At 43.5% G+C, this 72,089-nt stretch overlaps 3 protein-coding genes and 2 long non-coding RNA genes across 11 annotated transcripts; 2 read left to right on the top strand and 3 right to left on the bottom strand.

The window, feature by feature from the left end:
- Nucleotides 1–22,814: 22,814 nt before the first annotated feature.
- pm20d1.2 (peptidase M20 domain containing 1, tandem duplicate 2) lies at nucleotides 22,815–28,640 on the bottom strand. 2 transcript variants are annotated; one of them, XM_079358817.1, is made up of 13 exons: nucleotides 28,359–28,640; nucleotides 28,148–28,234; nucleotides 26,516–26,751; nucleotides 26,314–26,400; nucleotides 26,065–26,198; nucleotides 25,793–25,912; nucleotides 25,626–25,701; nucleotides 25,489–25,550; nucleotides 25,326–25,404; nucleotides 25,144–25,215; nucleotides 24,885–25,050; nucleotides 24,703–24,802; nucleotides 22,815–24,339 (listed from the first exon to the last, which is right to left on the bottom strand). In XM_079358817.1, the coding sequence occupies exons 1-13, from the start codon at nucleotides 28,576–28,578 to the stop codon at nucleotides 24,210–24,212; spliced, it is 1,569 nt and encodes a 522-aa protein (XP_079214943.1). In that variant the 5' UTR covers nucleotides 28,579–28,640; the 3' UTR covers nucleotides 22,815–24,209. The 2 variants fall into 2 exon arrangements, with proteins under 2 accessions (XP_079214943.1, XP_079214942.1); XM_079358816.1 differs by having other exon boundaries at nucleotides 24,885–25,215.
- A 335-nt stretch (nucleotides 28,641–28,975) lies between these two features.
- On the top strand, nucleotides 28,976–34,265 carry spmip11 (sperm microtubule inner protein 11). The gene is made up of 4 exons (XM_079358815.1): nucleotides 28,976–29,172; nucleotides 29,889–30,065; nucleotides 30,142–30,265; nucleotides 33,989–34,265. Exons 1-4 carry the CDS (start codon nucleotides 29,082–29,084, stop codon nucleotides 34,038–34,040), a joined length of 444 nt encoding a protein of 147 aa, XP_079214941.1. The 5' UTR covers nucleotides 28,976–29,081; the 3' UTR covers nucleotides 34,041–34,265.
- On the bottom strand, nucleotides 32,450–70,354 carry LOC306833516 (adenylate cyclase type 6-like). 6 transcript variants are annotated; one of them, XM_079358812.1, is made up of 26 exons: nucleotides 69,839–70,354; nucleotides 66,109–66,808; nucleotides 65,890–65,983; nucleotides 62,808–63,068; nucleotides 61,778–62,708; nucleotides 45,304–45,453; nucleotides 43,224–43,345; nucleotides 42,387–42,498; nucleotides 41,957–42,084; nucleotides 41,692–41,850; nucleotides 41,326–41,467; nucleotides 40,655–40,783; nucleotides 40,535–40,563; nucleotides 40,293–40,440; nucleotides 40,079–40,176; nucleotides 39,664–39,751; nucleotides 39,453–39,569; nucleotides 39,193–39,351; nucleotides 38,861–39,036; nucleotides 37,862–37,888; nucleotides 37,712–37,741; nucleotides 37,482–37,614; nucleotides 37,004–37,267; nucleotides 36,701–36,905; nucleotides 36,460–36,584; nucleotides 32,450–35,260 (listed from the first exon to the last, which is right to left on the bottom strand). In XM_079358812.1, exons 4-26 carry the CDS (start codon nucleotides 62,825–62,827, stop codon nucleotides 35,132–35,134), a joined length of 3,621 nt encoding a protein of 1,206 aa, XP_079214938.1. In that variant the 5' UTR covers nucleotides 62,828–63,068; nucleotides 65,890–65,983; nucleotides 66,109–66,808; nucleotides 69,839–70,354; the 3' UTR covers nucleotides 32,450–35,131. The 6 variants fall into 6 exon arrangements, with proteins under 6 accessions (XP_079214938.1, XP_079214936.1, XP_079214939.1 ...); XM_079358810.1 differs by having other exon boundaries at nucleotides 62,808–63,065; XM_079358813.1 differs by having other exon boundaries at nucleotides 62,808–63,065; nucleotides 65,890–65,980.
- Nucleotides 45,540–55,058, top strand: LOC306833519. The gene is made up of 4 exons (XR_013780370.1): nucleotides 45,540–45,940; nucleotides 47,643–47,734; nucleotides 50,383–50,593; nucleotides 51,251–55,058. It is a non-coding gene; the product is annotated as an uncharacterized lncRNA (long non-coding RNA).
- Nucleotides 70,355–70,846: 492 nt separating the features above from the next.
- Nucleotides 70,847–71,880, bottom strand: LOC306833460. Its single transcript, XR_013780356.1, has 2 exons — nucleotides 71,780–71,880; nucleotides 70,847–71,555 (listed from the first exon to the last, which is right to left on the bottom strand). It is a non-coding gene; the product is annotated as an uncharacterized lncRNA (long non-coding RNA).
- Between the last annotated feature and the right edge of the window lie 209 nt (nucleotides 71,881–72,089).

Below are 72,089 nucleotides of genomic sequence, written 5' to 3'. Positions count from 1 at the left end.
CACAGCTGCCCCTACTACAACCACAGCTGCACCCACTACAACCACAGCTGTCCCTACAACAACAACAACAACAGCAGCACCTACAACAACAACAGCTGCACCTACAACAACCACAGCTGCTCCTACTACAACCACAGCTGCTCCTACGACAACCACAGCAGCACCTACTACAACCACAGCTGCCCCTACAACAACAGTAGCCCCTACTACAGCTGCACCTACAACAACCACAGCTGCTCCTACTACAACCACAGCTGTCCCTACAACAACAACAGCAGCACCTACTACAACCACAGCTGCCCCTACAACAACCAGAGCTTCACCTACTACAACCACAGCTGCCCCAACGACAACCACAGCTGCCCCAACGACAACCACAGCTGCACCTACGACAACCACAGCTGCACCCACTACAACCACAGCTGTCCCTACAACAACAACAACAGCAGCACCTACAACAACAACCGCTGCACCTACTAAAACCACAGCTGCACCTACGACAACCACAGCTGCTCCTACTACAACCACAGCTGTCCCTACAACAACAACAGCAGCACCTACAACAACAACAGCTGCACCTACTACAACCACAGCTGCACCTACGACAACCACAGCTGCTCCTACTACAACCACAGCTGCCCCTACTACAACCACAGCTGCCCCAACAACAACCACAACTGCCCCTACAACGACAGCTGCACCTACAACAACAACAGCTGCACCTACTACAACCACAGCTGCACCTACAACAACCACAGCTGCTCCTACAACAACCACAGCTGCCCCTACTACAACCACAGCTGCACCCACTACAACCACAGTTGTCCCTACAACAACAACAACAGCAGCACCTACAACAACAACAGCTGCACCTACAACAACCACAGCTGCTCCTACAACAACCACAGCTGCTCCTACAACAACCACAGCTGCTCCTACAACAACCACAGCTGCTCCTACTACAACCACAGCTGCTCCTACGACAACCACAGCAGCACCTACTACAACCACAGCTGCCCCTACAACAACAGTAGCCCCTACTACAGCTGCACCTACAACAACCACAGCTGCTGCTACAACAACCACAACAGCACCGACTACAACCACAGCTGTCCCTACAACAACAACAGCAGCACCTACTACAACCACAGCTGCCCCTACAACAACCAGAGCTTCACCTACTACAACCACAGCTGCCCCAACGACAACCACAGCTGCCCCAACGACAACCACAGCTGCACCTACGACAACCACAGCTGCACCCACTACAACCACAGCTGTCCCTACAACAACAACAACAGCAGCACCTACAACAACAACCGCTGCACCTACTAAAACCACAGCTGCACCTACGACAACCACAGCTGCTCCTACTACAACCACAGCTGTCCCTACAACAACAACAGCAGCACCTACAACAACAACAGCTGCACCTACTACAACCACAGCTGCACCTACGACAACCACAGCTGCTCCTACTACAACCACAGCTGCCCCTACTACAACCACAGCTGCCCCAACAACAACCACAACTGCCCCTACAACGACAGCTGCACCTACAACAACAACAGCTGCACCTACTACAACCACAGCTGCACCTACAACAACCACAGCTGCTCCTACAACAACCACAGCTGCCCCTACTACAACCACAGCTGCACCCACTACAACCACAGTTGTCCCTACAACAACAACAACAGCAGCACCTACAACAACAACAGCTGCACCTACAACAACCACAGCTGCTCCTACAACAACCACAGCTGCTCCTACAACAACCACAGCTGCTCCTACAACAACCACAGCTGCTCCTACTACAACCACAGCTGCTCCTACGACAACCACAGCAGCACCTACTACAACCACAGCTGCCCCTACAACAACAGTAGCCCCTACTACAGCTGCACCTACAACAACCACAGCTGCTGCTACAACAACCACAACAGCACCGACTACAACCACAGCTGTCCCTACAACAACAACAGCAGCACCTACTACAACCACAGCTGCCCCTACAACAACCAGAGCTTCACCTACTACAACCACAGCTGCCCCAACGACAACCACAGCTGCCCCAACGACAACCACAGCTGCACCTACGACAACCACAGCTGCACCCACTACAACCACAGCTGTCCCTACAACAACAACAACAGCAGCACCTACAACAACAACCGCTGCACCTACTACAACCACAGCTGCACCTACGACAACCACAGCTGCTCCTACTACAACCACAGCTGTCCCTACAACAACAACAGCAGCACCTACAACAACAACAGCTGCACCTACTACAACCACAGCTGCACCTACGACAACCACAGCTGCTCCTACTACAACCACAGCTGCCCCTACTACAACCACAGCTGCCCCAACAACAACCACAACTGCCCCTACAACGACAGCTGCACCTACAACAACAACAGCTGCACCTACTACAACCACAGCTGCACCTACAACAACCACAGCTGCTCCTACAACAACCACAGCTGCTCCTATAACAACCAATGCTGCCCCAACGACAACCACAGCTGCACCTACGACAACCACAGCTGCACCCACTACAACCACAGCTGTCCCTACAACAACAACAACAGCAGCACCTACAACAACAACCGCTGCACCTACTACAACCACAGCTGCACCTACGACAACCACAGCTGCTCCTACTACAACCACAGCTGTCCCTACAACAACAACAGCAGCACCTACAACAACAACAGCTGCACCTACTACAACCACAGCTGCACCTACAACAACCACAGCTGCTCCTACAACAACCACAGCTGCTACTACAACAACCACAGCTGCCCCTACTACAACCACAGCTGCACCCACTACAACCACAGCTGTCCCTACAACAACAACAACAGCAGCACCTACAACAACAACAGCTGCACCTACTACAACCACAGCTGCTCCTACTACAACCACAGCTGCCCCTACAACAACCACAGCTGCCCCAACGACAACCACAGCTGCTCCTACACCAACCACAGCTGCTCCTACTACAACCACAGCTGCCCCTACAACAACCACAGCAGAACCTACGACAACCACAGCTGCTCCTACAACAACCACAGCTGCTCCTACTACAACCACAGCTGCTCCTACGACAACCACAGCAGCACCTACTACAACCACAGCTGCCCCTACAACAACAGTAGCCCCTACTACAGCTGCACCTACAACAACCACAGCTGCTCCTACAACAACCACAACAGCACCGACTACAACCACAGCTGTCCCTACAACAACAACAGCAGCACCTACTACAACCACAGCTGCCCCTATAACAACCACAGCTTCACCTACTACAACCACAGCTGCCCCAACGACAACCACAGCTGCCCCAACGACAACCAAAGCTGCACCTACGACAACCACAGCTGCACCTACAACAACAACCGCTGCACCTACTACAACCACAGCTGCACCTACGACAACCACAGCTGCTCCTACTACAACCACAGCTGTCCCTACAACAACAACAGCAGCACCTACAACAACAACAGCTGCACCTACTAAAACCACAGCTGCACCTACGACAACCACAGCTGCTCCTACTACAACCACAGCTGCCCCTACTACAACTACAGCTGCCCCAACAACAACCACAACTGCCCCTACAACGACAGCTGCACCTACTACAACCACAGCTGCACCTACAACAACCACAGCTGCTCCTACAACAACCACAGCTGCTCCTACAACAACCACAGCTGCCCCTACTACAACCACAGCTGCCCCAACAACAACCACAACTGCCCCTACAACAACAGCTGCACCTACTACAACGACAGCTGCTCCTACAACAACCACAGCTGCTCCTACAACAACCACAGCTGCTCCTACAACAACCACAGCAGAACCTACGACAACCACAGCTGCTCCTACAACAACCACAGCTGCTTCTACTACAACCACAGCTGCTCCTACGACAACCACAGCAGCACCTACTACAACCACAGCTGCCCCTACAACAACAGTAGCCCCTACTACAGCTGCCCCTAAAACAACCACAGCTTCACCTACTACAACCACAGCTGCCCCAACGACAACCACAGCTGCACCTACGACAACCACAGCTGCACCCACTACAACCACAGCTGTCCCTACAACAACAACAACAGCAGCACCTACAACAACAACCGCTGCACTTACTACAACCACAGCTGCACCTACGACAACCACAGCTGCTCCTACTACAACCACAGCTGTCCCTACAACAACAACAGCAGCACCTACAACAACAACAGCTGCACCTACTACAACCACAGCTGCACCTACAACAACCACAGCTGCTCCTACAACAACCACAGCTGCTCCTACAACAACCACAGCTGCTCCTACAAAAACCACAGCTGCCCCTACTACAACCACAGCTGCACCCACTACAACCACAGCTGTCCCTACAACAACAACAACAGCAGCACCTACAACAACAACACCTGCACCTACAACAACCACAGCTGCTCCTACTACAACCACAGCTGCTCCTACGACAACCACAGCAGCACCTACTACAACCACAGCTGCCCCTACAACAACAGTAGCCCCTACTACAGCTGCACCTACCACAACCACAGCTGCTCCTACTACAACCACAGCTGTCCCTACAACAACAACAGCAGCACCTACTACAACCACAGCTGCCCCTACAACAACCAGAGCTTCACCTACTACAACCACAGCTGCCCCAACGACAACCACAGCTGCCCCAACGACAACCACAGCTGCACCTACGACAACCACAGCTGCACCCACTACAACCACAGCTGTCCCTACAACAACAACAACAGCAGCACCTACAACAACAACAGCTGCACCTACGACAACCACAGCTGCTCCTACTACAACCACAGCTGTCCCTACAACAACAACAGCAGCATCTACAACAACAACAGCTGCACCTACAACAACCACAGCTGCTCCTACAACAACCACAGCTGCTCCTACAACAACCACAGCTGCCCCTACTACAACCACAGCTGCCCCAACAACAACCACAACTGCCCCTACAACAACAGCTGCACCTACTACAACGACAGCTGCTCCTACAACAACCACAGCTGCTCCTACAACAACCACAGCTGCTCCTACAACAACCACAGCAGAACCTACAACAACCACAGCTGCTCCTACAACAACCACAGCTGCTTCTACTACAACCACAGCTGCTCCTACGACAACCACAGCAGCACCTACTACAACCACAGCTGCCCCTACAACAACAGTAGCCCCTACTACAGCTGCCCCTAAAACAACCACAGCTTCACCTACTACAACCACAGCTGCCCCAACGACAACCACAGCTGCACCTACGACAACCACAGCTGCACCCACTACAACCACAGCTGTCCCTACAACAACAACAACAGCAGCACCTACAACAACAACCGCTGCACTTACTACAACCACAGCTGCACCTACGACAACCACAGCTGCTCCTACTACAACCACAGCTGTCCCTACAACAACAACAGCAGCACCTACAACAACAACAGCTGCACCTACTACAACCACAGCTGCACCTACAACAACCACAGCTGCTCCTACAACAACCACAGCTGCTCCTACAACAACCACAGCTGCTCCTACAAAAACCACAGCTGCCCCTACTACAACCACAGCTGCACCCACTACAACCACAGCTGTCCCTACAACAACAACAACAGCAGCACCTACAACAACAACACCTGCACCTACAACAACCACAGCTGCTCCTACTACAACCACAGCTGCTCCTACGACAACCACAGCAGCACCTACTACAACCACAGCTGCCCCTACAACAACAGTAGCCCCTACTACAGCTGCACCTACCACAACCACAGCTGCTCCTACTACAACCACAGCTGTCCCTACAACAACAACAGCAGCACCTACTACAACCACAGCTGCCCCTACAACAACCAGAGCTTCACCTACTACAACCACAGCTGCCCCAACGACAACCACAGCTGCCCCAACGACAACCACAGCTGCACCTACGACAACCACAGCTGCACCCACTACAACCACAGCTGTCCCTACAACAACAACAACAGCAGCACCTACAACAACAACAGCTGCACCTACGACAACCACAGCTGCTCCTACTACAACCACAGCTGTCCCTACAACAACAACAGCAGCATCTACAACAACAACAGCTGCACCTACTACAACCACAGCTGCACCTACGACAACCACAGCTGCTCCTACTACAACCACAGCTGCCCCTACTACAACCACAGCTGCCCCAACAACAACCACAACTGCCCCTACAACGACAGCTGCACCTACAACAACAACAGCTGCACCTACTACAACCACAGCTGCACCTACAACAACCACAGCTGCTCCTACAACAACCACAGCTGCCCCTACTACAACCACAGCTGCACCCACTACAACCACAGCTGTCCCTACAACAACAACAACAGCAGCACCTACAACAACAACAGCTGCACCTACAACAACCACAGCTGCTCCTACAACAACCACAGCTGCTCCTACAACAACCACAGCTGCTCCTACAACAACCACAGCTGCTCCTACTACAACCACAGCTGCTCCTACGACAACCACAGCAGCACCTACTACAACCACAGCTGCCCCTACAACAACAGTAGCCCCTACTACAGCTGCACCTACAACAACCACAGCTGCTGCTACAACAACCACAACAGCACCGACTACAACCACAGCTGTCCCTACAACAACAACAGCAGCACCTACAACAACAACAGCTGCACCTACTACAACAACAGCTGCACCTACTACAACCACAGCTGCACCTACAACAACCACAGCTGCTCCTACAACAACCACAGCTGCTCCTACAACAACCACAGCTGCTACTACAACAACCACAGCTGCCCCTACTTCAACCACAGCTGCACCCACTACAACCACAGCTGTCCCTACAACAACAACAACAGCAGCACCTACAACAACAACAGCTGCACCTACTACAACCACAGCTGCCCCTACTACAACCACAGCTGCCCCAACAACAACCACAACTGCCCCTACAACAACAGCTGCACCTACTACAACCACAGCTGCACCTACAACAACCACAGCTGCTCCTACAACAACCACAGCTGCTCCTACGACAACCACAGCTGCTCCTACAACAACCACAGCTGCTCCTACTACAACCACAGCTGCTCTTACGACAACCACAGCAGCACCTACTACAACCACAGCTGCCCCTACAACAACAGTAGCCCCTACTACAGCTGCACCTACAACAACCACAGCTTCTCCTACAACAACCACAACAGCACCGACTACAACCACAGCTGTCCCTACAACAACAACAGCAGCACCTACTACAACCACAGCTGCCCCTACAACAACCACAGCTTCACCTACTACAACCACAGCTGCCCCAACGACAACCACAGCTGCCCCAACGACAACCACAGCTGCACCTACGACAACCACAGCTGCCCCTACTACAACCACAGCTGCACCCACTACAACCACAGCTGTCCCTACAACAACAACAACAGCAGCACCTACAACAACAACAGCTGCTCCTACAACAACCACAGCTGCTCCTACAACAACCACAGCTGCTCCTACAAAAACCACAGCTGCCCCTACTACAACCACAGCTGCACCCACTACAACCACAGCTGTCCCTACAACAACAACAACAGCAGCACCTACAACAACAACACCTGCACCTACAACAACCACAGCTGCTCCTACTACAACCACAGCTGCTCCTACGACAACCACAGCAGCACCTACTACAACCACAGCTGCCCCTACAACAACAGTAGCCCCTACTACAGCTGCACCTACCACAACCACAGCTGCTCCTACTACAACCACAGCTGTCCCTACAACAACAACAGCAGCACCTACTACAACCACAGCTGCCCCTACAACAACCAGAGCTTCACCTACTACAACCACAGCTGCCCCAACGACAACCACAGCTGCCCCAACGACAACCACAGCTGCACCTACGACAACCACAGCTGCACCCACTACAACCACAGCTGTCCCTACAACAACAACAACAGCAGCACCTACAACAACAACAGCTGCACCTACGACAACCACAGCTGCTCCTACTACAACCACAGCTGTCCCTACAACAACAACAGCAGCATCTACAACAACAACAGCTGCACCTACTACAACCACAGCTGCACCTACGACAACCACAGCTGCTCCTACTACAACCACAGCTGCCCCTACTACAACCACAGCTGCCCCAACAACAACCACAACTGCCCCTACAACGACAGCTGCACCTACAACAACAACAGCTGCACCTACTACAACCACAGCTGCACCTACAACAACCACAGCTGCTCCTACAACAACCACAGCTGCCCCTACTACAACCACAGCTGCACCCACTACAACCACAGCTGTCCCTACAACAACAACAACCACAGCTGCACCCACTACAACCACAGCTGTCCCTACAACAACAACAACAACAGCAGCACCTACAACAACAACAGCTGCACCTACAACAACCACAGCTGCTCCTACAACAACCACAGCTGCTCCTACAACAACCACAGCTGCTCCTACAACAACCACAGCTGCTCCTACTACAACCACAGCTGCTCCTACGACAACCACAGCAGCACCTACTACAACCACAGCTGCCCCTACAACAACAGTAGCCCCTACTACAGCTGCACCTACAACAACCACAGCTGCTGCTACAACAACCACAACAGCACCGACTACAACCACAGCTGTCCCTACAACAACAACAGCAGCACCTACAACAACAACAGCTGCACCTACTACAACAACAGCTGCACCTACTACAACCACAGCTGCACCTACAACAACCACAGCTGCTCCTACAACAACCACAGCTGCTCCTACAACAACCACAGCTGCTACTACAACAACCACAGCTGCCCCTACTTCAACCACAGCTGCACCCACTACAACCACAGCTGTCCCTACAACAACAACAACAGCAGCACCTACAACAACAACAGCTGCACCTACTACAACCACAGCTGCCCCTACTACAACCACAGCTGCCCCAACAACAACCACAACTGCCCCTACAACAACAGCTGCACCTACTACAACCACAGCTGCACCTACAACAACCACAGCTGCTCCTACAACAACCACAGCTGCTCCTACGACAACCACAGCTGCTCCTACAACAACCACAGCTGCTCCTACTACAACCACAGCTGCTCTTACGACAACCACAGCAGCACCTACTACAACCACAGCTGCCCCTACAACAACAGTAGCCCCTACTACAGCTGCACCTACAACAACCACAGCTGCTCCTACAACAACCACAACAGCACCGACTACAACCACAGCTGTCCCTACAACAACAACAGCAGCACCTACTACAACCACAGCTGCCCCTACAACAACCACAGCTTCACCTACTACAACCACAGCTGCCCCAACGACAACCACAGCTGCCCCAACGACAACCACAGCTGCACCTACGACAACCACAGCTGCCCCTACTACAACCACAGCTGCACCCACTACAACCACAGCTGTCCCTACAACAACAACAACAGCAGCACCTACAACAACAACAGCTGCACCTACAACAACCACAGCTGCTCCTACAACAACCACAGCTGCTCCTACAACAACCACAGCTGCTCCTACAACAACCACAGCTGCTCCTACAACAACCACAGCTGCTCCTACTACAACCACAGCTGCTCCTACGACAACCACAGCAGCACCTACTACAACCACAGCTGCCCCTACAACAACAGTAGCCCCTACTACAGCTGCACCTACAACAACCACAGCTGCTGCTACAACAACCACAACAGCACCGACTACAACCACAGCTGTCCCTAGAACAACAACAGCAGCACCTACTACAACCACAGCTGCCCCTACAACAACCACAGCTGCTCCTAAAACAACCACAGCTGCCCCAACGACAACCACAGCTGCACCTACGACAACCACAGCTGCACCCACTACAACCACAGCTGTCCCTACAACAACAACAACAGCAGCACCTACAACAACAACCGCTGCACCTACTACAACCACAGCTGCACCTACGACAACCACAGCTGCTCCTACTACAACCACAGCTGTCCCTACAACAACAACAGCAGCACCTACAACAACAACAGCTGCACCTACTACAACCACAGCTGCACCTACAACAACCACAGCTGCTCCTACAACAACCACAGCTGCTCCTACAACAACCACAGCTGCTACTACAACAACCACAGCTGCCCCTACTACAACCACAGCTGCACCCACTACAACCACAGCTGTCCCTACAACAACAACAACAGCAGCACCTACAACAACAACAGCTGCACCTACTACAACCACAGCTGCTCCTACTACAACCACAGCTGCCCCTACAACAACCACAGCTGCCCCAACGACAACCACAGCTGCTCCTACAACAACCACAGCTGCTCCTACTACAACCACAGCTGCCCCTACAACAACCACAGCAGAACCTACGACAACCACAGCTGCCCCTACAACAACAGTAGCCCCTACTACAGCTGCACCTACAACAACCACAGCTTCTCCTACAACAACCACAACAGCACCGACTACAACCACAGCTGTCCCTACAACAACAACAGCAGCACCTACTACAACCACAGCTGCCCCTACAACAACCAGAGCTTCACCTACTACAACCACAGCTGCCCCAACGACAACCACAGCTGCACCTACGACAACCACAGCTGCACCCACTACAACCACAGCTGTCCCTACAACAACAACAACAGCAGCACCTACAACAACAACCGCTGCACCTACTACAACCACAGCTGCACCTTCGACAACCACAGCTGCTCCTACTACAACCACAGCTGTCCCTACAACAACAACAGCAGCACCTACAACAACAACAGCTGCACCTACTACAACCACAGCTGCACCTACAACAACCACAGCTGCTCCTACAACAACCACAGCTGCTCCTACAACAACCACAGCTGCTCCTACAACAACCACAGCTGCTCCTACAACAACCACAGCTGCCCCTACTACAACCACAGCTGCCCCAACAACAACCACAACTGCCCCTACAACAACAGCTGCACCTACTACAACCACAGCTGCACCTACAACAACCACAGCTGCTCCTACAACAACCACAGCTGCTCCTACGACAACCACAGCTGCTCCTACAACAACCACAGCTGCTCCTACTACAACCACAGCTGCTCTTACGACAACCACAGCAGCACCTACTACAACCACAGCTGTCCCTACAACAACAACAACAGCAGCACCTACAACAACAACCGCTGCACCTACTACAACCACAGCTGCACCTACGACAACCACAGCTGCTCCTACTACAACCACAGCTGTCCCTACAACAACAACAGCAGCACCTACAACAACAACAGCTGCACCTACTACAACCACAGCTGCACCTACGACAACCACAGCAGCACCTACTACAACCACAGCTGGCCCTACTACAACCACAGCTGCCCCAACAACAACCACAACTGCCCCTACAACGACAGCTGCACCTACAACAACAACAGCTGCACCTACTACAACCACAGCTGCACCTACAACAACCACAGCTGCTCCTACAACAACCACAGCTGCTCCTACAACAACCACAGCTGCCCCTACAACCACAGCTGCCCCAACAACAACCACAACTGCCCCTACAACAACAGCTGCACCTACTACAATGACAGCTGCTCCTACAACAACCACAGCTGCTCCTACAACAACCACAGCTGCTCCTACAACAACCACAGCAGAACCTACGACAACCACAGCTGCTCCTACAACAACCACAGCTGCTTCTACTACAACCACAGCTGCTCCTACGACAACCACAGCAGCACCTACTACAACCACAGCTGCCCCTACAAAAACAGTAGCGCCTACTACAGCTGCACCTACAACAACCACAGCTGCTCCTACAACAACCACAACAGCACCGACTACAACCACAGCTGTCCCTACAACAACAACAACAGCAGCACCTACTACAACCACAGCTGCCCCTACATTAACCACAGCTTCACCTACTACAACCACAGCTGCCCCAACGACAACCACAGCTGCACCTACGACAACCACAGCTGCACCCACTACAACCACAGCTGTCCCTACAACAACAACAACAGCAGCACCTACAACAACAACCGCTGCACCTACTACAACCACAGCTGCACCTACGACAACCACAGCTGCTCCTACTACAACCACAGCTGTCCCTACAACAACAACAGCAGCACCTACAACAACAACAGCTGCACCTACTACAACCACAGCTGCACCTACAACAACCACAGCTGCTCCTACAACAACCACAGCTGCTCCTACAACATCCACAGCTGCCCCTACTACAACCACAGCTGCACCCACTACAACCACAGCTGTCCCTACAACAACAACAACAGCAGCACCTACAACAACCACAGCTGCCCCTACAACAACAGTAGCCCCTACTACAGCTGCACCTACAACAACCACAGCTGCTCCTACAACAACAACAGCAGCACCTACTACAACCACAGCTGCCCCTACAACAACCAGAGCTTCACCTACTACAACCACAGCTGCCCCAACGACAACCACAGCTGCCCCAACGACAACCACAGCTGCACCTACAACAACCACAGCTGCACCCACTACAACCACAGCTGTCCCTACAACAACAACAACAGCAGCACCTACAACAACAACCGCTGCACCTACTACAACCACAGCTGCACCTACGACAACCACAGCTGCTCCTACTACAACCACAGCTGTCCCTACAACAACAACAGCAGCACCTACAACAACAACAGCTGCACCTACTACAACCACAGCTGCACCTACGACAACCACAGCTGCTCCTACTACAACCACAGCTGCCCCTACTACAACCACAGCTGCCCCAACAACAACCACAACTGCCCCTACAACGACAGCTGCACCTACAACAACAACAGCTGCACCTACTACAACCACAGCTGCACCTACAACAACCACAGCTGCTCCTACAACAACCACAGCTGCTCCTACAACAACCACAGCTGCCCCAACAACAACCACAACTGCCCCTACAACAACAGCTGCACCTACTACAACGACAGCAGCTCCTAAAACAACAACAGCTGCTCCTACAACAACCACAGCTGCTCCTACAACTACCACAGCAGAACCTACGACAACCACAGCTGCTCCTACAACAACCACAGCTGCTCCTACTACAACCACAGCTGCTCCTACGACAACCACAGCAGCACCTACTACAACCACAGCTGCCCCTACAACAACAGTAGCCCCTACTACAGCTGCACCTACAACAACCACAGCTGCTCCTACAACAACCACAACAGCACCGACTACAACCACAGCTGTCCCTACAACAACAACAGCAGCACCTACTACAACCACAGCTGCCCCTACAACAACCACAGCTTCACCTACTACAACCACAGCTGCCCCAACGACAACCACAGCTGCACCTACGACAACCACAGCTGCACCCACTACAACCACAGCTGTCCCTACAACAACAACAACAGCAGCACCTACAACAACAACCGCTGCACCTACTACAACCACAGCTGCACCTACGACAACCACAGCTGCTCCTACTACAACCACAGCTGTCCCTACAACAACAACAGCAGCACCTACAACAACAACAGCTGCACCTACTACAACCACAGCTGCACCTACGACAACCACAGCAGCACCTACTACAACCACAGCTGGCCCTACTACAACCACAGCTGCCCCAACAACAACCACAACTGCCCCTACAACGACAGCTGCACCTACAACAACAACAGCTGCACCTACTACAACCACAGCTGCACCTACAACAACCACAGCTGCTCCTACAACAACCACAGCTGCTCCTACAACAACCACAGCTGCCCCTACAACCACAGCTGCCCCAACAACAACCACAACTGCCCCTACAACAACAGCTGCACCTACTACAATGACAGCTGCTCCTACAACAACCACAGCTGCTCCTACAACAACCACAGCTGCTCCTACAACAACCACAGCAGAACCTACGACAACCACAGCTGCTCCTACAACAACCACAGCTGCTTCTACTACAACCACAGCTGCTCCTACGACAACCACAGCAGCACCTACTACAACCACAGCTGCCCCTACAAAAACAGTAGCGCCTACTACAGCTGCACCTACAACAACCACAGCTGCTCCTACAACAACCACAACAGCACCGACTACAACCACAGCTGTCCCTACAACAACAACAACAGCAGCACCTACTACAACCACAGCTGCCCCTACATTAACCACAGCTTCACCTACTACAACCACAGCTGCCCCAACGACAACCACAGCTGCACCTACGACAACCACAGCTGCACCCACTACAACCACAGCTGTCCCTACAACAACAACAACAGCAGCACCTACAACAACAACCGCTGCACCTACTACAACCACAGCTGCACCTACGACAACCACAGCTGCTCCTACTACAACCACAGCTGTCCCTACAACAACAACAGCAGCACCTACAACAACAACAGCTGCACCTACTACAACCACAGCTGCACCTACAACAACCACAGCTGCTCCTACAACAACCACAGCTGCTCCTACAACATCCACAGCTGCCCCTACTACAACCACAGCTGCACCCACTACAACCACAGCTGTCCCTACAACAACAACAACAGCAGCACCTACAACAACCACAGCTGCCCCTACAACAACAGTAGCCCCTACTACAGCTGCACCTACAACAACCACAGCTGCTCCTACAACAACAACAGCAGCACCTACTACAACCACAGCTGCCCCTACAACAACCAGAGCTTCACCTACTACAACCACAGCTGCCCCAACGACAACCACAGCTGCCCCAACGACAACCACAGCTGCACCTACAACAACCACAGCTGCACCCACTACAACCACAGCTGTCCCTACAACAACAACAACAGCAGCACCTACAACAACAACCGCTGCACCTACTACAACCACAGCTGCACCTACGACAACCACAGCTGCTCCTACTACAACCACAGCTGTCCCTACAACAACAACAGCAGCACCTACAACAACAACAGCTGCACCTACTACAACCACAGCTGCACCTACGACAACCACAGCTGCTCCTACTACAACCACAGCTGCCCCTACTACAACCACAGCTGCCCCAACAACAACCACAACTGCCCCTACAACGACAGCTGCACCTACAACAACAACAGCTGCACCTACTACAACCACAGCTGCACCTACAACAACCACAGCTGCTCCTACAACAACCACAGCTGCTCCTACAACAACCACAGCTGCCCCAACAACAACCACAACTGCCCCTACAACAACAGCTGCACCTACTACAACGACAGCAGCTCCTAAAACAACAACAGCTGCTCCTACAACAACCACAGCTGCTCCTACAACTACCACAGCAGAACCTACGACAACCACAGCTGCTCCTACAACAACCACAGCTGCTCCTACTACAACCACAGCTGCTCCTACGACAACCACAGCAGCACCTACTACAACCACAGCTGCCCCTACAACAACAGTAGCCCCTACTACAGCTGCACCTACAACAACCACAGCTGCTCCTACAACAACCACAACAGCACCGACTACAACCACAGCTGTCCCTACAACAACAACAGCAGCACCTACTACAACCACAGCTGCCCCTACAACAACCACAGCTTCACCTACTACAACCACAGCTGCCCCAACGACAACCACAGCTGCACCTACGACAACCACAGCTGCACCCACTACAACCACAGCTGTCCCTACAACAACAACAACAGCAGCACCTACAACAACAACCGCTGCACCTACTACAACCACAGCTGCACCTACGACAACCACAGCTGCTCCTACTACAACCACAGCTGTCCCTACAACAACAACAGCAGCACCTACAACAACAACAGCTGCACCTACTACAACCACAGCTGCACCTACAACAACCACAGCTGCTCCTACAACAACCACAGCTGCTCCTACAACAACCACAGCTGCTCCTACAACAACCACAGCTGCCCCTACTACAACCACAGCTGCCCCAACAACAACCACAACTGCCCCTACAACAACAGCTGCACCTACTACAACCACAGCTGGAGCTACAACAACCACAGCTGCTCCTACGACAACCACAGCTGCTCCTACAACAACCACAGCTGCTCCTACTACAACCACAGCTGCTCCTACGACAACCACAGCAGCACCTACTACAACCACAGCTGCCCCTACAACAACAGTAGCCCCTACTACAGCTGCACCTACAACAACCACAGCTGCTCCTACAACAACCACAACAGCACCGACTACAACCACAGCTGTCCCTACAACAACAACAGCAGCACCTACTACAACCACAGCTGCCCCTACAACAACCACAGCTTCACCTACTACAACCACAGCTGCCCCAACGACAACCACAGCTGCCCCAACGACAACCACAGCTGCACCTACGACAACCACAGCTGCACCCACTACAACCACAGCTGTCCCTACAACAACAACAACAGCAGCACCTAAAACAACAACCGCTGCACCTACTACAACCACAGCTGCACCTACGACAAACACAGCTGCTCCTACTACAACCACAGCTGTCCCTACAACAACAACAGCAGCACCTACAACAACAACAGCTGCACCTACTACAACCACAGCTGCACCTACGACAACCACAGCTGCTCCTACTACAACCACAGCTCCCCCTACTACAACCACAGCTGCCCCAACAACAACCACAACTGCCCCTACAACGACAGCTGCACCTACAACAACAACAGCTGCACCTACAACAACCACAGCTGCTCCTACAACAACCACAGCTGCCCCTACTACAACCACAGCTGCCCCAACAACAACCACAACTGCCCCTACAACAACAGCTGCACCTACTACAACGACAGCTGCTCCTACAACAACCACAGCTGCTCCTACAACAACCACAGCTGCTCCTACAACAACCACAGCAGAACCTACGACAACCACAGCTGCTCCTACAACAACCACAGCTGCTCCTACTACAACCACAGCTGCTCCTACGACAACCACAGCAGCACCTACTACAACCACAGCTGCCCCTACAACAACAGTAGCCCCTACTACAGCTGCACCTACAACAACCACAGCTGCTCCTACAACAACCACAACAGCACCGACTACAACCACAGCTGTCCCTACAACAACAACAGCAGCACCTACTACAACCACAGCTGCCCCTACAACAACCACAGCTTCACCTACTACAACCACAGCTGCCCCAACGACAACCACAGCTGCACCTACGACAACCACAGCTGCACCCACTACAACCACAGCTGTCCCTACAACAACAACAACAGCAGCACCTACAACAACAACCGCTGCACCTACGACAACCACAGCTGCTCCTACTACAACCACAGCTGTCCCTACAACAACAACAGCAGCACCTACAACAACAACAGCTGCACCTACTACAACCACAGCTGCACCTACAACAACCACAGCTGCTCCTACAACAACCACAGCTGCTCCTACAACAACCACAGCTGCTCCTACAACAACCACAGCTGCCACTACTACAACCACAGCTGCACCCACTACAACCACAGCTGTCCCTACAACAACAACAACAGCAGCACCTACAACAACAACAGCTGCACCTACAACAACCACAGCTGCTCCTACAACAACCACAGCTGCTCCTACGACAACCACAGCTGCTCCTACAACAACCACAGCTGCTCCTACTACAACCACAGCTGCTCCTACGACAACCACAGCAGCACCTACTACAACCACAGCTGCCCCTACAACAACAGTAGCCCCTACTACAGCTGCACCTACAACAACCACAGCTGCTCCTACAACAACCACAACAGCACCGACTACAACCACAGCTGTCCCTACAACAACAACAGCAGCACCTACTACAACCACAGCTGCCCCTACAACAACCACAGCTTCACCTACTACAACCACAGCTGCCCCAACGACAACCACAGCTGCCCCAACGACAACCACAGCTGCACCTACGAAAACCACAGCTGCACCCACTACAACCACAGCTGTCCCTACAACAACAACAACAGCAGCACCTACAACAACAACCGCTGCACCTACTACAACCACAGCTGCACCTACGACAACCACAGCTGCTCCTACTACAACCACAGCTGTCCCTACAACAACAACAGCAGCACCTACAACAACAACAGCTGCACCTACTACAACCACAGCTGCACCTACGACAACCACAGCTGCTCCTACTACAACCACAGCTGCCCCTACTACAACCACAGCTGCCCCAACAACAACCACAACTGCCCCTACAACGACAGCTGCACCTACAACAACAACAGCTGCACCTACTACAACCACAGCTGCACCTACAACAACCACAGCTGCTCCTACAACAACCACAGCTGCTCCTACAACAACCACAGCTGCCCCTACTACAACCACAGCTGCCCCAACAACAACCACAACTGCCCCTACAACAACAGCTGCACCTACTACAACGACAGCTGCTCCTACAACAACCACAGCTGCTCCTACAACAACCACAGCTGCTCCTACAACAACCACAGCAGAACCTACGACAACCACAGCTGCTCCTACAACAACCACAGCTGCTCCTACTACAACCACAGCTGCTCCTACGACAACCACAGCAGCACCTACTACAACCACAGCTGCCCCTACAACAACAGTAGCCCCTACTACAGCTGCACCTACAACAACCACAGCTGCTCCTACAACAACCACAACAGCACCGACTACAACCACAGCTGTCCCTACAACAACAACAGCAGCACCTACTACAACCACAGCTGCCCCTACAACAACCACAGCTTCACCTACTACAACCACAGCTGCCCCAACGACAACCACAGCTGCACCTACGACAACCACAGCTGCACCCACTACAACCACAGCTGTCCCTACAACAACAACAACAGCAGCACCTACAACAACAACCGCTGCACCTACTACAACCACAGCTGCACCTACGACAACCACAGCTGCTCCTACTACAACCACAGCTGTCCCTACTACAACAACAACAGCAGCACCTACAACAACAACAGCTGCACCTACTACAACCACAGCTGCACCTACAACAACCACAGCTGCTCCTACAACAACCACAGCTGCTCCTACAACAACCACAGCTGCTCCTACAACAACCACAGCTGCCCCTACTACAACCACAGCTGCACCCACTACAACCACAGCTGCACCCACTACAACCACAGCTGTCCCTACAACAACAACAACAGCAGCACCTACAACAACCACAGCTGCTCCTACAACAACCACAGCTGCTCCTACGACAACCACAGCTGCTCCTACAACAACCACAGCTGCTCCTACTACAACCACAGCTGCTCCTACGACAACCACAGCAGCACCTACTACAACCACAGCTGCCCCTACAACAACAGTAGCCCCTACTACAGCTGCACCTACAACAACCACAGCTGCTCCTACAACAACCACAACAGCACCGACTACAACCACAGCTGTCCCTACAACAACAACAGCAGCACCTACTACAACCACAGCTGCCCCTACAACAACCACAGCTTCACCTACTACAACCACAGCTGCCCCAACGACAACCACAGCTGCCCCAACGACAACCACAGCTGCACCTACAACAACCACAGCTGCACCCACTACAACCACAGCTGTCCCTACAACAACAACAACAGCAGCACCTACAACAACAACCGCTGCACCTACTACAACCACAGCTGCACCTACGACAACCACAGCTGCTCCTACTACAACCACAGCTGTCCCTACAACAACAACAGCAGCACCTACAACAACAACAGCTGCACCTACTACAACCACAGCTGCACCTACGACAACCACAGCTGCTCCTACTACAACCACAGCTGCCCCTACTACAACCACAGCTGCCCCAACAACAACCACAACTGCCCCTACAACGACAGCTGCACCTACAACAACAACAGCTGCACCTACAACAACCACAGCTGCTCCTACAACAACCACAGCTGCCCCAACGACAACCACAGCTGCTCCTACAACAACCACAGCTGCTCCTACTACAACCACAGCTGCCCCTACAACAACCACAGCATAACCTACAACAACCACAGCTGCTCCTACAACAACCACAGCTGCTCCTACTACAACCACAGCTGCTCCTACGACAACCACAGCTGCTCCTACGACAACCACAGCTGCCCCTACAACAACAGTAGCCCCTACTACAGCTGCACCTACAACAACCACATCTTCTCCTACAACAACCACAACAGCACCGACTACAACCACAGCTGTCCCTACAACAACAACAGCAGCACCTACTACAACCACAGCTTCACCTACTACAACCACAGCTGCCCCAACGACAACCACAGCTGCACCTACGACAACCACAGCTGCACCCACTACAACCACAGCTGTCCCTACAACAACAACAGCAGCACCTACAACAACAACCGCTGCACCTACTACAACCACAGCTGCACCTACGACAACCACAGCTGCTCCTACTACAACCACAGCTGTCCCTACAACAACAACAGCAGCACCTACAACAACAACAGCTGCACCTACTACAACCACAGCTGCACCTACAACAACCACAGCTGCTCCTACAACAACCACAGCTGCTCCTACAACAACCACAGCTGCTCCTACAACAACCACAGCTGCCCCTACTACAACCACAGCTGCCCCAACAACAACCACAACTGCCCCTACAACAACAGCTGCACCTACTACAACCACAGCTGCACCTACAACAACCACAGCTGCTCCTACAACAACCACAGCTGCTCCTACGACAACCACAGCTGCTCCTACAACAACCACAGCTGTTCCTACTACAACCACAGCTGCTCCTACGACAACCACAGCAGCACCTACTACAACCACAGCTGCCCCTACAACAACAGTAGCCCCTATTACAGCTGCACCTACAACAACCACAGCTGCTCCTACAACAACCACAACAGCACCGACTACAACCACAGCTGTCCCTACAACAACAACAGCAGCACCTACTACAACCACAGCTGCCCCTACAACAACCACAGCTTCACCTACTACAACCACAGCTGCCCCAACGACAACCACAGCTGCCCCAACGACAACCACAGCTGCACCTACGACAACCACAGCTGCACCTACGACAACCACAGCTGTCCCTACAACAACAACAACAGCAGCACCTACAACAACAACCGCTGCACCTACTACAACCACAGCTGCACCTACGACAACCACAGCTGCTCCTACTACAACCACAGCTGTCCCTACAACAACAACAGCAGCACCTACAACAACCACAGCTGCACCCACTACAACCACAGCTGTCCCTACAACAACAACAACAACAGCAGCACCTACAACAACCACAGCTGCTCCTACTACAACCACAGCTGCCCCTCCTACAACCACAGCTGCCCCTCCTACAACCACAGCTGCAGCTATAACCACAGCTGCCCCAATGACAACAGCAGCCCCTACTTCAACAGCTCCTACTACAACCACAACTGCACCTACTACTACCACAGCTTTACCTACTACCACCACAGCTGCGCATACAACAGCAGCACCTACCACAACCCCAGCTGTCCTGACTACAACCACATCTCCCCCTACATCAACCACACCTCACAATGATTAACACTGCTAATTAAGTTCTTTCTTAAGACTTTGAGGATCTGTAATTTACAAAACATTTTGAATTCATGAAATCTATTTTCTTTCCTCCAAAGCAAATAAATGTTGTACCCTGTATTATGGTAAAATTTCTTAATGGTAAAAGAGTGATCATGCTCTTCTAATTATGTCTGTCATATACATTGCATTATTTGTCATAATTTATTCAGACACACGACTGGATGTATTTCAACCAGTTGGGTGTGTATATTCTCTTGTTTCACTGCAATTTATTTTTACAATCCTTCCCTCATTATGTCTGTTGCATCAGTTCTCAATTTTTGTTTCATACTCTAGTTCATGGGCGTGTTCTTTTTGTATTTATATAACAGTCATCGGTTGCTTTTACCAAAATGCAACACAGACATAAAATATTGCATATTTTTAGGGTGTACATTGAAATGCAAGCTTCTGACTTTTGATCAATCACTTCAGTAATAATAAAAACATATATAATACCACAAGATGGATGCAAACGTTTTTTTCTGTTGATTGTTTTATTTATGACCGTTTTCTCCAGTTTGAAACAGATCAGCTCTAGACAGAGAACTTCTTAAATTCAGAAAAGTAATCATATTTGATAGTAATAATTGCCCTAACTTTTCTTTTAAAACAAACAAGATTTATCCACACGACAGTGTCAGTAATTTATTCAGGACTACTGGCAGAAAAAACGTCAGGATTGTTTAGTTTTTACTATTTCGTGTCTACTTTAGGTCAATAGTCTGTTGCGTGTGTTGGGTAGGGCATATTTTGTTATGATATAATCATAAAATAAAATCATTTAATATCTTCATTGTATTCAAATAAAACATATTAATGTTAGTATTTAGTTGTTTGTAAGATGAACTCTGGACAACAATGAACAGGACATTTTTTTAATGTTGAAATAACACGGCGTGACGCCGTCTACAAAAAGAATGGTCCATTGTCTGTATAATAAAATGTAGTGGCGTCACTGTGACATGCATGGGGAAGTTTCTCTCCTTTACAAAATATGTCTACTGCTGTTGTATGACAGCAAACGTGCTGAACAAAGTTCAATACATCACATTATATATATCTTCAGATCAGTCATATTTTTGTGGTTTAGAGGTTTAGGGGTGTAAGCACATACAATAAGGTTAGTTGAAAGACGGATGTTTAAAAAAGAAATTTAAACTAGGTGTGAAAACAAACCCATTATATGCTGTATATCAATAATAAAAGCCACATTTCTTCAGAAAAGACGAGCTTCAAAATCTATAATAATAATAATAAAGTTTCTATATTTAAAACAAAGAAAAACAAATGTTACCCTCTCTTTTCTTTAAAGTCAACTAATAATCAAACAGCAGAAAAAGAAGTCTTCATCTGCAAAGCAGTTGTTACTGTACAACTTTTTTTCCACATGGTAATTTAATCTTTTGTCTGAATATTCTTGAAAGCTTCTGCATTACCTCCAAATGTGTCAAACAAGAACAGCTTTCTTCATCCAAATATGTTTTCCCCTCTCTGAAGGTCTAACTAAAAAGTCGCAGGAAAGAGGTTCCTGCTTCAGATAATGATCAAAAGATGTGCACCAATCAAATTTAAGCCTCTTCAGACATTGATTTAAGATAGTTGCTTGGCTTGAAATTGCATAGGTTGTTGGAACCTTTGGACACTTAAGATACTTAAATAAGACACTCAGCATTCAGCATGTTCGAATAAACAGCAGCTACCACATTATTAAACAGACTTTGAGAGTCTGTTGCGAGTATCCAAAAAATATTTTGTAGTAATTCCACCCAAATTTAGTCCAATAACTTTCAAGATTTTAAGTACATGAAAAGATTCTTAAAGTCAGTGTATTCAATTCTAAAACTGTATGGAACATTGTTTCACTGTCAAAAATCATCTCAGGCAATCAGCTGCTAACCTTGTTCACAAAATGGAAAGGATTTCAATCATGTCATTACTTGAGATTATTTCAAAACACAAATCAAAGTAAATACTGCCATTGTTATGTCCCTGGTCTAGGAGAACCGAGGTATAACATAATAAGCGACCCCCACTCTTCCCACTTCCAACAACCACCAGCAGTCCAAGCCACATTAGTTGGAAACACATCAGTTTAATTCAGAGGAGAGAATTGACAAACAATAAACAAAAAGTCTAAGGTACCCTCAACCTTACTTGACAAAAAAGAATTGAAAATCAAAGACAATATTCTTACCTAACTCCTTAGAGACAAAACATGAGAAAAATATTTAAACAAAAATAACGCTTCTCTCTCGCTTGTGCAAATCAACAGACAGAAATGCACAGTAGGCCTACAACACACAGAATCCTAACAATCATGAAATTATTAACAATCATAAACTGTAGATCCTTAAATATGTCAAAAAAAGATTACTTTCTGGCTCTTGATTTCAATATCTTTTTCAAACACTTTAACAAAAATGAACCACACACAGCAAGGTCCTGTCTAGTGGTGTTGAAATTATTTGAAATAACAAACATGAAGGCTTTTCCCGTATCATTTGTTTGAGGTGTTACCCATATTGTCCCATTCTTTAGAGTTCATGGACTGAGCTGTGAGGCTCAGGAAGCTTTTGAATGTCAAAGTTTTGAAGTAGACTGAAATAAAATACAACAAGTTCTTCGTAGTTCTTTTTGGAAATTCTTTCATTGATGCCATGGAATCTAAAAAAAAGGGGGGGGAAACAACATTCTTTAGGTTTTCTACAAAGTGAATATACATTTTCTAAATTCAATTCCTGATTTTTGTTATTGCAAGAAAGAGACTTATTCCTCACCAAAGCTAAGAGGATAACTGGGCAAAAGGTTGCTTCTATACATAAACCTCTTCTTTGTTCAAGGGAAACTTGACATTTGAACAGCTAAAGTATGTTACACAATTTCATCACAACAGCAGGAAAAAAAACCTCTCTTGTTGGAGAAAATGCCCCCTAGTTTGTTAGATATTACTATATTGAAGCAGTTTATTGTAGAGCTGCATCAGGCTGTGTTCTGTCCAATACAATTTGAAGGTGTACTAGTTCTTACCTCTGAGCATCACCTGGTTTAAACCAGATAGGGGCAAAGCGATAAATATCATTCGTCAGATCCTTGAAGTGTCTACTGTCTGTGTTCCCAATGCAGATACCTGCATAATAAATGCATTTTATCTATCAAAACAAGAAAACTCATCATTATTGTATAGTAATTCCAGTTTCATAAATTAATACCTGGAGCAACTGTTACAGAGGGAAACATATCCAACACTGTCTTCTTAATGATCTGGAAGCCAAAAGACTTTTCATCAGAAGAGCTGACAGGCAGAGGGTCAAAACCATCAACAAGCTCCATCTTCACTCGCTCGTCCCCCACTGTAGACTGGACAAGGTCCAGGACCTGATCCACACAACAAACAACTTTTTCAACACAGGATATTTTTGGTGAGATATCTGCAATAGTTCGAAACAAGAATAAAAATGTATACTTCACCTCTTGTAATGTCTGCGCTGAATGGATTCGAAGATTAACATAAGCTTCAGCAAGGGAAGGGATGACATTTACCTACACATAAGTAAGATATCAGGATTTTTCTTCAGAAAAAAATAACTGCTGGCAAAATAACTTTTTCTAATAATTATTTTTTTTTTAATTCAAATAAATAATACATGTACCTTAACTCCGGAATTAAAAATTGTTACTGCTGTGGTTGTCCTTACAAAAGCATTAGTGTCCGATTTTTTTTCAAGCACCCTGTAATGGAAAAAACTCACTGATTTATCCTTACAGACAAAATCAAGAGATACATGATCAATAAATTTTAAGGAATGGAATTACCTTCCAAGGAGTGGAGAAAACAGCCAAAAATTGGACATAATGAACTTCATGGGAAACTTGAACTACAGGCAAATAATGAATGTTTGTTACAAAAGAGATCTACAATGTGAGCAGGACAAGTAGCTAGTTACCCTTACCTTATGGGCGAGATGCTCAAAGGTACCACGTTCAGGTCCATGACCAAATAATCTCGGCATGGGGTTCTCTTCTAATCTGAAGGCACAACATGGTCAAAGTTTCTGATTTTGTCTTATTTTCCATGAAGAGGTATATATTTTAAATGTATTGCATAATGTCCTCCCACCTTTTGACTGCTCCAGCCAAGATCCCAATGCTGGTCTCACGGGGAGGCATTGAGGAATGACCAGGGGCCATAGACACACTAAGTTTTATCGTGGCTGAGCCTTTTTCACTTATTCCAATTCTACACATGTATGACCAGAGACAATGAGAAAACAGAAAACTCATTTAATGTGCATCTTTTTATTTGTGTATTTTACACATTTTAGTATATATGCAAAAAGCCTGGAACAATTATAAAGAGATTAGTTCCACTAGAGAATTACAGGTTCTCACAGAGCTGCAGGTCCATCAAGTCCACTGATGACCCCATCAAGTACAGCTAGGCCCTCATCCATGACAAACGACAGCTGCACATTACGCTGCTTCATTAACCGTACTATACTCATAGCCCCTTTGTAACCACCGACCTTTAAAAAAAGAAATGTTCAATGACTCAGACATTTAGATTTTTTTTATATTAATGAGAAATTCAAAAAGATAGATTTTTACGAAGATCCAAAGAATAATTAAAAGTTATATCACCTCTTCATCATGACCAAGACCGATGTAAAATCCTCTGCGTGGAGCATATCCTTTTATCAGTAAGAAGTCCAGTGCCTGGAGTATTCCCTGAAAGACAAGACGTATAACTGTTGAACCTACCAGGGACATGACAGGTACATCAAATATTTCTAAAAACTCAGATTTACAGCGAGCTCAAACTAAATATCACTTATTATCTGACCATTAATGGGCTCTTGTCGTCTATGGTCCCTCTACCATAGATGAAGCCATCTATCTCCTTGGCAGAAAAAGGTGGGGCCTCCCAACCATCAGACTCTGAGGCTGGTACAACATCAATGTGTGCCAGTAGTAGGTATGGCACCAGGTCAGGGTTTGACCCTTTCACCCAAAAGAGATGGCTGTAGTTGGCCACCAATTCATGATGAACCAATCTCGAAGAAAAAACTGTTGGGAAGGCTAAGAAAAAAAAGAATAAGAGTTTAAAGGTGATTTCCTCCAAAATTACACAATAATGTTTAATGCTAAACCTATAGAACATTACATATCCAACAAAGGTCAAGAATGTTAAAGAATGACCTGGAAGGTTTTGTCAGGGCTAGACTTTCCCTGACAGTCAAGATGTCAAAAAGAAAATCAGCTGTAATGGATTTCCCAAAGTTAAAGGAATTATAAAGTTTAACTAAAAATACATTTCTGCCTTTTGTTTCAAAGTTTAAGATATTTGAAAAATGCTCTCATTTGAGTTCTTAATGATTCTACATGTTAAACGGTTCTTCATAACTTTAATTGAACTTTGTCAGGCACCGGAGCTTTAAAACAAAAAAATAATTGAAACCAACATTTAGAACCTCTAACTGACATAATCTTGCCCATGTCAATTACTTAGATTATTTTCAAGGCAGAGTTAAGAGACGACATGTCCAATTTTGAAACACATTTTGGACACATTTTGTTTTTAGGGAAGATGACAACGAACAAAAATAAGTCAAAGGGAAATACAAGGGAAAAACTGTTTGTAAAAAATGCAAGTTATTTACTTTCCACTGTTTCAAAGAAGGTCATTCCTAATTTAAAACTAAAATGTCCTTCTCATTTCAAGTGATGCTTTGATTTTAGTTTGAAATATTCAATAAATAACCACAAAATAGTTCATCAGACATACACTCTCATTAGAAAAAAAAAAGCTGCCAGCATTAATAGTTTGTCTGTTGTGTTTTTGTTTTGTTTTATTGTTTTTTCTCTCTCTCTCATTTCCTTCTATTTTAATAGTTTTATCCTTTCAAAAGCCACCTGTGGACAAGTGTTGCACATGCACATGTTGCAAATGTAATTGCTATGTCAACGTCAAATAAACTTTGAATGAATAAATAATAGCTGAGCATATTTACAGTAGAGACCATGTCAGTGAACCACGAGGGACAAAAACAAAAACAAATAATTGTTCATCGATCGTAGACGAGGTCAAATATCCAACTCATTGTGATATTGATTAGAGCTCAACACTACTGTCAATTCATGAGTGTGTCGACCTGGGCTAAAAACACACAAGTTATAACGCGTAGCTGTATGTAACATGAGCTAACGTTAGCTCATGTTTGAGGCTAGTAGCATGGGCCTTTTCGTCCACCGTTGGCATCGAAATTAATCGGTTAACCGTTCAGTTTGCTAACGTTATCGGTTAACGTTTCCTAGCTCCAGCTGATCGGCTACAGTATGTCGCGAGACAGCTCTGAAGCGCACGAGCTTTTGTAAATGCATACAATACAATACAATACAATACAATACAGTGAACAGGCTCACAAATAAGTATATAACTTAAAGGGCATATCACCAATTGCATTGTCGGCTTTACCTTTTCGCAGGAGGCTGTCAAAGTCACACAGCGCGGTGGTGTTTCCCTCAGTCTCTGAGAATGACACTGTGGGGATTCGGATCGCTTCTGGATGAATGAAAACAGATAATTAAATTAAAAATATGTAGTAGCCTGCTTAGCTCCTTCCGTTCACTTTCTCTTACCTGCTTCCCACGGACGTTAAAACACAATTTAACACTCTTTAACCGACCTTTGAAGTTAGCGAAAAGCTCCTCTCTCCGGTATTCGTCTATGACAAGCGAAATGTTTTTCGTCTTTTCCCAGTGTGCGAGTTGAAGTCCGACATTTACGTCCAGTGTAAAAGTCCTGATAGATGCTACAGTAAACAAGAGCAGAACTGTCAGTATAAGGCTGCAGATGATAATCTTTAAAAACTTAAATATTTTGAACTTTGGCCCCGGGTCTGTCATTTTGTGTGGGTTGTTTCGGTGACGGAGCTGGAGCAGCGATGTGACAGTGGAGGCAGACCGGGTGCAGATTGAAGAGGTCGGGTGCAGAAAGAGCCCCCTGCTGGTGTGAAGGCAAACAACAGTCTTTCTGTTCAACGGATGTTATCAATGCACAGTGGGTGTCATGTTATTGGGACCAGTGGCCTTTCTAGAGGGGGGGGGGGGCGGGGGGGGTCCTCCAACTACTCTTCATCACCACCATGTCTTTTGGCAACCAGAGCGCTTTCAGATGAGGCAGATGAGGTGTGTGTGTGTGTGTGTGTGTGTGTGTGTGTGTGTGTGTGTGTGTGTGTGTGTGTGTGTGTGTGTGTGTGTGTGTGTGTGTGTGTGGTTCAGTTCCATAAATCTCACCGTGACACACAGCCGTTACCATGGTGATGCCGAAACCGATTGTGATTTATTCAGCAGCCTGCCTCTCTTTGTCTATCGTTTTAAAAGCTTGATTACCGGGCTGAAAGACTATTATGGCATTTTTCGGTTTGACGAACCTTGGTTATCAATATCCAATAGGCGATAAAATGATTGTTAATCCGAAAAGGACGCTTTATCCTCAGGGTAAGAGGACATTTACGTCGTCTCAGTTAGCCTACCTACCTAACTTTTTGCTTGTTTGACCTAACGTCAACGAAAGCTTCAGATAATAGGAAACTTTAAAACTGCAAAGATGCAGCCTAATAATGCTTATTTAAATAAGTTACTTTAATATCTTTGAAACTCAGAAGCGCTGATGTAACGAGCATGCTGATAGGCTGTGGGTAAGATTGGGCAATGCGTACTTTATTTTTGTTTGTTTTGGGGGGTTTTTTACTTTGGGAATCACATTGAAACTTTGCATCAACCAGTGGGTATATAGTTAAGATCAAACTCTCTGTATGGCTGCAGCTAATTTGTTTAAAGATTGATTCTCTCGATCCATCTCGGAAAATAAACACATCTGGTTGAGCAAATATTTAGATCTACATGGCTCATATAGACTAATACATTATAGAGCACAGTTTTAAACTCTAAATATGGAAACAACTTAATAGGATACTTGTAAATTCTTGATATCTTTCTACTATAAATTTGTTCTTGGTTGATTTTGGTTTTGGTCAAAATGAATTGTGCATCTTTTAGGTGCCTGATGCTGCTTAACACGTTCGTCATTTCAATGTTTTTTAGGAAATCCCAAGTAATATAATTAAATTATAAGTTAAATCAAGATAGCTTAGTGCCACAAAGATACAAATCTGATTGAAATATTGATTTACTCTCTAATAATCTCTTCACAGATGCTGGGATTAACAACAAAGAGACTCCTCATTCATCTCTTCAAGATAAACAGGGATCACTCAAATTTACAGAAAGAGGCCAGTTGAACCAGCAGCCTGCACGCAGCAGCACTGACATTCACCATGGAAGCCATAAGCGATACAAGGAGATGGTCAAACGGGTTCAAATACCTAGAGGCAAGCACAGAAATTAGACAAAGTCAATTCATTTCAGAAGCTGTAACAAGTATTATAAGTCTTCTCTGTTCACCAGCCCCAAATCAGCTGTACGTAACGCCTTTAACTGATAACCAACAGTATGGATGGATGTCATCAAAATGTCCAGAGTCATGGACCCAAGTCAAGAAGTTTCCTCGAAAGAACAGTGAGATGACAAAGTCGGTAACATTCTCTAGAACTAAATTAAGGATTTTTTCAAGCATAATCTTTATTTCAGTGAGTGTAATCAAATTGTTTCTTTCACAGGTTTGTTAACAAAATGTGATTGGCAGACTGGGACTTCATCTTGTTCTATTAGTGTACAATATGTCACTTTTTCAAACACATAAAAGTCACACTGAATACATTTCAAGGACTATTTGATGTGACTTTCTGAGATTCAATTTAAGCAGGCTCATCTTTGGGGACAATAGTCTAGAGCTCTGACTTATGGTAGCTCTGAAGGTCATAAGTATAAATATTTCATCTGCTGCAAATATATTTCAGAAACTGGAAAGGGTGTGCCAATACTACTTGTTTGTGATTGGAATGAAGTCCAAACGTGACTCTTTTCTGCTGTACTGTCTCCAGTGCGTCATCCACGGTGCTAGTTTTTAGTTCGGCTTTAGGTGTTGCCTATTGACAGGAAAGTCTTAGTGTGGGAAGACAGGATGCCTAGATGCTTGTTGTTCAGCCAGAATTGTGTAGTATTCCAATCCAGGACTTGGAGGACATTTGAGCATTAAAGACCCTACTGCTTAGTTGTTGATTTGTTTGGATTATCCTCTACAATTACGTCTGAGCCCAAGCCATCCACACAAAAGAAAAACAATAATAGGCTTCAATTTAGTGAAACATATTTACAGCAGTTTAAATATTTAGAGAGTTTTATTATTATTTTGAAAATGTAGTTACAATGAAGTCAGACAGTATACATCTATTGAACTCTTCAGGCTACCATTATCAATATCCTTTCAGCAAATTGTCAATTTATGTTATGAAGAGCTCATATTACTACCAGAGTTTGATTTAGAAACTGTCAAATGTCAAGTTTTTTATTTCCTTCACGCAGGGGCAAAATTCTTGAAAACAACTTTGGGATGATTTACAGATTACTGTATAACTGTAATGATCACTGCCACCCAGCAGGGGCCGACGTAGGCCACATCAAAATTCATGTAACTCACCAAATTAATCAGGTTTACTTTAAGTTGAGTTAGTGGAAAGTCAAGAGTGGGTGATAATTTTAGGATGATGTTTCCTATGTTTTGCTTTAAGTTTTATCATCCCAGCTAGTCCTTGCTGGGTCTTTTTATAGTTTGTTTGCAGTAGTCAGAACTCTTATTCATTTTGGACATTACTGTCACACTGGACCATTTCTCTAACTATACTAATGTCCATGTCAGATAGATAGCCTCTTAGTTATGTTATGTTCCATGAAACTGATTTAAAATAAGACAGCTGGACTCTAAAGGGACTTGACCATGTTATTGAAAAAAAGACAAAATGTAAACATATCTAAAATCCTTCCAAATTAAATGGTAAATGGACCTGAGCTTACATAGCGCTTTTATTATTAGTCTTCAGACTCCCACGTTACTCTATGCTTTTACACTGCCTGTCACACCTACACATTCACACCCATTCAAAGCCATTCACACACTGACTGGAAGCTATACAGTGAGACCTTCAGAAGTAACTATTACCATTCATACACATTATGTGCCTCCAGCAAAGCAGTGGGAGCAATTTGGGGTTAAGTGTCTTGCCCAAGGACACAACGACATTTTGTGTGAAAGTCTGTTGACCCAGACTATATAAAGTCACCTTTTGCCCCTGTGCATGTTTAGATAGCAGAGAATGCAGCAGTCACAGGATGTGGCAAAGGAATGGGCTTTACAGATTAAAGTTTGTATGAACTTGTAGTGCTGGCAACAGGTAGTTGTATGAGGATAACAGAATATTTGATATTTAGTAGTTATGCAGTTGGTAATGTACTTATTATACAGTAAGTCAGTAACAAGAATGTTCTCATCTCCCCAGAGATTGTCTTAATAATGGCCTTTTGTCCGGTGGTGATAGAGTTGACGAGGACCTTTGTGCTGGTTATGACCATCGCTTTGAAGTTGTCACCAGTCTTGTCAATCTCAGATCTCGTCTTGATGTCTTTGCATTTTTGGATGAGCTTATCAGGAAGACCGATGGCCCTTATGAAAGGCTGAATGTTCCCCCTGAGACTCCAGTTAGTGTTTCCAGAAAAATACATGGTGACTTGATTCATTGTGTGCTTCTGTTCCGACAGGCCATGCTAAAACAGCCACAGTCAATTTTGAAGCACTGCTAAGGAATAAACACACATAACAGCAATTTTATTTTTTTTATTTTTTTCTTCATGGGAAAATTTTCTTTTTCTCTTTGTCATAGTCCTCAACTCTTCTTGTCTTTCAACTTTGCGGAACACTCCCCTTTCAACCTCTCCAACTCAGGGAAAATACAAATAAAACAAAAACAAATATGGAAGGATTCATCAGGCCTGAGCAAAAAAACACTGTTTCAGTAGTATGGGGACAACCTTCCTCCCCTGTCCTGTTCTCCCACAAAACATCCCAAGAGTTAACAATCAACACAAGTCTATGGACAGCCAATAGAAATAGAATACATACAATGCACATTTTGATAAACTAAAGTCCATTCGATAAACTCTTTGCTTGCATGAATCACTCTTCATTGGTCACAGTTTGTTTGAGAGTTGGTGATCTCCGTTACATTACTGTCCTCTGGTGCTTCCAACACACCTGAGGCCAAATATCATTGCACAGTAGGGACCAATTAGCACAAGGCTGCATGAGCTGGCTTTGGTACAAACATGATCAACTGTTGATTGCCATTGTTGAGTGTTGCAGAAGAGCTAAAATCAGTGCTGAGTTCTCCCAATTATAAAAGTTGACGCGGGAGATCAATGAAATAATAAAAATGTTAACTGAAGATTACTTTGACAAGCCCTTATCCATTTCCCTCTCTGACCAAACATCAGCAGTCCAATCAGGGCAAGCAGGCACAGTTCCTGTTCAGTGTTCGTTTATGAATTGTTTTTAATAACTTAAGGCAATTAAACTCAGCTATTAGTACTGAAAGACTGAGTGTCAGGGTTGTAGATACAAGAAATGCATGTTCGTTTATTCTGCCTTGTCCTCTTTACAACTCTTTAACACCGGGGATGTCATTTTTAAGTGCTGAGAAGTTTATGTGTGGAAAGTAGACATCACCTTGAAAGTCCGACTGAGATTTACAATACTGCAGTAGTGGCATAAATAAAAAAATAAAATAAAAAAAAGCACAGTGAATCACCTGTAAGTGTGTGTATACTGCGATTCTTATGTGAGCATACATTGCTCAGTTTCTGCTGCAAAGGCAGCTATTGGTTATTACTTCCTATACATGATCACACATATCACCAATTGACGCACTGTAATGTACATTAGCACTGAACAGCAGGATTCATTGGCTGCAGTTGATCAGTTGGTACCAGTGAGCTTGAGCTTTACGACTGGCATTTTACAAGAAAGCGTGCTGGTCTTTGATCCTTTTCATTGGAATGGAATCATCATAATAAGTATAATAATTAATTAGAATCTTCATAATAATAATAATAATAACATTAAGAATATACAAATGATGAATACAGAAGTGATACAAAATACCCTACGTTAAAACAAACAAAAATGAAAACAAGATACCACAATCAGACATGCTTCAAAGCGGTTATGTTTGGCAAGAAAGCAGTTTTTGTTGTCTCATAAAAACCTCACAGTGAAAAAAGTTATGCCCCTTCAGGATTACAAAGCACAGTATTCAGTCAAAAATCAATGTTTTTCTTTCCTTCATTTATTTCTTCTTCACAGAAGAATCAAGCTCTGTGGTACCACTGCGCTGAAATCCCAGGTTTCCTCCTGATGGCTCTGGAACAACTAGGTGATTTTACGTTCCTTCATTTCCATTTGCAACAAACAAAAAAGTTCTGTGAAAGGGAAGGAGCAGTCGATGATACTAATACAACCGAGACCAGCTGTCCACGCGCTGCTCAAGCTCTGAGGAACCAATCTGACATAAAAATGAAGATCAACCCAACTGGAGCGTCTTCAACTCCTAAAAAGAAATATAGAACTCACCTTCAAATAACATCCTTAGTCGTCTGAAGTTATTTTGATTTGAGGTTGGGGTAATATAGTTTTGAATTAAAGTGATCCAACTCCTTGCTGCCTGAATGATAGACAAAATAAATAAATCTCACATATTCTATGAAAACTACGAAGCAGTCTTTGCTGCCAGCAGTCGGGCTAAAAGAGGGTTCAGACCTTCTGCAGAAAAACAGAGGTGATGATCATTGCTGACTTTAGCGAGAACATATTAAACATGTCTTGCCTTGCTTTTAGTAAATACTTTAGTCTTTGGTCAATATATTTCTCCTCAGTTTATACATATATTTTACACACACAAATATGCATGTACATACACAATTATAAACGTGTAATAAACTGGATATTTGTGCATGTATGTAGTCACACTTTTTCATAAAGGACCTTTTGCACAAAACATTGAGATCAAAATAAATAGTTAAATCCAGAAACAAAACATGAGTACCTATTTATAAATCATGTGAAATAAAAAATACAGGGAACAAAACACAAAATTTAAAAAAAAAGTAGCCTTATGTACAGCGTTAATCTTCATTTGACACAGGCTAAAAGGCGTTTGTTTTAATAAACAGACTTTGCATCTTTCAAGAAGCCTGAGAGAGAGGCTAGACATGAGAAAAACACTTGTCCCTCCACATGTGTGGGCCAAAATGGCTGTCCAATGAGAACATTTTCCTCTCATCAAGAACACTTTTCCTTTTGAAGTCTTTGACGTTTTTTTTCTCTTTGCTTGGGATTCAAGTGATGGCATATCTAGTTTTTAGCCAGTCGTTGCACTGTGAGTCCTTTGCTTAGTGCGGCTGTGTCCTTGCAGAGGGATCACCCAGACATCTGCTGCTGCCACGGCTGCTAACTGTTGGGCGGTGCATCATTCAGGAAGTAGGTTGTCATTTCCCCTTTACCTTTCACTTTTACCACCCCGCGACACTCCAGCACATACCCTTTGTCCGCAAGCACCTGATGAAGGTCTGTAGTCACCTGTAAGCAGAAAGAAAAACAAGAAGAGGCAGGTCTATATTAAAGTTTATACTTAGCTGACAAAATACAAACAGCAGCCATAACACTATGACCACCTTCCCTAATATCACATGTGGTCCCCGTGTCCCTGGTTTATCTTTGTCTTCTGGAAAGCATTGAGTAGACATTTGTATGAAATGCGCTATATAAATACAATTGAATTAAATAAATATAATGTAAGTCCCACTTTTGCTGCCCTAAGAGCCCTGACCTGTAAAGGCACATCGTATGTTCTGACACCTTCCTGTCAGAACCAGCATTAACTTGATCAGCTATTTAAGCAACAGTAGCTCTTCCCCAACCAACCAATCAACTTCTTGGACAAAATGTTCAATTACTGCTTAACTTGTCCCACCCACTGACAGGTGCCATTGTTCCAAGATTATCAATTGTATTCACTCTATCTGTCAGGGCTCATAATGTTATCGCTGATCCATGTAGAAAAAGGAGCTCGACTTGTGTGTCCTGGAATATAGGGTATATATGCACAATCTAGCTGAGTCAGAGACTTTTATATTTTCATTCTTTTTAGTTTCCGGATGTTCATGTTGACATTTTTCACATTTTAGTTCTTAGGTGGCAACATTTTGTCCTGTGGGTTTGAACAGTAAAATAGCCTTTAGTAAATGTTTAGAATTAAAATCTTACTTGAAGCTGCTCTAATCAATATTTAAACTTTAAGTTGCGATAATAGTTAAGGCTAATGACTAGCTGTCCTTTGTCATTCAGACTTGCAATTTATAAAGATGTTCAGGGTTTGGTGTGCTACCCCAAATTTTCTATAACTTCAATAACTGAATTTAATGGGAGTATGTGGCTTTAAAACATGAACATCATAGCCATAATAAACGATAACCTGTAGCCCATCAGTAAAACCTTTAAAAAGGAAGAAGTGCAGGGTGTTTTTCTGTTTCATTCCTTTACTGATACATATTTTATTGTTGGGCTTTTATGTTTTGGCAATCACTTCTTAATGTTGGTTTTGATAAGAGCTAATAGTAATGTTCTTATTATATTCAAATGATGTTGTTGTCGTGTTTAGAATATAACACAGACTCAAATAGTCGGTCGAAGGTATGACCTCATAAAAGGTTTAGCTGAAGTTGCTCTTGAAATACTCAATTCGGCTTACATTTTAGTAGCCGTCAAAGAAATCCTACCTGTATGCAGTCAGGTACACCTGTGCTGTCCATACGACTGGCCACATTGACTGTGTTTCCCCAGATATCATACTGGGGTTTCCGTGCACCGATAACCCCAGCTACAACAGGTCCGATGTTGAGACCTGGAAAGAAGAGGGAAAAAAGTTTTTCTTCATCAACAGTAAGGATCCTTTTGCACGTTTACTACAAAATCATAAGAGGAAGAAGGACTTAAAAAAATGTCAACATGTGGCATTACCTATCTTCATCTGGAAGTTGTTGAAGGAATGCTCATTGATGTATTTCATCTGCTCCCTCAGCCTCATGGCATAGTCTGCCAGTGCAGTGATATGAGAACGGCCCTCCTTGTCGTAGGTGGAGTCATTGAGACCAGAGGCCGCCATGTAAGTGGAGCCAATGGTCTTGATCTTCTCTAGTTGCCTGTATTTCTCCTCACTGATAATCTGAGAACAGACGGTAATGACATTTGTGCAGTTTTCAAACTTTTTAGAAAAAGCTGCACACTGAGCTTTACAAAAAAACGCAATCCAATTTATTTTACCTCATCAAAATCGGCAATGATTTCATTGAGCAGCCGGAGACACTCGACTCCCTCATTGTTGGCCTCTAGCTCCACATAGAACTCAGAGAAGTTGCTGATGGAGGCAAACATGACGGCAACACACTCACAGGACTGGTAGTACAGCTCGTCATTACGCCGCTCACGAGCTAAAAAGTGGGCAGCTACGTCCTTCGGTAGAATATTATGGAGGAGGCGACGATTGTAGGCTTGCAGTTCCTCCATCTCCTCCTTCTCCTCTGTGGCCTGGAAGTGGAGGCACTTTGTTAGATAATAAATTTATTTTATATTCATTATTACTAAGGGGTGATCTATTACCAAAACCAGACTGCAGATATTACATTTTCACACATTGTTTTGTATTTTGATGGACAACTTAAAGGCCCTTTGCTTGACAGTGAAGAGGTAAGTTAGTAGTTTAGATGAAGTGATGGCGCCCTCTAGTGGATAATGCTTATACCTGTAATTTCCACAGGAAGTCAAGGCGTGCAGTAGATTCGACCTGCTGGGCATGCAGATACAGTGCCAGCACAAAGACAGTGAGGATCACTGGTGTCATGACCCTCAGGGACACTTTGGTCACAAATATTTTGCTGCAAAAGTGTTGGGGGAACATAGTCGGATTATTAAAGTAAAAATAATAGAAAAGGAGATCAAATACTTTAAAAGTGCCACTAAATGTATTCTTACCACGATTCTGAAGTTTCATTGAAACTGGACCTAAAGGTACAAACATAAAATAAAGATTCTGGTCATTACAAAAGCAAATATTCATTGTTATATTGTTGTATCAGCTGTGTTTCTTTTTTTTAATCGTTATATAAATAGTTCACTTCTTACCATTGAGCACTAGTTTCATTTGGACCGCTAAAAGAGAAAAATAAAACGGTTAGTCTCTGTGATTATTGTTTTTTTTTTTAATTCCCACATTTTAAACTAAAGGTGCTATATGTAACGTTCAACAATACTGCATTGGTACCAACACTGCATTGGCTGTGAGGCAAACTGCACTAGTAACCTGTTGCTCGCTCTCCCTCGCATGCTAGTCATACGTGCTCGTACATACACAAATGAGCTGTTTACAAAGGAGGTAAGTGGTCATACACGTGAGAGTCTGTGAAGAAGTTATTGTGTCTCACTCTCCATCCTATCCACAGATAGAAGTGTGTGGAAGGTGGCCTCTGGCCGTGCAGGTAAAGACCGGAACTGTGTGATGAGTTTGTATTTTGTACTGTTGATTTCTGTAAGCGTAGTGGAGTGAGGAGGACGTTGGAACACAAATCAAATGACACTGCTTGGAGCTTTAGTAGAATCGGACCCGGGGAAAATTGTATACAGGCAACATAGATAGACAGTAAACATCTACTACATATTTACAAATCAGTTAAACATTTGCCCATTAGATAAAACATACATGTAACTTGTAGCTATATATAAATTGTTCACCCGATGGCGGTATCACTACAAATGCAGTATTTTTGAAAGTTACATATAGCTTTCCTTACAAAGCTGTCTTTTGTTTGTTTTTCAATACTTTGTTACAACTACTAAAACACAGAGAACAAAAGCATGTTTAAACACCTATAAATGAGCAAAAGTTCTGTGCATACAAACTGACACAAATACAGTCTTACTGAAAAGTTTTCTGTTTTAGAGTAGAAAATGTAAAGATGTCAAGAAAAAGCAATCAAAACAAACTTCCACTGATCAAAACTGACAATTGGAGCTGCAAATATATGTTGCTCTAATTTGAAAAAGTATTACACTCAGTAACCATTCTTCATTCAAAGGTAACACGTACACATTGCTTTATATTAGCATCCAGCCCGTGCGACTTACATGGCATTTGAGGTGACAAAGAGGTCTGCGTTGTCAAATAGTGCTACTTGTGGCCACTCCACCAGCAACAGGAAGGTGAGCTGGATGAGCAGCATCAGGACCAGCTTCCCTATGCTGCTGATCTGCAGGAAAACCGAGCAGGCCAGCAGCGTCAGCAGCACACTGTAGCTGAAATACTGACACAAAAAGGAGAGCGCTGTCACAAAGTGGTGTTTATCATCAGTGGATCTCACAGAAACTCAAATGCAAATGTGACATTCTCTCTTTGAAATGGTTCAACCAGTTGCGTCGGAAACACAAACAGTGAAGTGGTGCCCTAACAATGAACTCACCTCGGGAAAGGGACAGGAGGGGCCTTGGCTAGGACAGATCTCTAGACCCCCTTCAACAGAAACATTCAAGCTGCGGATCATACAGGGCGTCACCAGGTGTGTGGAGGTGTTCAGCTTCTCAGCAACACATTGAGCCAAGCTCTTGGTGTCACAGGCGAACTGCAGATTCACACACAAGAAAGTGGTCATGCCTTACAATATAAATGGTTGGTTTACCATGTGGCTATACTGCATCTTTGTTTGGGTGAGCTGTGACTCACCATATTAACAAAGGCAGAGATGAAAACAAGGATGATGGTAAATACTCCAACCAGGGTGCTGTTGGTGCGAGACTGGACAATCTTCTTTGAAACAGTCTGCATTGCAGCAGGAAAGAGCTGCAAGAGTAAATAAAAGTGAGAAACACAGTAGATTTAAAAATACAGGAAATGTAATCATGTTTTTAAAAAAGTATGTGTGTAGCAGTGTTACCTTAATGCATGAATAAATGGCACAGATGAAAAGGATGTTGGCAAGTATAACGAAGATACTGATGTAGATTCCCAGCATGACCGGGGTGCTGCAAGATAAAGAAATGCATGAATAGAGAAACATTTAGGATGTTTATTACTATAATATTTTTGGTAGCTCTTCAACAAAAAGAAAAAAACAAAGAATCTGAAGCAGTTTTAGCTGCTGACTTTGATTTCTTCAGAACTATAAATGGCAAAAAAAATTACAGCTCAACTTTAATAAGTCAAAATTTAGAAGAACTTGAGCATAATGAAGGGAATCTATGAACCTTTTTTAAACACCGAAGACCAAAAGAACCAAACAGTTGTTGAAAAGCAACCTGAAACAGAGCATATTAGAGGATGTACATTGTGTAAATGTATAAAGTACTCACTGTGGAAAGACAACGATCTGTATGAATGATATGAAGCAAAACACTAGGAGAGTACAGGCGACATAACCTCCAAAACGATCGTCCACTTTTTTGGAATACTACAGCAGGAACAAAGCAGAAGAAAATGGTCAGCTGTGATCAGCAGCCTGTTCCCTTTATTAGTGTGATCTATATTTGAGAAGTACAGATAGTAATCAGGGGTGTGAGTTTGAACCTTTTTCTCCAGGCTCGAGGTCTGAAAGGTGAGCAGGAACTTCTTAACGTGGTCTTTTCTTAGCTGGTCGATACTGCGAGCATCAATGGCTCGCCCAAGAAATTCATCCACTTCATCCTCAGGATTCATGGCCTCCTGAACACCCCGGCTGCAAAAGACATAAACATAATGGGGTTAAAGAAATGCAGATAAGCAATACAGGAGGTTTTACAAAAGTGTTAGCATCAAGAGTCAGTCCTCACTTGTCTTTGCTGGAGGTCTCATCAATCCCCTGGAGGAGAGGAAAAGACAGAAAACATGACTTTGACAGGAACGCTTGCAGTCTGCTCTGTTATTATGAGTGTCTTGGTGTGGAGTCTCACCATTTGTCTGAAGACTTTGGAGTCTTTGGTCCTGGAGAAGGTTCTGTCGGGGACCCAGCGTGGCATCAGCCCCTCGTTAGAGTTGGCTCTCGTCCGCTGCATCTTAGCCATCATCGCCTTCTCCTCCTTCTGCTCGGAGGGAAGAACATAAAAGCTTGACCAACTGTTCTCAAAACAACACAGCCAGTGACAACACAAGTGTCTAAATACACAAGAGGAGGTATTTATTTATTCAGGCATGAATTACGCCCACGATGGAAGTGTACAGTCAGTTCAGGATCAAGAGGATTACTCCATTCACAAATCTGTCCACTCTTATCTGTTACTATTGTGCTTCTGCCATACTTAATGTGACCGTTCTTTGGCTTGTCACTGTTGACCTGTACATTACCTTCACCAGTTGAAGCAGCTTTAGTATGGAGCGTTAATTTAAAACACCTGTGAGGTTGTACAGTACACAGGCTTTAACACATAGGGGTTGGCATAGTCTAAAATGTGTGCTTAACGGCTAATGTTCAAACAACTAATAAAAAAAAAATAGAAAGAAGAATATTTTAAAGAAGCCCCAAAATATTAAAGAATTATTTACTGGTACATGTTATTTTCCTGACCACTGTGCAACGACCACCGTCGCTTTCCCCTTTTCAGCTGTGCGTGTTTTGTGCACTGACCCGCTTCTGGCTGCAGCCAAGAACTAGAAAGGTCTCAATGCTGTTCTCCTTCAGATATGCGTTCCTCTCTCCTCCAAAGCCTGGCTCCACCTCATAGTCTCCATTAAGATACTGCAATGTGGCCTTAGTTATGTGGATCCTCCTGCAGAAGAAGATCATTTGCATATTTTTGGATTTTTTGGAACTGTTGTTTGAAGAACTTGAGAATGCCAGAAATGCATAATAAAAAAAGGAAAACATTCGAAAAAATAAATGTAGAATATATGAGTTTTGCCTTCTACAAATACAGAAATTAATGGAATTACTTTGATTCAAGTTATGGAGTATTTTTACTTTTGGGTTGACACAAAAGGTAGTTCTGCTAACCCTGCTTTGCCTCCTGCCTCCATGTGATTTGCCAGCGTGACATCATTTGACCACACATCAAACTGCCACTTCCTGAGTCCCAGCACACCGCAGTGCACACGTCCACTGTGAATGCCGACTCGCATGTTTACATTGACCCCTGTCACCTCCCGCACCAGCCTGCAGACACACAACGCAGAGGATCACTGTCGATGCTACATCTTTAACAGGAGCTATATATCAGCCAACTCCTGAACAAGCTTATAGGAACAGTATCTGTACTCACGAGATTGCCTCTATCATATCGACACCCATCTCCACACAACAGTGGGCATGGTCAGCCCTTGGTTCAGGCAGCCCAGATACACAATAGTAGCAATCACCCAAAATTTTAATACGTAGACAGTGGTTCTCCTGATGTAAAAAAAAAAAAAAAGCACAACAGTAGAGAAAAATTGTTTGCAAAAGTGTCCTTAAGTTGTCTGAAGGGAAAAAATGCATTGCTGCACAGAGTTAGATGATAAAATATCATCTAACCGTATTTATAATACCGTATTTCTTTCACATGGACGGATAATGCAGCCAAGATTAGCTTAGCTGTGAAAAACCTGAAAGCTACGGCAGCAAACTAGGCACATCAAAGGCTATTCTTAAAGAAGTCAAACAACTTATTGAAGTGAGCATGAGACGCTACAAAGGACTAGGGAGCTCCTTACCGATGCCAGCTTGTCAAAGCGGGCAAAGAGTTCATTGAGCGTCATGACCAGCTCCTGAGCTGTGCACTGAGAGGCCAGGCTGGTAAAACCCTCGATGTCTGCAAACAGAATACTGAGGACACAGTCGAGAGGTAGAGAGACATGGGAAAGACACCATTATTTCTCAAAAATAAAACATCTTTACTGAAACTTTAATGTTGAATATATACAGTAGCATTAGCAGCAGTATAACAGATAACAACAGCTAGTTTATGTTAAATCAAAGAGCTGCTGACCTTGAGATAGGTAGAAGGGATTTGACCTCAATGTGTCCTGAAGGAGATCTGTGTGTGTGTGTGTGTGTGTGTGTGTGTGTTCGTGTGAGGGACACAGGGACTGTGCATAGTGTGTGCTGTAATTGAATGTGTGCTGAGGCTCTCCATCTTTTGGGATTATCTCATCATGGCTGTTGGTGATTAAGTATTCCCTCACTAGTGTTAATTAGCCGCCACTCTGCCAAACCTCTCTACCATTTCTGACTGTGAGTGAAATTTTATGTTTGTGTGTCTATGTTTGAGTGTGCGTTTGGATCTATGTGCACCGATAATCATAAATCTCAGAAAGAATTTGCTCAACGTTGTAACGTACTGAGTTTTAAGAATTATGCATTTTATCTTAACATGTATTGATTGCTATGTTGTGATGCTGACATGACGTGATACAGCCGACTAAATAAAACAACACTCTCGAGTTGTCATACATTTGATCTAATAAACAGAAAACAGGGTTCAGAAAGTGACTGAAATCCATATTCATGAGTGTAACATGCTGGCATTGAGGCCCAGAGTCTTGTCTGACCTGACATTGTCGTGTTTCTGGATATAGATCTTATGGAACATCATGTCTTCCTTCTTGGCATTGATGTCAGCCTTCATCTCCATGGCAACATGCCTTGGCAACACTGAAAGCAACAGACGCTCCTGGAAAACACAGAAAAAAGAAACAAAATGCAGATCATGTCACTATGTTGCTGTCTATGTGCAGTGTGTCAAGGGTAACATCAAATAAAAACAGTTTTAGAATTGATTTATTAGAAGATTTTTTTTTTTTTTACCAGATCTGTACTTCTAAAGAGATTTTTCAGAGAAATTGGGCTTTGTGTTATTATTACAGTTAAGACCTACAACTTATTCAATTGAAAAACCCAATGACAAGACAAAAAAAGGACAATGAATTGAATCATACAAGACGTGTCATTTTATTCAAGACCAGCTATTGCACTGGCTGACACGTTCCTTTAATGACTTCAATGAATGAATAAATGATGAATATATGAATTACTTTATTTCAAACAAATAATTTAAAATAATAAAAAAAAAAAACTACCGTACATTTACAGTGTCAAAAAATTTGTAGGAAGAAGAACGCCTAACCCCTATGTTGCATTTCTTCTATAATTTTATAAATTATTAAACTTTTTTTCCCCCCAAAAAATAAAAAAACAATCCCAGTGTATTTAAAATCCTAATATTCACCCAGTGTTACAAAACATTAAGGAATACCCCTTAAAACAACTTTTCCTCTTCTATCTAATATACCTGTCACAATTTGTTGTATCTTTTTTTTTTTAACTGAACAATATTTGTTTGTTTGTTTGGATTAAGGTATGGCCGAAGTTTCATGTTGAGTTCATTCCTCCAGATATGTTAAGGAAACAACTAAGCAAGACTAAGCCCTCTTTGGGAAAGAAGTGCACTTATTTGCACCTTAAGTTGGGGAATGCAGTTCTGGTAATGAATTGTCAACATTTTTAAGGAGGAATAAGCAACATAAACATTTTAAATAAATGATAAATCTTCATCTTCTCCTTTTGCTACCTTGTATCACTCTAAGATCCTTACACTAAATGAAGCACCAAACATGCACACCTGCCTGCTCCACTCAGGATATAAACAATATCCATCAATATACATCCAAACGCAGTAGCAACAGATGTGGGCTGCACAGCTGTTATGTTGTGAGGAGAAGAATGTGTGAGAGAGAGAGAGAGAGAGAGAGAGAGAGAGAGAGAGAGAGAGAGAGAGAGAGAAAAAAACGGAATGAGCTGCAGACAGAAGTCATGAGAGCCCTAATTGGTAATTTTATTCTGACTGAATGAGAAAAAAAATTAAATGAAAAGAGGTAGGGATTCAGAGACACATCAGACACACATTTATTTTAAAGAACACTTCAAAAAAGTTCTGACTTCTGAGATACATAGGTCAGAATGTGTCTTTCTAACCCAGTTTCTATTCGAATTAAGGTACAGTAGATTTCTTTTTTTTGGTGGGGGGGGGGGGTCTGAAAATCAACCTTACAGTGGCTCTCCTTCATGTTTCAAATAATCAAAATCATTTCTGAAAAAAACTGTTTGTGTTTTTTCAACATACATGTCAAAACTGTGTGGAATCTTCCTGATTCTGAACAGTGAAAAGAGTTTCAATTTCCTCTGATTATACACTGCAGAAACAGAGCTGGGATGGAAATATTTGTCAAACATCAAAAGTGTCCCTTGATTAAAAAATGAAGAGCTAAAACAGATCTAACTGCCAGGAAATTTTGAATTGCCCCCCGGGGAGAAATAACATTTTTGAATTGAATTGAAATGGAAAACAACTCAGCATTTCTCTCTCCAAGAGCCTGACAGGAGAAGTTTATGTGAGTGTAAAATGATGTCAGGAATAAGCTGCACATGGAAACACATTTGGACACGTGCTACTTATGGTCTGCATAATGGAATAGGTATTTTCATGTTCTTGTTTTGGAAGAAAAAAAGGCTTTGAGGATGTTGAGTCTACTGAAAAGGAAAAAAAACCTTTTCCAGCAACAAGCTATGGAAATAAAGTTGTTGTGGTTATAAATACTTAACATGTGTGTTATATTGTGTGAGCAGACCAACCTGTTGTTGATTCTCCCTCTGAAGGTGAAGTCTGGCCTGGATATATCCTCTGGTTTCCTGAAAGGCTTGTCTCTGGGAAACCTCGGCGGGGTAGTGGGTGCAGATTCCGATGATGTTAGTGCACAGGAAGATCAGGACATTAGCGCTCACCTGGAGAGAAGGAAGAGAGAGGTGGTAAAGCTTTAAGACACCAAGGAGGAATGAGTACACTGGTAGATCTGTGAAGTGACAAGCATAGAGGTGAGCAGGTATGAGTAAGATCAACAAATTAACATTTTCAATTCTTTTAAAATGTGGCTCCTTTCCTACATGTCATTTATCCAATTTCTCTCTTTCCGAATTCTGACTCTACACACGATCCTGTCTTAAGGCAAAAAACGGCCCAAAACACATCTTGAGAATATTGTAGGGGGAGTAGGGAAGACGTGCAGAAAAAGAGCCATAGGTCTAAATAAACCAGAGCCGCCTGTTTGGAGGACTAATGTCTCCTTTTTTTTTTTTTTTTTTTTTAAATTTTTTTTTTTTTGGTAGGATGGCAAACATCCATCTGACATCTATCCCTGCAGGAGTGACAGCAGATAAAACAACTACTCAGAAATAACCCATCTCTACTCTGACGGTCTGGTTTGCTTTAAAGGTTGTCGAGAGGCTTAAACTTTTTTTACATGACTGAAAAATATATAAATTAACTTTTATAAAATAAATCAATTTTATTGATAATAATATGTCTTAATTAATGGAATGAAAATATTTGTCTGATCTTCACGAGTATAAAGATATCTTCAAACATTTTTTTTTTTAAGTGACAAATTCATTCATATTTGGGACTCTTTGATGTTGTGATTTTTTCGTAAGAAAATAATGTTAGGGCCGCTGGTTTTGTTCAGATGTTATAGAAGCATAAATGAAGCAAAAAGAGAGAATTGTTTTCAGCGATTGAGGGTGAAGGTGACCCGAGGTGACACAGTTTACAGAGTATCAGACACTAGAATTGAAAACAGATGGGTGATGACCGGATGAGTTTTACAAGAAAGAAAACACGGGGTGGGGCTAAAAATAAACCAGCAGCTTAATGTACAACAGAGATAAGATAGAAGACTGACAGATGTTGAGGGAAGGAAGGAAATGAGTGGTAAGGAGATGAGGAAGGAAAAAAGACAATGTGAGGATGACAGGAAGAATATTGAAGTAATATGCAGAGAAAATGTGAGAGAGAGAGAGAGAGAGAGACAGAGAGAGACAGAGAGAGAGAGAGACAGAGAGAGAGAGAGAGAGAGAGACAGATATGGGCCAAAGTGACGTTAGGCAGATGGCTTGGAGCGCTGGGTTCTGTTTACATTACTCTCACTGATCAAGCAAAAAAAGGCACGAGACAAAAGTGAAACCTGCAGCATAGTTTGCAGGTGAATGCCTTCTGTCAGCCTTTGTGTGCTTATTCAAAATACTTTTATCTCTGCAATAAGCTTCAGCCACTGCATTTGCAATATTCCTCATTAATAAAGTCACACTCCATGTTTCCGAAGTCACAGCCTCAAACTAATTGCTTACTTTTTACAAAAGAGGAAGAGCTGGGGGGCTTTTACAGAGTACACAGTAAGGTCTTGCGTTTACGTAACAGCACTCCACCTCTTTAGTGCTGTAGCTCTGCTACCTGTCCTGCACACACTGACACGCAAACAGTGCAAGATCACTACACCTGCTTGTGTTTCCTGTGTTCAACAAAACACTAATTCCTGTATCCTGATAGCCTGTTCTTTATTTTAATCTTTATTTGTATAGCGTCAATTCATAACAGGTGTTATCTCGAGACACTTTCCAAAAGCAGGTAAAGGACCTTAATCTTTGTCTGTTAACATAAACAAAAGAGCAGGTAACAAGACCATGCTCATCGTTATGTTTACAAAAGGCAGGTAAAGGACCTTACTTATGGCTGTTCTATGCTGGTTTAGATTGTTTATACTCATATTAGAATGAATTATAGCTTCACTGCTTACAAGTGAGGTAACAATACAAATCTGCTTCCCACTGTATGTTCTTGTTATGTGTTTGGTCTCTTACTTTCTGCATCTTGTTGAGTGTGCTATGAATGTGGATTATTAGTCTCTTGTAATATATATGTCTTTTCGTTTTCCTAATTGACAAATATTTATATTTGAATACATTTTTTGTTGTTTTGTGAGTTATTGTTTCATTTCCAAGTCTTTGTCATGTTTGACGTATTAATAAGATTATGTCCTGCTAAAAAGTCTTATGTTCTTTGTAATGGCTAAAACAAAGCAGAAATTGAACAGAACGTCACTCAGAAATCTCTCTCTTTTTTTTTTTTGCCGTCAAAGCAGCCATCATTTCCCTCTGGGTGACATGATGGAAGCAGCCAGCCAGTCTGTGAAGAGGGCTTCAGCCTAATCCCTGGATATGAAAAGGGCATTATGTAAGAGCTGCTCCAATCTAGTCAGGACAAGCAAAATCAGCACAAATACTGGCTATTCAGTCCAGCATAGATTAAAATGTATTTTGCTTCAAATGCCCTCCCACAGCTTAAGGAGGATATGCAGGCTTAATCAATAAGTGATCATCAGCTGTATGGATGTGTTGCTGTTTTAACTTCTGACCTGTCTGTTTCACCTCCATGCCGTGGAGGGGTGAAACACTTTGTCAAGGCAACCAAGACTCAATGTTACATTCTTATTGGATTTGAAAAAGAAAACTAGGTTTTAATAATTGCACATTTTCCGTATTGCAAAATATAATCATTGGAATAATTTTGTTAGGGCACTGGTTGCACAGTGGGTAGGACGTGTGTCTCATGTATGGAGACCATGGTCCTCCTGGCTTCAAATCCAATCCACTTTCCTATCTCTCCTATAAAAGGCAGAAAAGCCCAACAATTAAAAAAAATATGTTTGTAAAGTTTTCACATATATGGGAGATACTTTCTTCACATGAAAGAGCAACAATATTTGAATTACCTTTGGTACACAATCTATAAAGGTTTGAAAGTTTAACAAATTATCAAGGTTAAAAACCAGAGAAATTAACAATAATCCATCTCCCATTTACATTTTACTTCCTTGTAAAAATGTAATAAATATTGACATCGTTATTGTGACAATGACTTTCTCTTTATAACAAACGTCGCACATCCACTTCACACGACAGGTAGGAAAGACAGCAATGTGACTTGACTTCTTTTCCTGATGAAGGTCTAGTACCAAAAAGTTGGACAGTGTGCAGGAGTTTACCTTTAAGATTGATTCATCAATAAGATTGAATATTTCATAATCATGTTGAGAGAGGGCAGGGAATCAGCAGTCATGTGAGGCTCTTCTCAGACACAGAGCTGCTTTAGGCTTATTTGCTTCAAAAAGACAAGGCTAAGACGTTGCAGGTATGATGTTCACCATTTAAAACACAGGATTGCAATAGTTGTTCATAAATCAGTACTGGAAAAATGAAATAGATCTCCCTCCTTTACACAGCTGTTGATTCAGCTCTGCTTCTACCTTTGCAACCAGATTAACATCACAGCAACAATGGCCCTAATTCTTATTAATGGTCCTATTGTTTGTGCTTAAATCAAATCAATTATACATAAGAAATGCCACACTTCAACACTCCCTGACTCCACAGCGTCACCCCTTTACACTTAGAGAAATTCCTCAAAAGTTTATTCTTCAAGGTGGCAAAGTAGAAAGAGAGGGGCGACTAGAACATTACTTGTATTTTTCTCCTCCTTTATGATGGATTTAGAACAGGAGACATTTACTTTAGCACAAAGTCGGTGGTCCTGACAGCAAGTATGTAAACTATGACTTTAAAGGACAACAGACCCTCATTTCAAACAGGGGAAAGAGCAATTTAAGAGAAAGGGCGCATTATCAGAGCTGTGCGTGTGTGTGTGTGTGTGTGGGGGGATAACAGCAAAATTCAAGAAGGATGCAGATGTATTGTCCCATGGGAACATAAAAATGATATCTTAAAGGATCACAGAACTTCTCACTCCAACTCCTTAGAGCCTTTAAGACAGTTTGTGACTCCTTTGAAATCTTTTTATGACAGCATTACTATTCAAGTTAACGTTCTATGGATTAACGAAACCAGTGGTCCCCAAAGTGGGGGGCGGGACCCCCTTGTCGGGTCACAAGGTGCCTAAATCACTTATCAAGATGTGTGCCGAAATGAATGTACACATTGAGATAGTAACACTGCAGGTATCTGTGTTGCTCTTTGTAAATAAAAATGCACACAAACTAAATGTTTCAACCATTTCCAGGCACAGAGGTGGGGGTTCCCCAGGTTATTTTGGGGGTCGTGGGATAAAAAGTTTGGGAACCCCTGAACCAGACAATATTTTTCAAATGAGTTGGCAAGATATGGCTAAATGTAAGCATCAATTTAAGTTAACACTTATAACCTTTTTCATCTGTAAAGCATAGTCAGCATCTGGCTTTCTTTTTTACTTAAAGCTTTAAAGCAGGTCAACCTCTCCTCTTTCCTGATGGCCCATCATGCTCTCTATGTCGCTTAACAGTACTTGTGCAAAACTGGACACGATTACAGGAAGATGTGTACACATGTCAATACACCACATCAGAAGGATGAGTAAGATCTTCCCTGGCAACCGCTTTATTAACATAGCCCCCCTTCTGGTACCTTGATTGATTTGAAAACATTTCAGAGGCTTTAAGTTCTTTCACTGAAACTAAAACTGAATCTGCAGACAAATGTAGGACGTCAAATTTAAGCAATGGATTCCTTAAGTGTGAGCTGTCATCAAACCAATTTGTCTCTGAAGTCCAATCAGTCAGTTTAATAGTTGTTGATACACAAAGAAAAAGGCTTCAGAATTATGCTTAATGCAGATATAACGTGAACTCTACTGGCCTTTTATGTTACTCTTAGATTTCTCATTTTGAAGCCAGCAGTTATTATACACCTCTTATGCGTGGTAGTTGGAGCTGTGATGATGGTGGTGTTTGTTTAAATACATTATATATATATATACACACATACATTTTCTAAACTCTGTGTTGCTGAAGAGTCTCTCTCCTTCTCTCTGCGTGTGCTTTTTTTCCTCAGTCTTGTGAAAAGGTTCTGCTTAGTGTTGGCCCGAGACTCACACCCACGGAGACTGTGAATTATCAGAGATGGCAGCGCAGCTTTCACTTAGCAACTATCTCCCACATTCCTCAGCCTCCCTCTAAAGACCTGCAGCAGACCACCACCCAGGTTCAGGGTGGTGTGGTGGGGGGGGTGAATGGGGACCAGCTGACAAGGAGCAAGTGAGGGGGTGGGTCCATGACTTTATCTTAGAAACGTGTTATATTTACAAGGTACAATCAGAAAATAGTGTTTCTCAATAAATGCTGAATCTTAATTAGAATCAAAGAGTCAAGGGGTTTTTGACGCAAAAAACAAATGATGTATAGGTTCAATTCAAAGTAGAAATCTAGAGACAACACTGCTACTGCTAAAGAAGTAAAATATTGCATACCGCTTGTATGAAACATGCAGTTTTTACAATGAAGATGGCCCATACACCAAGTCAGACCCAGAAATACTGTCAAAGTCTTTTAATAGTTGGTTTCTCATTATATTCAGAAAAGAAAACAATGTTAAATGGACATTTTGCCCACTGAAACCAAACACATTAGATCTGATTAGCAGTAGCTAGCTAGGCAGCTAATATAGCTAACATTCGTTTCTAGAGATGAATGAGAATAAAATGAAGCTCTAGCGTAAGTTCAGTAAGGAAAACTTAAGTGGTCCACAATTTAGGTCTTTTTCATTCACGCTATCACGTCTCTGCTGTCAGTTTGGGCTGTCTTTGGGTTAATCAGCTGTCCTGTCAGCAGACCTCATCTAACCAATGGCACGGCGTACATCCCTCATTTCCAGCCTATCACCTTCAGCTCCCCTTTCAAATATGATTCTTTCTCTATCCTAGTTCCTTCATGCTGGTGTTTGTGCGCCCTCCACCTCCCCATCACCGCCATCTTCAGCAGCAGAATCATCTTCCATGAATTCTTCATCCCACTCGGTCTCATCAAGTCCTCAGCTTCAATATCACCAGGGCCAGACTCCATGGGGGGGGATTTATCGTAATGACGCTCAGAATTTCGTTCTCCAAACTCATCATCCATCCCATAGAGTCCAAGCGCCAAACTTTTTCTGTCAAATCACATTTTACACATTATCATTGTAATAAATAATTTTATTAGATCACTCGTCTCTCCTGATTGAAATCTAGATGGCCTTTGCATGTTCCTAGCAAACTTGTGAACACTGACATTAGAATGAAAATTACAAATCTGTCTTGATGGTAACATGGACAATGCTGCTTAAAGTGCTGAAAATGCAATCAAAGATGCAAGTTAACCTTATTTTATGGGTACAATAAGAAAATGTATGAAAGAAAAGAATAAAAGGATGAGAATGACCTGGTGTGCTGGGCAAACACAAAGCTTTTTATGATGCTGGAGTCTTTGCGGCCCCACTTTGGTATTTAAACTAAAATAACACATTGAGAAAGACACAGTGTTGTTGAACAGTCAGGTTCTCTGTTGTGGTTTGTTCATTATTCAGCTCCAGAGTTAAAGGGGTTCTTCATTGTTCTGGAAGTGTTTCCCTCTTTAATCCTGCTGACGAACCCTCAATGCTTTTCAAACAAGACCTACTGTGCCAATAAACCAGTCAAGAAGTCAAAAACGTGGTTACAGTTGATTTGCTGTGATTGGACCATTGCCGTTTCCTCAGACTACTTCAGAGTCACTTTAATTCACTGAGAACAATATTTCAGTGAGAACATGGGTGAAACCATTACAGTCGAGAAAAACCTGGAGAACAAGACACTGAACTTGTACGACCATTTCCCAAAAGGGAGTAATGACTGATGGGATATTGTTGTTGAACTTGAGCCAAAAAGAGAGCAAGTCAAAGCTCATCGGCCTTTGAGGAACATCTGGAACTCTTTAGAGTATCTGTGTTTGATCAGGCTCTGTAAAACACACTCGAGAACCCCAAACACAACGACTGGTGCTTTACACACGAGAGTCTCAGACACACGTTGTCCGATATCTTTCCTTAAGAGAGTCAGTTATTTATTTGAATACCTTTCATTTCATATACAGTTCGTTTCTTCCGCCTTGTCCCAGTCTGACTGGTGCTCACTGTCACTTTGAGCCGTTGTTTAATAGTCAGCTTTTGTGTGTGCATGTGCAGTGCCAGACGGCTGCTGGGTTTGTGTACTCAGCCTGGGCCTCATGTCTACACACAGCTCACACTGCTCTTATCTGAAATGACCAGAACCCCATCAACAGATAAAGAGTCAAAGCCCCGCCTGCTCGCTCAGCTCGGGTGGTCTACACACTTTCAACACTGTATCTAGCTGAAATACTCTATGAGACGTCTGCATCTACAATGGAAAAACACTTAACAAAATGAGTCTTTTAAAACTTCAGACAAAGAAGATTTTGGTGCACTTGTCTTGTCACTTTTGTAATATGTGATGAATAGCAGGGCAGAGTTTTGTACTTTCTCAGGAAATCATTTTCCAGGACATTTCCAGGACAACATCCATCAAACTGTAAAAAGATATTCTTGGTTTCTCAAGACATAAGACCTTTCTGAGCAGAGTTTTACAGAGCAATAAAAAGCATTTGTAACACTTATTCATCCAAAGCCTAAGCCTGACTCTGAATATGTTGGTATGGGTAAATCCTGATTCTGCATTTGCTACCCATTCCTTCAGCGGCTCCTTGTCCACACACTGCATGCATAGCCTCTGAAACTGGTTTGGAGACATAATGACAAAATGCATATTAATCAACATCTCTGTAAATATGCCAGACTTAGCCTAAAGGCTAGTTTCATCTGTAGTCCCTGGCGGCTTCAAGGCGCCCTTAGTTTCATAAAACTGTCATAGAAGGGTCAGATATAAAGCAGCCTCATTGAAATAAAACAAAGTATTGTGATGTGAAGGGATATACTTTGATTTGATACTACTGTATTGTTTAGTTTTATTTAATTGTCTCTTTAAAGCTATAGCAACTTTCTTGTATTCACTATTAAATCGTAAATGTAGATAGTTTGTGGATTCCTCACATGGATATTTACATTCACAGATTTGTCGCTCTAAACAAGCACCTTTTGAAACGGAGGAGTTTAGATGCAAAATGTTCCCTATGTTTCTTGCCACAGCCATCCAAGCCCGGTGACCGGGTGTCAAGTAAGACCTGAGGCTCCTTTCCCGCATCCCATCATTCCCAACTCTCTCTCTCTATTTCTGATTTCCATCTCTGTCCACTGTCCTACATGTATCGTTAAAATTAAGGCATAACAAAAAAAATAAAAATAAACCTTAAAAGAGAGATACGTGATTTTACTATATCCACTACACAGGGAAAAATGTAATGTAGTGTTTTATTCATTTTATTAATTTGGGGAATTTCTGTAAGGCAGCTCAGACACAGTAAATATAGAGCAGTTTACTGGAAAGAGAGGGTAAGTTTAGAATGGCTGTATACATAAACTGTACAGAGATGTTTCTGATTAGAAGTTCATGAAAAAAATGTAAATGAACTCATTTATCAGACAGTTTACTGCATTAGCAACTGGTCACTCAAGCATTTGCTACAGGAAGTTATTTGTTGTGGTTCTAGAAGTTTTAGAGTCTGATGTTTGTGATAACATAGAGAAATCCCCAAGAAAGACTGTGGGAAGCTTATATTACTTTGAAAACAGGAAATGTTGTAATTCATTTGAGTGAAATTTGTTCAAAAAGCCTGACAACATACTTAAAAGCAACAAATGTCATTTTAAATTAAAAACTCCATGATTCGTCTTCAAATATGTCTCACTTCGGGTGTTTGTTTTTGAATAAGTGATGGAACTGTTTTTTTTGTTTTTTTTTAATCTATATACAGAACATAAATTCATGAGAGAGATCCATATATTTTCAGATTTTTTTTCTGTGTTTCCTTCTGCTTTCTTTTAAGGCATCCTTTAGCTTCATGCACCGAAACACAAGACTTGACAGACTACATGTATAAGAAACAGCATTGTCGGTGCTTGCAATGTAAAGCCGGTCGTCCTGATTCACACTGACCATGTTGAAACTCATTTTTTCATCAGCCTTGTTTCTGTAAACATGGACAGTGACATGCTGGGGGTCCTAACACTGAAAAACGACACTACACACACTTCTCTTGCCAACCATGTGGGTGTGACTTCTGTGGAGACTGTGACTATTAAAGTTTTCTGGCATCAGCGAACAGTGCAAAGTGTTATTTTTATTTCAAGAACAACAAAATCTGCACAAAAAGATGGGTGCTTTGGAGAATCAAATCCTTTTTTTCCCTCAACTTCTCCTGGAAGGCATTGGATCCCGACAAACAGGTTCAAGGATTACCGCAGTGATTACACAAAAAGCCTATTAGATGAGCTTACATAAGGTCAGTAACAGACGGACAATCAAGACTGCAGAGAGGATCATTGACACCAACATGCCCTCTATCCAGGACTTATGTTGGTCCTGTATCAGGTAACATCGCTGCATACCCCTCACACACGCGCATAAACTCTTTCAACTCCTCCTCTGAGGTACACGTCGCAGAGCAATGTACAACAAAACATCCAGACGCAAAAACAGTTTCTTGCCTCAGTCACAGCCAGAACAACCACTGTGTAATAAGCCCGTATATAAGAGTATTGAGCTTCATTTCTTTTATGGACACACATTAAATCATGTAAATATCATCCCCAGTCTGTCATGGATCTATGCACACTGTTGTAATGTATACACTGTAAAAAAAAATCTTATTCCCTCTGTTACATAATTATATAACTTACTATAAAAAAATGTCAGCATGCTCTTCACTCCTTACTATTGAACCGTGCTCTTGTATATGGAAGCTTGCATATAATCATGTAACAGTTTAATGTTCAATGCTGTATATATCAGAGTCAACTCCTGATATGCGTAAACAGACCTGGCCAATTAAAGGCCCTGACACACCAAGCAAATGGCAAAGAACTAGTAGCAACGAAGGCAACTTTTGTCTTGGCCAAAAAGCCTCACGAGAACACACGAAAAAGACTACAGCCGACAGCCAACTACCATGTATCCTCCGCACATGCGCGAGAGGCAATAACTCTCCATGCCAGCAGCAGGCGGTGGTAGTCTCTAAACGTGATTTAAAAAATGGGAAACCGTGATAGGACAATGAAGAATGCGGACAAATAGACCGTTATTGTGATAGCTATTTCCTTTATTGATAAAAAATTGTACTGGGATTTCATTTATTTATCATGTTTCCTTTTTGATTATATGAGGCATTATGTTTGGCACAAGTTAGTTTTTATCATTTGAAGTCTGCTACCAAGATGAAGTGCTATACAAGTTAGACAGGCGCTCAACTTTAACTCCACCTCTTTGCCTGCCTCTAGATTAGCCAGATGTTTCTTAGAGTCAGCTTTTCCAATATGGCAACTGCTGTCATTTTTTTCAAAATGGTGCATCTTTAAGGCCCTAACAAGCACTCCTGCAGTGTCTTCAGATTACTGGGGCAACAAACAGACAAGTGCACGGTCATCTCGAGCAAACTTGAGATGAGCTCTTCTCAACCAGACGACTGTCAAACTGTGTGCATCCTTCCCTCTCGACTCCCCCACCCATCTGACCTCTCCTCTGTCATCACTGTGTTTAATTATGGACTCTCTCTTTGACAGCGGGGGGCAGGAAAACAAAGCACAAAACCCATCCTAGCCGACTTAAAAACAGTGTTTCTAGAAAGCTTGGACCCCCTACCAAACCCCCGGCCTCTCGAGCTTTCACATTCTCAGAAGGAGAAGTGAACAGCAGAAATCAATTCTGACCTGATTTTTTCCCTTTCTCTCTTCTCTTCACTTGAAGCAACGGTTATCAAACTGTACACACACACACACACACAACAGCAGGCTGAACTGGGTCTTGGTAGCTTGAGTCGTAGTTGTTTCCATGGCAACCGCTGGACTGACTTGAACACAAGCACTGAGGGGAGACACTTAGCAATGCTGTTTATTCCCTATCGTTCTCAGAAGTGATGCTGAACTGATAACTCATTTCCCGCACTCTTATTGGTGCAAAGATTGGCTGATTGGGGGTGGTGGCATATGTGTGTGTGTGTATGAGAAATGCTAAACAGCGTTCATCATTTTGTGTGTGTGTGTGTGCGTGTGTGTATGAATGCCAGTTTTACTCACCCATGTACAAACAGATAGTTAACCACTGACATGTATGCAACATCGGAACACGTCACATTATGTTACAAGAACACTTCAATTATGACGCAAGCTGCACTACACGAGGATCCTTTAAGAGAGCTGTTTGTGAGCAACGTGTACGTGTGACAGGTATCCTAGTTAAAATGCTGCTGCCGCGTTAAACTCACAAATTATTTATCAAGGAGGCCAATGAAGGACCGCTGGGGAGAATATCGGATTCTATGATCACGCCTCCTCCTCCTCCTCCACCTCATATAGGGTGTCTTGTTCAGTAGCTGTAGCCATGCACAGGTGAATGTAACAGGCTGATTCTACTTCCACCAGGATCCAAGCTACTCATCTCAGTGTGTGATGCACAAACAAGGTTTTTCCAGCACTGGGAGGCTGCTGTGAGACGGCTGATCAACTTGATCCAGCATGAAATTAACAATGACTACAATCAATTTATTCTTTGCAAAACATCCCAGAAATGTTGAAATTAAGCAATAGCCATTTGGAAAGTTGAATGTGAAACCACAGTGGACATGTCTCTTATCTGCTAAACAAAAAAAAAAAAAAAAAAAAAAAAAAACATACAGTGAGGCCCAACAAGGAGACCACTGAATGCATTGAGCCATAGTCCACAAAGAGGCCTGGTTTGCCCGCTGTGTTGAATTAATGGGCTTTTAGGGGCTTCACCCATTATCTCTGCTTTGGTCAGAAGATCAAACATCCATCCCGAAATGCATCACACTTCATTCACAAAAAGGAAAAGAAAAGGAACCACTGTTGTGTCTGGGATTATACAGTGTTAGCCTCCACAGCAGTGTAATGTTTCAGGGTATGAAATCGCAGCTTGTGTGTATGCAGCGAAAACGGGGTTGGAATGACCTGCCTGTTGCTCTGACGCAGGGTCTGATAAGACTGTTCCATGTGACGCAACAGTTAGCAGAAATGCCGAGGGCTGAGTATTTTTAGGAACAAGTCTTTGACCTCTGTCAGCACTGTCAATAACATTCATACACAACAATACTGGACAACAATGCTCACCATAGTCAGGAGGGGCAGGAAGCAAATAACCCTAATGTAAAGATTGTACAAGTAGGAGTATTAGTTTTTTTTTTATAATTCTCTCCACACATTACGAGCAAAACCAACAGACTGAACTTCTGTCAGGGTTTTGTCTTCACTTCCCCCCCTTTTTTCCATCACTTCGTAGTTAGCATTTTAATTCAGTTCATTTCATTCAACTGTTGGCAGACTTTTCATAATCTTCATTTTTAGTATCTAATTTTCATCAGCTCATCAGTCAAAACAAAAATGTGTTTCTGTTCTGTCCTGAGGAGAGCTGAGCATGACAGGCAACGACGCATACCTGAATTTCAAGAAAAGGAAAATGTGAGATAGAAAGGGAAAATGTTTGTTAAACCTGCACCCATTAACAAAGACATTTCAAAGTATTAAAACAACAAACATGGATCAATATGTGTTCAATATGTCCCAGCAGAGTGCCAGCTCGATGGTACTTTCTCTTTGTATTTAATCCACAACAGTACATGTCAGTATTAGCATGTGTACCACACAAACACCAGCACAGCACAATGGTTTGGAGATACATTCAACAGCAGGGACTGTGACAGCCTTAACAAAGCAAGGGAAGACGAGGGTGTTGGTGTGTGCCTGGGTGGGACATGCACACGAGTATGTTCTGTACCGATACGGCTAATTGATTTCAGCTGAGAAGTCTAAGGATCACAGACATGGCGTCACAAAAGGAAAAGAAGCACAGAAAGCGAAGCTCACATGAAGCAGTAAGTCTACATTACACACACTTAAGTCACAGCTTGAAGTGTCAGTGTTTGTTTTGAAAACAGTCCTGTGTAAAACAAGGCGGCTCAGACTTCTTTACGTTGTAGTTCATGGTGTGAATGTGTGCAGAAAGACTCCCAAAAGGAAGCTGAAGAAAAGACACGTGGGTTTACTGTACACGGCTGTTAAAACACACACACCAACCAACGCAAAGACGCAACCACATGGATCACGTGTGTTCTGTCAGATTTAACCATTAATTCAAAGAGACAGTCATGATATATTTCATCAAGCTGTCTGTAAGATCCTACCTTTCACTGGATTATTGGCACATTCTGCTTGTGGCCACAGTCAGAGAATACAATGAGATGGGTTTGATTCCAACCTGTGGATCCTTGTCTGCATGTTGTTGCCCTCTCTCTCTCTCTCTTCCCAATTTCTAACTATCAGTCCTTCTTTCTACACAAAGGCAATACAAGTCCCATAAAGACTTTAAACTTTGTTATAAATTGCAACATTTTTCTTTGAACAATCAAATATTTTGGAACTGCAGTTAAAATTCCTGAAATGACATCCCTATGATTACATGGTTTACGCATTTCTGAGGACTTACAATATGACTACTTTATTGAATCCGCAAGTGGACATTCAGTGTTTACACACTGATGATCATGCTACACACACACAAATAGGATTCTATGGACATGCACTAACAGAGAGATGACGGAGCGGCCTTGGTGCCTTCCTCAAGCGCGCCCCGGCAGTGCTCAGGAACCTCTTCAGCTACCAGGGACTTGAACCGGCGACCCTCCGGGTCCCAACCCAAGTCCCTAAGGACTGAGCTGCGCCCGACTACGTAACTGTCATCAAATGTGATGTTCAACTGTTTGCTGCGCAACTGCTCAAAGGGACTTTGACCTTTTTTTCCAAGACAGCACAAGTCGAACCATTTAAAAGAGCTCACAGAAATACACAGATAAACGTTCACATGAACCCTAACCCAAAGGACTCTGTGCATGATCCCAACATCTCACACCTTTACACTCAGCCTGTTTATGATCTTTGAATGTCAAATAAATAGGAAAATACAAGATTTTTGGAAAAGGATTTAGCTGATCTGTGATTGGACTCTGCAACCACTTGTGCCTGCGAAACACACCAGTATCACATACATGATTTACATGGATAGAAGTAGATCAGCTTCTTTTAGATTTTCCAGGAATCAATATATGAAATACACTGATGATAAAAGGAGAGGAGTCCAAGATAAATGAAACGTGCAGAATATACAGTAGTTACTGTCACATTGACGGTAGACATTTAAATCTGCAGCAATCCACACTCACAATTTTATCACCTTCTGCACCATCAACACCAACAGAAACCCCCCCAAGAGGTTAATGAGTTATTGGAGAAAGAGGAAATACTTGCACATAAGCATGCGGCAGTGATTGATGAAGCCGTTTCACTGTGTCACATAGTACACAAAAAGAGGATCTCAGCTATCTCATGACATTCATTCACTTAACGATGGCAAACAATGTTGGAGCCTGTGATGGATTACACTACAGTGTACCATGCGTGATGTTCGCACTTTAATGAGTTCCCACGAATCCCTAAACCTAGTCCTGTACTCGTTCTGTTAACAAAAATAAACACAATATAGAGAATAGATGTCTCTCCAAACTGCACTTTAAATGTGAACGTGTGCTACTGCATGCATACCTACAGAAACAGCAGGACCATTTCACTGACCATCAGTGATTCATAATTCTGTCATATATCCCCCTATTATTCCATGGCCTTTGCAGTAATGGCCTTCTTTTTATACCACTTTTCCTGGAGGACATGACAGCTAACAATCCACTATAGCAGTGCAGAAAGCAAGCAGCCACCATACTGTCCCCAACCACCACCACCACGACCCACCCCCCGTCCTCAACCCTGTCACCCCACTCTTGGAGAAAAGTACAAAGTGTCCCTTGTGTGAGAGCACCGAGACCTAAATGAGATACTGCTTTATATCATAGTATTCTCCAACTGTCACACACACACACACACACACACACACACACACACACAGCGTTGTCCGGCCTAGACGGTTCAGACGGCCAGCTGACCTTTAGCCCTTGGTCCTTTGCACATGACGCACAATCAACACACTGTAAAGCAAGACTGATGTGCACCAAAGTACATGAATAAGGATAAATAAAATACCCTTCATTGAATCTGCTGCTAGATCACACAGTAATAACACTTCACAGTCATAAACATAAATGTAAAAAAAAGACATTTTAAAAGCCCCCAAAACTAAATAATGACCTGTCAAGTCTGGTCAAATCACAGCAATAACTCATCACTTAGCATATAAAGTATTTAGTTTGGTAGGATTTAATGGCAACATAAATACAGTTTGTAAGTTAAATTTGGTAAATACATTTAAGGTTTGCCACTTCTCCCTGGCTCAACAAGACCAGCATCTTCCTCTGAGATGTGTGATCACAGCCTTTGCCTCACACGCACACCCATTGTTGTTTACGGTTCAGGGCTTAAAAAAAACAAAACATTGCCCACATTTTTCTTTTTCAACAACATTTTGAACACAAGCACTTGTTCTCCACAGATTCAGGTATCCTCACTCTCTTCGATTTGGACATAAAAGATGATTGAGTTAGATTCATTTTTTTCCTTTTTTAGAAACCCTAGTCAAAATTCCTAAATTCTCTATCAAAATGAAAGGACATCATACGTTATATGTGAGGCAGTGCTCACAGTAACTCACAGAGAGTAACTGTATCACCTGACTCGACTTATCCTCTCGGCTGAGAGGCAACTTTAGCATTTAATTGTTTTGGTTCTGTTTCACAGCTCTCACTGATCTCTGTCAAGGTAGCTTGCAGCTCTGTTCAGCTCTGTTGAAAGCTGTGGCAAACCAGTTCCAGGCACAGAAATTAATGATGACCATATAAGACTAAAAAATAGGGGAGTGCGAGTATACAACTCTAACTAACATGTTAACAGAAGGATGACACCAAATGAATGCCAATGTTGCTCTTCCTGCTGGACGTGAAACAGGCGGACTATATTTGTTTAGTTAAATGTTTTCTTGCTTTCTTTTATCTTTACAGCTTAGCATGGGCTAGACATACCTATAATGATTGAACTGTATTAGCGGGTGGCAGGTAGATTAATCCTTTCAATAAACCTTTACGCTTTAACTGCAGGTCAAGAGCTACCAAGCCCCCCAAAAGGGCCTGTGAGTTAGAGGTTAAACCCATAACATTTTAAGAGCACATATTGTTCCCTGAAAAACAAGTGACAAAAACTGAACCAATGTAGAACTTTCATTATTAACCATTCTCTTTTCACCTCCGGTTCAATCATTAACATAGTGTCATGAAGTCTTATGTCAGGAGTCTCTTACCTGTTTCCAGAGGAACTCGTCTTCCTGGTTGATTTTCCAGGTGATGACCACATGTATGATGGACAGCACAGCTCCACTCAGCACTGCCGCTCTCATCCTTACAGGCAGCAGAGTGTAGATGATGTAGATGAAGAACACAGACCACCAGATGCCCTCTGAAGCACTCCTGGGTGCCACCATGTACACCCCGAACACCTGTACTGACACCAAGACTCCTATCACCAGGTAACTGACCATCCACATGTAGTCCTGGTGGAAGCCATTACGGTTACACACTATCATAAGAGCCATGAACAAGGCCATCGCCACTGACAGGGCAGAGGAATAGGGGACATGAGGGGAGGCGTGGACACAGTGGAAGGTCAGCATGATGCCGCACACGATCACAAGTACCCCCATGAGCATTGTCAAGGAGCTCTGGTTCAGCCGAAAGAAGTAACGCTGGTATAGGCGCTCCAGTTTTCGGGACTGGAATTTTTTCGACTGGAACACCCGCACCACCCTGAGCCAGCAGTCTGCAGCTGTCACCATACCTGCCGCACCATTGGGACCCTCATCACCAACATCTCCACTTCCTCCGTTACATCCGCCTTTCCTCCCTTTCAACTCCCCGTCCTCAAAGCCCAAGTCGACCGACTTCAGGCCCACCCCTTCCCCTCCCCTTTTGCCGTAGTGGTCCTCCTGCCAACCGCAACGGACACCAAAGTTTCCCCCGCCTCCTATGGCCCCCGCCACCCCTCCGCGGTGGTGCTGATGGAGGGGGGCTCCAGAAGGGGGCTCCATAACATCTGGGTCCCGCAGACAGCTCATGTAACGTGGGTTGCAGAGAGATGAGCCTCCCTTCCGTTTGGACTTTTTGCCATTGCGCTCCCCCCACGCAGTCTTGCGGTCGTCCACTCTAGCAACTAGGAAACCACTGAACCAGGACATTCTGTATGAGAAGAGAGAGGACATTAAGTACAAAGACAACTCAATGCTGGGCAGAAGCTAAAGAAAAGACATCAAGAAACAAACCTCTTTGCATATTTACCTGTTGGGGTTCTGGTACATGTCCCAGCCCTTTCCTTTGCGGCCGGTTCACTCATTTATCCCTGTGGACAAATTTTTGAAGAAGTGCTGAGGGATTTGTAGAGGCCACACTGCAGGGACGCAGGGTGTGGTCTGGCTGGATTTGGTGAAGAGCCTCACCAGTTGCTTCACAAACCTCCTGACGTTTTTCGTTAGAGCCAGTGAGCAGGGACCAAGGTTATTGAGGAGACCAATCTCTGCGGTGAGGAGTCCGCGGCTTCTGCTGGGTGTGAGGGAGATAATCAAACATTAACACAAACTGAACACAAAGTGATGTCAGGGTTCAGATGTAAACAAAGAATGAACAGACACAGATTATATTACGCTCTTGAAATTGTATCTATCTATCTAAAAAAACAACAACTTGAATTTCCCTCGGGATCAATAAAGTATCTATCTATCTATCTTTTCAAAAACACTCTTCGTCTAAATTCTCCATGCACATGAAACTCATTTCCTGGAGAATCAGAAATTCTTAAGTTTTTGTCTCATGCCTAAAACATAGAGGTTCATTGGACAGGAGAGAGGAAGAAGTCTCTAAACTATAAGGAAAGGGGGGGGGGGGATGAACCAGAACTTGCTCCCTTTGACCCCACTGCAAAAAAATGTGTCCTCCAAACACACGACAGTATTTTGGAGTCTTCTGGGCTGAAAATATGGAAAAGACCCTAAAGGCATTGTTTGTTATCACAATGAAAGAAAAAGCCGAGTAATAAATACAGATAAATGCCACTGAGACAACAGGTCACTGTCAAGACAAATATCAAAAAAAAAAAAAGTTCAACTTCATGAGAGACCATGTAACCGAGGTGTTAGACTATTTATAAATGCCAACATCAATGCCTGATTGTGTCAAGGTTCAGTAGTTCATTTGATATCTAATCTATCTCTCCTCTGTAACGTTTAAGGTTAGTCTCGTCTTGTATAGACATTGTCACATCCCATTGAGTCGATACTTCTGTTATCAGTCAAACGTATTCATGATAGGCCAAAGCAATACCTGCTTGTAATAACACCATACAAGGAAATAATCAGAATGTGTTCAACACAGAGGTGTGTAGATATAGGCCTCGGCTGTTTATATTCTGGAAACAAGCTCTGCTACCAGCAGAGATGGACAATGACAAAAAACAAGTTGTCTGTTTATATGTACAGTATATTTATGTTTCTTGTATGTATGTGTATAACTGTATGAGATGTCTGCTGAATGTCCAACATAAAGAACTTGCTGCAAAATACTGAAAAAAAAGTGTTAGAATGATTAAAGTTAGCTCATAGTCTCCCTGATATGATGTGAGGGTCAGATACAAGACCAAAAAGAAGTATGCTACTACCTACAAAAAAAAGTGTGTGCACTTTTGCCACCCCTGGGTGTCTACTTAGTCACCTTTATCAGTAGATGACCTGGGTTGAGTTATCAGGAGAGAAAAAGTCAGTGCATTAATTACAAAAACTCAGGTTGTCGTCCCTTTACACTAAAAGTGAGGATGTCTTTGACACTAATTCTGTTTACTCTAATCTGATCACAGACTCTGTCTCATTTAAATGTAAAAAATCGGTAGTTGTAATAAAATTAGGCCTATTGCAGTTTCCGCCTGATATGGCTCTACCAGCTGATCTTACCAGGCTTCCAGACGCCCTGAGCCCTACACAGTGCAGGGACACGCGCAAAAGCAACGCAGCAGCTCCTGCAGCCGCCGCCGCCTCCTCCTCCAACGGCATTTTCCCAATAGAGGCACGCTGTGTTGTTGAAGCAAAAATAGCATTTCCTCGCTATATCTTGCCTGCATGCGCCTTCTCTGGCACGTACCCGTACAAGCAGTATCCCTCCTCCCTGGCAGCGGACCGACAAGATTCAAGGAGAACCAGCCCACCCCTCTTCTCGCTCGCTCTCTCTCACTCACTCACACACACCTCCCCTCTCCAGCACCTCCTCCTCCTCCCCGGCTGCGTCCCTCACTCCCCTGCACAAGGTCGACCAGCTTGTACCCATTTGCAAACGTCGCGGCGTTGCCAGTCATTTGGTGTGAGTGTGCGCGCGCGCGCGCACGTGTATGTGTGTGTTTGCATGGTGCTTGGCTGTACTCCGGTTTCCCCCCACTAGCGTTAGAAGAGGGGAGGGGAGGCAAAGAATGGAAGGCGGTTGGGTGACTGACTATTCCTGGGGGACATTTTCAACCGGACAGCCGCTACATTGGAGGAACACAACCACGAACAACGAGCATAAGAGTCTGTTATTCATGGGCTTGGTCCAGTAAGACAAGTCTGAAGCTGAGCATGCTGAGCACTCTCTGACTCTTCGTGTCTCGGACTGTCATCCTCGTGTAAAACAGATCAAGCAATAAATGGAAATGAAGTTGCACACTTTTTTTTTTTTTGCATCTTCTTCAACCGCATTTTATTTAATCATATGTGTTTGGCCTCTGTCTACCATCCGGTGAATAAATGCCATGCACGGACAGGCAGGGCCGTGCGTGAGGGCCCGCATTCAAACAGCGTAGGCTTCTTGTTACATAACACCATGGCCTATGTGACAACCATAGCGGGGACCATAAAACCATTCCGTTGCGTCCGACTGTCCGAGTTAAGACACGAACACGCCTCTGTCAGGGATTTTATTTAGTGCAAATGTCGTTCAGCCTGCAGCGAAAGCAAAAAGCTCGCAGGATTAGTGTATTGACACACACGAGTGTTTGGTAAATAAACAGATATAAACACGTTATTGCTGCAGCACATTCCTCAGCACCAGTCATCGGATGGAGGACTAAAGCAGTGGATAATACCCCCGAAACTAATAATAAACAAACTCAATGTGCGCGTGCAGAATTAAACACGGTCTGAATGCAGGTGCTTGAATTTAAATTCATGTTATCAGAATGATTTGACTCATTATGAGCATCAGATACAGCCTCTCAATGTAGGGTTGTCTTATAAACAGCCCACTGAGGGAGAATAAACAGAAGACACATTCATACTGTGCTGGAGCTTATTTTCTGCTTTACCAACATATGTTTGTTATTGACCGCCAATGGAAATCAACTGACCGTGTATCCTTTGACACCAACACGACCAGTGTGAGGCCTGAGCAGCAAGTCGCCAGCTATGTCATTCACTCCTGCAGAAACGGTGTGTAGGCTACTGACAGAGAATTGGCAGAGGTTCAATGCAACAGCGTTTGACACGTCTGTGTGACAGGAGAACATATATTATATATGTAGGCCTGCAGAGTGCAGCAGCAGTGACGGTCAGAGAGACGAACTCACCGTGATCATCTTGTTTCTGCTCCCCCGACAGGACCGCAGCTGACAATCCGATTCGGCGTTGTGATCGCTCGGAGCGGCCGGGTGAGAAGGACCATAGAGCGGCCTTGCTGACCGAGGATGGTCCGGTTAAATTGGTCACCCTGTGGTGGATCTCCTCCTGTCGTCTTCTCGCTCCACTCCCTTTCCTCTCCTCCCCCTGACCCTCTCGGCTCCAAGCACCGCTGTAAAGACGAGGGAAAATAGAAAAATGTCACTTCCGGTTTTTCGTTTTCAGATTAAAAGCCCAGAAGTTTAGATAGCCTACATAAAAAGAGAGGACATACTCCTCACAAACGTGTCATTGAAATGTATTACTGTAATTTCATATTTACGCCAGCCTGTATTCAATCAAACGATTTTATTTTTTATTATGCAGTGCTTATAAAGCTGTATATCAACTCTTAAATTTTATAATAAGAAAATACATATATCACCATGCCGTCTATATATTTTTTAATATAAACCTCTACTTAGTTCCGGTTTTATGCTATCTAACTTTGGGTGATTTGACGCAGCTCTCCTCGGCCCAGGCGCGCCGTCGCTCATACAGCTTTTTCAATTCCACGTTTAGTAACTCGGTGCTCCCTCTGGAGGTGAAGCTGTGTCTGCGCCCGGAGACCCCGGTCGGTCAAACCAACAGCTGTGATCTTCAACATGCTCCCTGAAGAAAAAAGAAGAGGGAAAAAGCACAGTGATGTAGAGGGGAGTGAGATCAGATATTAAAAAACTGAATTTTACAAAAGGTCGTATGTGTGTCACATGTCAATGCATATCCCTCTTTTGACAGCTTTAAAATGCAATGTCTGGTGTTACATCTAATATGTTGTATAGTCAAGTGTGTTATGGATATTCATCATAACATTGCTTATGTGGTGTAGGCTATAGGCTACAGTTTAAAAAGAGATATACAATAACTACTCAATAAAATTGAGGCAGCAGATTGCACACATTATTAATTACATCTAACCTTGTTAAAGTCGAGTTAATATATCTCAAATCAGTTGCTAAAGAATAACCTGTTTAAATTGAGTAGATTAAAATAAAGCACATAAACAAATTAACCAAATTTTAACAAAAATATTAAGTAGATGTCATGGTAAAGAGGCCACAAAAATATCAAGCATTTGTCTTGATCTGGATAAAAGATGTCAACAAGTCGAGGGATGATAGTGGCAATAATGATGATACACTTCTGGGGTTTTTTTTGGGCGACCTTCATTGAACCCGCCTGCCTCCCACACCCACGATGGAGGGCCGGCGGGGAGGTCGGAGGTCACAGCGACTGTAAAGAACTTTTATGTTACTTCAACTTATCACAGTTTACAATATAAACCATAGATAATAAAATAACTAAATTCTGCACATTAAAGGGATACTTCACCCATTTGCATGAAGCTGTGTATCATTAGAAACATGGTAGTAGTGTTGAATGGTCGTGAATCCAACCCTCATTTTGCCCTGAGACGAGAAAAATGTTTTTCTTTGCTTGAAAGTTTTCTTCATGTGATGCAAAAAGCGTCATATTGCATCACATGAAAACTTTCAAGCAAAGAAAAACATATTGAAATTTCAAATGTCAAATTGAAACAACTACAAATAAACTGTAAGGTGACCCAAAGATTCCAGCTCAAAAGGTTTTGAGTAGTAAACAGACATAGCCTAGAGTCTGCTTTAAACTATGTACAGTATGCAATAAATGCAATTTCTTAAATTTCTTTAAAATAACTGACCCTTACCAAACATTAAAACATCTGAGATGATGGAGACGGACTAGCTTAACATATGGGCGAATATCAACAGTTTTTGCAATAATACTGAAAATGTAGTTATTAAACACACAGATGTAATAAAGAAAGCTATTTTTCATAGTATGGGGAAAGAGGATGTTCTTCTTCATAAATTGTTTTGTTTGCTCAGTCATAAAATCAATCAAACACATTTTCTTCAGAACTATGGATCAAAAAATTTATGTAAGAAAATGTGTCGTAGGTGCATTGTCACTGTGAGCTAAGCTTCATTCGACTTTTTAAAAAAGTCCTGGGACCAGATTGTCATGTGTTTGACGTCAGGAAAAAGGAAGGACTCTGTTTTAGTTCTTAGCTCCTGTGTGTACTGCAAGAGTCTGAGTGTGTGGGGAGGAGAGATGACTGTCGTATGGCTTGTCACTGTTACTCTCTACAGCATTATTCCAGAGTCGCTCTGTCACACTATATTCATAATCAATCAAAAATAAACAATATATACTCAAAAGCAATTGCTTATTAAGATAATAAAACACTATTGCGACACAGTTAGTAATGCAGACATGTTTGAGGGAAATTATAATTGTTTGAATTAAAAACAACAAAAAAAAACATTTGGATGTGTACAGGGACAATTTTTTTGCGCGACCTCTCCTGACCCCGCGTCACGCCTCCTGGGGTCGGGGAGGGTGAGGTCGTTGGCTGACTTGTCATAACAGGACTTGTTGCTGCTGGGCGTCCGTCATGTGCGATTGGGCTAGCTCGTCCATTTTTTCCAGCCGCTCTCTCATCTGGATGACACAGAATACAACGTTAACAGATCCCACCCTCCCCTTGCCTCACTCCCAGATCTCTCTTAACAGTGCAAATGGGCACCAAACGTCGTGTCCATACAAAAGAAGAGAAACCAGTGGAGGATTGTGGTACTTACCTGCATGCAAAGAGGTAGAGCAGCCATTGATTCCAGTCTGCACCAGTGTATACAAACTTGGTCTGGTTAAAGTACTCCGTTAGCCTATCTGTTTAAGGATGATCTGGTGTGATCCTGAGTCTCCTGATACCAAGTAACTGGTACACCTGTTTCAGTAGAGTAGACATAAAGTTAGTTCCCTAATTAGTTAATATTTCACAAAGGAAGCACATATTTGAAAAGACTTGTACGAAATAGAAGCAACTGATTTTGCCTTTATGGATTTTAATGGAAAAACTTCTGGATACTTGGTAGAATAGTCTGTTATAATTAGCATATAATGGTTTCCTGTTTTGCGTCTCTCTACAGGACCAACTATATCCATCCCAAGGCGCTAAAATGGGGTGACAATAATGGGTAGTGGTTAAAGTGGAGCTCTTGGGTTGTTTAAGTAGATGTTGCTCAGTTTTGTTTACAAAACTGAGCAACATCTCTAAGCAGGCCAGTGGGCCTCGTTTGCCCAGATGACCCAAAGGCAGGCATGGTGTTTCCAGTTGCTTGGGCAACCACTAGCTGCAACACTGACTCTTGTTGACCATAGATGATGCAATTTGTAAGATAGACTTGTCACATATGATTTCCAACTTGGCTTTCTGCTCCTTTGCTTCCTGGAAAAGAGACACAAACTTCTTGTATACTAACGTTTAAACACTCCCAGGGTCCAACAAGGCCCTAAGCATGGTTCCACAGACTTCAATGCATTTCATTTTAATAGGTCATTTTTAATGCGAGGACAAGTTAAAAAGCACATTACTGCAAGGCTAGTTTTTTTGTAAAGCACATTTCAACAACAAGGCAATTCAAAGTGCTTTACACAACACCAAAAGCAGCATAACGAAACAAGAAATATTAAAATAGAAAATTGAAGTCACTAAAACAATTCACAATCACAGAGAAGAATAGTATGGCCTCAAAGTTCATACAGTTAAGTTAAGTTTTTGTAAGAGAGTTTTGTGGGTCTGCCAGCTGATAGACTTACCAGCACTGGTTGCTGCCCTCTGTTGGCACTGTTGGGCTGGTTTGTGGCTGTCGTTTGTCATCCTCCCTGTATTGTAGCTCCATGGTTGACCCTTTTCCGTGTCGCCACAAAGACATCGGAAGTTTCAGCGTAAAAGCCCTGTGTTGAATTAACTACCACAGAGTTGATTTCAACACTTTTTCAGGGTTTATATAGCTCCACACTTTTTAGAGTCAAATTAACACAAGATTAAATCAGTGTTTCAAATAAATAGTTTTTAAATAGCAGGCAACCACTATTTACTTATAAGCAAACCATACGCTTGAAAAGCTGATGTTTAGCACTTTAAATTCCTCTTTAAGTCTGAAAATGATGCACTTGGCTTTGATCACTGTCAGGTTGAAATTGAAGCTCCCATGGTCTCCCCCTCCATGTCAGACAGGTTTCTGACAATGGCCTCAGCGATTCCCCTTTTTCAGTCCACCCATTTTCTGAGAGAAAAAAGGACACAAATGCCGTGCGCAAAGCCAAATTACAACACAAATATAGGTCAATAAATGCATCACACATACTTGTAGCCAAAAGTGAGGGGGTAAATATGATGGCCATAATGCTTGGAAGGGGGGACACACAAAAAACACAAACAAAAAAAAAAAACACTTTTACTTCAACTTCAAAATGTAAACATAAAAACAGTTACTATCATTGCTAAATTTGTATTCAATGATAGCTTAATGATTTTAATGGTTAGCTAACTACACGATACAACTCGCTAACATTAGCTAGTAAAATATAATACTTTACGTAGTTCAGATCATTAATTCTCTTTATTTCATTAAATTAGACTGTATTTTACTTATCACAGAGAACTTCACAGGAGCACGACTCTCAACTCTTCTCCTGTCTCTCCAACAGAGGTGGGTAGAGTAGCCAAAAAATTGTACTCAAGTAAGAGTATAGTTACTTTAGAATAATGTGACTCAAGTAAAAGTAGTCATCCAAATAATTACTTAAGAGTAAGAAAGTATTCAGTGAAAAAACTACTCAAGTATTGAGTAACTTCTGATTTATTCTTTCAATAAATAAAAGCATGAATGTAATCACTTACACACAAACATAAAATAACAATGTGCAAATTCTTTAATAAAACAATGAATTACATCTCTATAAAATAACTAAAATAGCATAAAACATAAATTAAGGCAAATTCAGCCACAAGATATGGTAATAACTTGAATCAACTTTTTTACTTTAAACTCCCAAAACAGCACAATAGGCTCAGCCGGCAGAGATCATTTGCAGGAATACGAACAGAGTTCTGTGTCCATAAACTGTGTGTGTTTTGCTGAAAATTCATGTTCTGACCCAAAGAATCAGTCAGTGAAGTGACTGTTAAACTTCAACAGTAGTTGGCTCGCAAGGTTTTTGCAGTGAAGCTGTGATCTTTCAGCAGTGAACAGGAGACCTGCATGACTAAAGAGTCTCTCACAGGCTGCAGATGCTGGAAGACTCGTGTTGACTTTGAGTGACAGTTTCTTGATTTGAGGAAAGGAGTGTAAGACATCCATACCTCCGTTGGACGGACGTGAAAGGTGCCTCTCCAGCTCTCCCGTTTCTGATTTTCCTGCCCTCATGGATGCAAAAAAGTCATCTTCATCAGACTGGCAGCTGTTTGTTTGGGCATCATCATCATTCAACTCCAAGTCAGTGTCCAGATGATTTTTGATGTAGTCAAAGCCTGCGGAAAGACAAATTGTTTTCAAAAGAATTAGGTGCACACCCTTTACTGTATAGCCTGCCCTCAGTGCTTGTAACTCTTGCCAGTTTGTCACTGACACAATAAACACCTAAATGACAATAACTAATAAGATTAGATTGTACAAGTGAACCGAATTAAGTGGCAGTTAAGTGTATGTCGAGGTCTACAGATTCACATTTAAATTGATACACCAGTATATTTACCAGCTTTTAAGACGCTCTCTTCAGAGATCCAGGATGTCCTGAATTTTGGTACGAGTGTAGCTGCAGCAATCAGCTCAGGTTCTTTCATGATGTCTCCAAAACATTTCTGGATCCCATTATCCATGAACATTATCCATGTTAAATAAACAAAAAAATACAAAATAAAAAAAAGTTAATAAACTATTTCATCCAAATCAACAACAATTATCACACAACCATGTAAAGAAAACTAAATCATATTGCAATACATTAAACTTTAGACAGGTGGATTCAACCATCTTAATCAGCAATGCTGATTAAGGTGGTTTCA

Source organism: Symphodus melops (genome assembly GCF_947650265.1).
Source record: "Symphodus melops genome assembly, chromosome: 13".
Lineage (NCBI taxonomy): Eukaryota > Metazoa > Chordata > Actinopteri > Labriformes > Labridae > Symphodus > Symphodus melops.
The sequence above is the reverse complement of the archived record's forward strand: the minus strand, read 5'-3'. Positions and strand labels throughout refer to the sequence as shown.

Excerpts from the sequence above, each read along its gene's own strand:
- spmip11 (XM_079358815.1), top strand. The coding sequence starts at position 29,082 with ATGGCATTTTTCGGTTTGACGAACCTTGGTTATCAATATCCAATAGGC. Across the intron at positions 29,173-29,888 it reads AAGGACGCTTTATCCTCAGG|ATGCTGGGATTAACAACAAA; the intron begins GTAAGAGGACAT and ends ATCTCTTCACAG. Across the intron at positions 30,066-30,141 it reads ACGGGTTCAAATACCTAGAG|CCCCAAATCAGCTGTACGTA; the intron begins GCAAGCACAGAA and ends TCTGTTCACCAG.
- pm20d1.2 (XM_079358816.1), bottom strand. The coding sequence starts at position 28,578 with ATGACAGACCCGGGGCCAAAGTTCAAAATATTTAAGTTTTTAAAGATT. Across the intron at positions 25,551-25,625 it reads TTGAGCATCTCGCCCATAAG|TTCAAGTTTCCCATGAAGTT; the intron begins GTAAGGGTAACT and ends ATTTGCCTGTAG. Across the intron at positions 24,340-24,702 it reads AAACCAGGTGATGCTCAGAG|ATTCCATGGCATCAATGAAA; the intron begins GTAAGAACTAGT and ends CCTTTTTTTTAG.
- LOC306833516 (XM_079358812.1), bottom strand. The coding sequence starts at position 62,827 with ATGTACCAGAACCCCAACAG. Across the intron at positions 62,709-62,807 it reads ATGTACCAGAACCCCAACAG|AATGTCCTGGTTCAGTGGTT; the intron begins GTAAATATGCAA and ends CTTCTCATACAG. Across the intron at positions 41,851-41,956 it reads GATATGATAGAGGCAATCTC|GCTGGTGCGGGAGGTGACAG; the intron begins GTGAGTACAGAT and ends GTGTGTCTGCAG.